At 32.9% G+C, this 66588-nt stretch overlaps 2 protein-coding genes, 1 long non-coding RNA gene and 2 pseudogenes across 7 annotated transcripts; 1 reads left to right on the top strand and 4 right to left on the bottom strand.

Moving 5' to 3' along the window:
* Nucleotides 1–20269: 20269 nt before the first annotated feature.
* LOC114378677 lies at nt 20270–21955 on the bottom strand (annotated as a pseudogene).
* Nucleotides 21956–26841: 4886 nt separating this feature from the next.
* Nucleotides 26842–46391, bottom strand: LOC114378676 (annotated as a pseudogene).
* Nucleotides 46392–51502: 5111 nt separating this feature from the next.
* LOC114378675 (lysM domain-containing GPI-anchored protein 1-like) lies at nt 51503–52171 on the top strand. The gene is made up of 2 exons (XM_028337320.1): nt 51503–51535; nt 51665–52171. The coding sequence occupies exons 1-2, from the start codon at nt 51503–51505 to the stop codon at nt 52169–52171; spliced, it is 540 nt and encodes a 179-aa protein (XP_028193121.1).
* A 6398-nt stretch (nt 52172–58569) lies between these two features.
* Nucleotides 58570–63432, bottom strand: LOC114380417. Of its 5 annotated transcripts, none has more exons than XR_003659709.1 (7): nt 63196–63432; nt 61788–62993; nt 61614–61710; nt 61434–61521; nt 59692–59805; nt 59339–59389; nt 58570–59066 (listed from the first exon to the last, which is right to left on the bottom strand). It is a non-coding gene; the product is annotated as an uncharacterized LOC114380417 (long non-coding RNA). The 5 variants fall into 5 exon arrangements; XR_003659706.1 differs by having other exon boundaries at nt 58925–59389; nt 61788–61868; nt 62437–62993; XR_003659707.1 differs by having other exon boundaries at nt 58925–59389; nt 61788–61868; nt 62868–62993.
* Nucleotides 63433–64167: 735 nt separating this feature from the next.
* On the bottom strand, nt 64168–64602 carry LOC114378674 (GTP-binding protein At2g22870-like). The gene has a single exon (XM_028337319.1). The coding sequence runs from the start codon at nt 64600–64602 to the stop codon at nt 64168–64170; it is 435 nt and encodes a 144-aa protein (XP_028193120.1).
* Between the last annotated feature and the right edge of the window lie 1986 nt (nt 64603–66588).

Genomic DNA, 66588 nt, shown 5'->3' with positions numbered 1-66588 from the left:
GATAATGTCAGTGTTTACCTAAGGTATATATTTTGTGAATTGAATATTACTTGGTTAAGATAGATTATTTTGGACTTGTTAAAGATATATATTTTGTGAATTGAATATTACTTGATTAAGATCGACTATTTTGGACTTGGTAAAATACATAAGTCTTTCTAAGGTTTGAGTTTGATAAAAACGAAAGAGCTTGATTGTGATTATGATATTGTTGGTTTGATAAGTTTGATGTGATAATCATGAGAGAACAAAAAATGGCGGACTTGTCCTACTTGGTCGTTGTGTTGTAAAATAAATTATTTATAACTGATATGCTTGTGTAATAAGGATTGAAATAATCAATCGTCTTGACCTTAGTCATACACTGTGACACATATGTTGAGACAAGATAATAACTTTTTAAACAAAAAGAATCATGATCCTTCAGTTTAAGACATGAACAGTCAGGGTTCCTTTTGATTAAGCCACATGTCAAGATGATTGTTGTTTTAAATAGACATATGCTTTGGATGGGGAGGAAAACCCTAAATGACGGTGTTAGAGAGGGTTAAAACCTTTGATAGTAGGTGGCGCTTCGGTTTTTACGCCTCTAGATGGGTTTGTAACTCTTGAGATTATCACTAATGGTGAGAAGTTATAAGACTTTTTTTAGGGGTTTTCAAAGCTTTTAAAATACATGACTTTTCCACTTCCATCAACACTTCATCTCTTCAATACTTACTTGAGAAACTTCTGAGTTTGAGGGATTTTCAGTGAAGGGTTGAGCACAGTAGAGGTTGTCCTTCTTGTTCCTACTCTATTACTTCCAACTCCATTAGGTATGTTTATATGCCCTTTTCCTTTGTTTTCTTCTTCTACTTTCTCTTAAAATGTCTTTTTTTGGTTCTGACTGGGATAAGTCTCCAGTTGTCTGCCGAAAATCCATGTTTGCGAAAGAGTTTTAGGCATAGGGGAAGAGTTAGAATCGTCCTCTGACTCTTCTATTTCTCTTCCTTTTTCTGACGAGGAAACTTTCCAGAACTTGATGAAGGGACCAGAGGTAACTTCTGGTTTTAAAGTCATTGCTAGCAACACTTCCAATGATGACGTTAAAGTCATCTCTATTGAGTCTGATGAGGAGGAAACTGAAGAGGATGTTTTTGAGCAATTTAGAAAAGAAATAGATGTAGAAAGGGGAGATGTGGTTGTTGGCAGTGGTGCATCCGAGAATATTGTAAGGTCTTATGCCCTCAAATCTAATAAAAGAAAGGGTAAGAAGAAATAAGAAGTAAAAAAATAAAAGTCCTAGAAAACCTAGGGAGAAAAAGAAGAACCCTCTAGTTACCCTTCCTAGATATACATGGGTAACTGGAGAGGTTGGGATTTATTCTTCTATCTTTCAAAATACTAAGTCGATCACCAATTTGATAGGTAGGATAACTTTGACACACTTCAGTGATCTTGACTAGGTCATTGTCGATCATTGTCTTCCTAGTGAATGGTTTACCTCAACGCTGGCAGAGATCAGCCTGATTTCACGTATGTTTGTGAAGATATGTTTAAGGATTAAAGATTACTCCACCTTTTTCCCACTTTGAGTGTCAGGTATTGACTGAGATGAATATTGCCCCAACATAACTTCATCCAAACAGTTGGACTTTCATGAAAGCTTTCTCTACTTTCTATACTACTTAAACATCATTCATGTTATCAACAAATTTTTGCATTTCTATTGGGTAAAAGTGAGTGAGGATAGGAAAGTCAGTTCAGTGTCTATGACTAGTGCCCATGGATCTTTGTTTACTCTTTTCAACTAGTCTTGGAAAAAATTCAAGACTCATTTCTTTAAGGTTAAGCCAAGCCCTACTTATCCCGAACACAAACTTTTTTTACAAATCTAATGGGGTGACTAGGAGGTTTCCCCTTTATTGGCAAGAGGAAGTTCAAAGATTCAAGTCTCAAGAAGATCAAATGTTGACTCCCAAGGATAGGCAAGATACAACCATAATTATGGAGTTTCCTAGAATGATGAATATCAATGAAATTCTCAACTTGCCTTATTTTGGTGATATTAAGGGTTCTTTAGAGAGTGAATATTATGTTATATCCTAAATGTGTTTTTGAGTAAATGATATATTTTTCTGATATTTTGTATATATGTGCAAACATCATGCAATGATACAACTTTAGAAGGTTAAGGGCTTCTATATTAAAGGCTAAAAAGCAAAGGACACCACTAGTCATTGTTGACTTAATGAAGCCAAAGAAGAGGAAACATGCTGACAAGGAGGTCGATCAATCTGGAGATAAAGTTGACTAGACTCAAACTAAAGTAGTTAAAACCAAAGGGACTGAGAAAGATCAATCCTGAGATAGAGAAAGAGAAAGGAATTTGTAAAACAAAAATCCCATAAACAACTGTCAATGTTGAAGAGCCCACTCTTGATGTGACTTAGCCACATAACGTTAATGAGCCAATTACTATTCCTGATGTGCTTGCTCAGAATATGGTAAAGCTGACTACTACCACTATTTCTCCAACTCCTTCAAGTCAATTTCAAATTATTTAAACTTTAACTCTTATGTCTAAGGTTAAAATTTCTTCAATGTACAACAAATTATTCTATATTTTCTTAGGAAAGAAAATTCCTCCAAAGAACACCTCATATGATAGGCGAGGTAGGGGTTTGGTTCTTTGACACCATCAAGGTCCTTTACGAAGGTTTGATCATATGACTGTATCTCATGATCTCCCTTCATTATGGAATAATGACCTCAAGGGATTTGAGTTCATCACAACTAACAAATTGCTTACAAAAGTTGATGTTGAGATGATGGATTATGTTGGAGTCGATAACTATTTGGATTTTATTGAGGTATTCCTTCTCTGATCTGCTGCTTCAATTCTCTATTGGAGAAATAGATATGCTAAATATGAGGCAAAAACAAAGATGATAATGAATTAAAGGAAGAACCTAATTGTGGCCATCAATGAAAAGAATATTTTGGTAACTAAGAAGATTGAAATCATTAATAGTTTTCGGCAAAAAGTTGCTAATCATGAGAAGATGGTTTTTTCCAAGGTTTTTGAGAATGAAAAACTGGTCAAGGCTATTTGATGGCCTTAATATGAAACTCAACCTTGCAGTTAAGGATTTAGTAGGAACCAAAAAGATTGTCAGTGCTTTCAATGATCAATTGACTACTAGAGAAGAGAAGAAAAAGTCCCTTGAGTTGGAAAGGGATAACCTTTTGAAGGAGAAGAAGTTGGTTGAGAAGGCAACCTCAAAACTTCACGAGCAACTTGCTAATTTTGGAAAAGAGAAAGAAAAGACAAGTGTCGAGCATACACTTTAGATGCAACAAGCCTTCATAATGGGCCATGAAGATGGTTTCCAAAAAGCTCTTTGCCAAATTCAATTGCTTGCTTTTGAGGTAGATTTAATGTTATTTGATTGTTTGAAGAATGTCAAGAATGGGGAGTTGGTAAGGGAGTCTCAAATGGAGACTTTTGAAGAGGCTTCTGGAAATGAGACGACCTCCAAGGAAGAAGATATTGAGGCAACTTCAAGCCTTACACTGACTTCTAACATTCCAACTGCATAATTTTAATTTAATGTTTTTTTAGAATTATTTAAGTCATTGGGCCATATGTTTTGTGTATTTTTTTTAGTGTTATAATATACTAAATCTCAATCTAATGAAACAAGTGTTGTGTTCATACTTGTGTTATAAAAATTGAAAATTTTCATAAGTATAAATTTGGTTGTCAAGTCTAACTATAATCAATAGATAACAGATAAAAGTAATTATTGAGTACTAAACATAAGTTTTAAATGCAAGACTTACTGAGTTGTAAAGCTATAAGTATTAAACCGACTTCTAATTTCTATAATTATTCTAACTTTCTTCTTAAAATTTTTGTTTTCTTTGTTATGTGCCGATGTACTGGTTGTACTTAGTTTAAAGGTCGTTATGTGTTTACACAAAGACATACAAGGTCAGTGTACTGTTTGTACTAGACATAAATAGGTCATCGTCAATACATAGTTTTTTGCAAGACATTTTTTTACTTGTTCTTTCATTTTGTTCATGTTTTCTGACTTGTGTAAGCATAAATAATAAAAATAAGTATTAACAACAATAAATGGAAAATGAGATGAACAGTAAAAGGATTTCATTAAAAGATTATAATGATAGGAATTTCCTTTTACATTGACGTAGGTGTGCCTTATTAAAACATCTTCATCCAAAACCCATTACTTGTTTACTTGGAAAAAGACTGAAGTAGGAAAAAAAGGACGACACCTGGTTTCTAATGAAGTATAGCTTCAAGTGTGTTGCATTCCAGGTCCTTGGGATGTCTTTTTATGATTGAAGCTTTTCAAGTTTATATGCACCATTATAAAGTGTTACAATGATTTTGAAGTGTTCAAATGAGCTCTTCTTGTTGAGGGTTCACCATCTTCAACTGGAATCATAGCGTCAGTGCCATAGGTCAATCTGAAAGAAGTTTCCTTTATGGTTGATTATTTGTAACTATGGCAAATGGAAGACTGTGTTTTCAAATTAGTAATTTCCATGTGAACTTCTGAACTTGTTAAGCAATGATTTTGGCAAGTGGTTTTGCCCTAATCCATTTGGTGAAGTAGTCAATGGCTATTAACAAGACTTTGACTTAACCTTTTTCAATCGGGAAAGGACCAAGTATGTCTATGCTAAGAAGTGAAAATGGCCATGGTGAAAATATACTATGTAGTTTGTCTGGGGTTGCATGGTTAGGGTTGTTAAATTCCTGATAGTCCTTGCATCTCTTTGCATATTCAATTAGCTTGTATTGTTGATCAATAATAACTATCTCGAATGACTCGAGTTGTCATGTCCCTTCCTTTTGTATGTATGTCATAATAGATGCCTCTGTGAATTTCATTCATGACATACTAGGCTTAATCATCATCCAAGCATTTTAATAGTGGGATTGAGATTCCTAGTCTAAAGATTTCTCCATCCACTAAGACATAATGAGTTGACTTCAATTTGATCTTTCTAGCCCCATCTTCATAATCTGGGAACTGACCGTTCACCATATAATTCCATATAGGGCTCATCCAAGAATTGCTTCCAATTTGATTTGCAAAAATGTTTGACCTGCCTATGCTTGGCATGGTGAAAGTTTCTTGGATGAATGTTTTCTTACATTGGTTGTGCATATAACCGATGTAAAAAATCAATGCACATAGGTTTGGATGTCTGAACCATACTCTGGACCAAAAAATGACATTTCAATTTTTTGAGGATGAAAAGGTATTGAAATTTTGGAGGGATGAATTCCAAAGATTTCAATATTTATGAGAACAAAAAACATATTTTAGTTTTTTTGAAAAAAAAACATTATTTTAAGTGAGTTTTAACTATAATAAAAAATCATGCTTAAGTAACATATTCAAAACTTGAATTCAAGACTGCTGATTAAACTAGAACAATTTTGTATCAAATGATCCATGTGCTCAATGGTTACAAAATTTAATTTCTAAATCAATTAATTAAAATATTTTCTTAATAATTTGATGAGGGATCAAGTTACTCCAAGAATAACTCTTTCTTTTAGAGTTACTCTTTGTCCTCACCATTCATTTTTTTGAAATCTAATGATTGTAATAACTAGTTAATCTTAACCATTAGATTTCAAGAAAATCACTGGTTAGGATGAAGTACAACTCTTTTAAAGTTGCTTTTGGAGTAACTTGATTAATCCTCTTACAATATAGGTCCCAATCATTAAATTAAAATGTTAATTCGGTTCATTCAAATAATTTATTTTTAAGGATTTAAAACACAATATAATTATGTTTTTGCTATAAAATGGTAGCAATGAGGATATACAATAGAGCCTAAGACTTCATGCATATTACTTAAATCCTACCAAAGATGTCTAGCTCAATTGGTTGAATAATGAGTTTGAATTATTGTAAATTTTTTGGTATATTTGAGTTCAATATCTATAAATAAAGAAAAAAAACAATTTTTCATCAATTTTTTTAATGGGTTAAAAACCAACTTACTTTTCACATCCTCAAACCCATCAGGAATGCAAGAGGTAGCAAGCTCAGTGAGCCACATAATCACTGAGGACATGAGTAATACTCTGATGGATAAGTTCACAGTTAAGGGGTCATTCTAGCTTTGAAACAGATGCATCCGACAAAAGCCTCAGGCCCTGATGGTACACTAACTCTATTTTTTAAGCACTTTTGGGAGTTTTTAGGCCAAGATGTTACTGACAAGGCCTTGCATATTCTGAATGACGAAGGTGACCCAACAAGTATCAATAAAACTCATATAGACTTGATCCCTACAGTTAAAAATCCAATACATGCTAGTGATTTTCGTCCCAATAACTTGTGCAAATGTGATTTTTAAAATTGTCACAAAGACTATTACCAATACACTGAAAATGATTTTGCCAAGTATTGTGGGGGAGACTCAAAGTGCTTTTGTGCCCAATAGACTCATAAATTATAATGCTTTGATCTCATTCGAACGTTTCAATTTCATGAAGCACGAAGAGAAAGGAAGACATGGTTTTATGGGCTTGAAGCTTGACATGTCAAAAGCCTATGACATGGTGAAATGGGCTTTTCTAAAGCATACTTTTATCTCTATGGGTTTCCCTATCAGTTGGGTTTCTTTAATCATGAGGTGTGTAAACACTATGTCTTTTGTTTTGAGAGTTAATGGTAACCCACATAGGAAATTTTCTCCATATAGGGGATTGAGACAAGGTGACCTATTGTCCCCTTATCTATTCATTCTATGTGTTGAGGCATTGTAAGCAATGTTGGAAAAATCAATGAAGGATGGTGTGTTACATGGTACTAAAGTAGCAGATTCTATTCCTATGATTTCTTATGTTTTCTTTGCAGATGACAATATTATTTTCTCAAGGGCCACTAAAGAAGAGGCAAGCCACATTCTAACCATCGTAAAATCATATGAGGCGGTTTCTAGGCAAATGATAAACTACAAATCAAAACTTGTAGCCAAAATGTGCTTAGTATCATATTTGATGAACTATCACAATTGTTGGAGGTAAAGGCAAATGAAAGTCATGACAAATATTTAGGGTTTCCTACTTTGATAGGTAGGTTCAAGACCTAAATTTTCAAGTTTGTCCATGATAGAGTTTGAAAGAAGCTTAAGGGATGAAAAAAAAGAGCTTTGTTACGAGCATGAAGGGAGATTTTGATCAAATTAATGGTATAATCCATTCCCACATTTGTAATGGGACATTTTTTGCTTCCCCAGGCTATCTGTAAGGAAATTAGGAGTGTCACTACTCATTTCTTTTGGGGAGGAGATGTCGAAGGAAGGAAGCTTTATTGGATGAGTTGGAAAAAACTAACAAATACCAAGGAAGGTTTTTTGCTTTGTGAAAGCTTTCAACCACTACTAGAAAAATGTTTTTCTATGACGGTTATTTTAGACATTCTATGTTGGTTATTAATCTTCTTCATAAGAGACGTCGTAGAATGTTCGCATTTACGACGATGGTTCTAAAAAATATTTGTCTTAGAATATACACAATCTGAGATGGTTTTCAAATAACCGTCTTAGAATGTGTTTATTTTTTTAAAAAAAATTAAAAATTGAGGATTAATTCAGACATTCTAAGACGGTTTTTCAAATAACCGTCTTAGAATGTCTTCTTTTTTTTAAAAAAAAAGGAAATTAGAAAAAAGTGAGGATTCTAAGACGGTTTTTTCAAGAATTGTGTCAGAATTCAAAAATTCTAAGACGGTTCTTCTTAGGTTTTTTTTTTGAAAAAATAAAAATTATTTTAGTTTTTTATTGCCATAATAGTCAATCATTATTTTTTTTTACTAATCAAGGCTTTATTTATATAGTCAATATTATTTTATTTTTTATTGGCATAATAATAAAGTAATAAAGTAGGGAATTTTATTGTCATGATAATTAAGTAATAAAATAGAGAATTTTATTGTCATAATAATTAATTAGTCTAACCTGCGAGAACAATATTTCTTTAACTACAACACTTGTTGGAACACCCTCTGGCCATATTGGTATAACTATATATACACAAAAGCGTTCATTTGCACTGATCTTACCGACAATTTTCAAAGCCAACTCCATGGCATCCCATAGTCATATCTTGCCTTCACTTTCGGGGAAAAAAACCTTATGAATGATGCTATGACAGCTACAAAAATAAGCAAAACACAAAACAATGATCAAAATCATTACAAAATCAACTATGATTGATTGAAAATAGCTAGTCCAAGAGCTTTTTTTCTTTTGGTCTTTTTCTTTTCTTAAATTATTATTATCATTATCATTATTAATTATTTACTTTATTTCTAGGAATCATGTGGACAATTTCAATATTAAGAAATTTTGAATATTTTACCCATATTGTTAATACAGTGATGAGTTTAGGGCATATAATTGAATTTCAATATTAAGAAATTTTGGATATTTTACCTTTTGATACCATGAACATCATATTTTTCATTTTACTAATGAATCTTACAATTCAATAAATTTATTTTCCTTTCAGTAGAAACTAGAAAGCAATGCTACAATATTCGACAAGGAAAAGTATATACACTTAAAAAGAGAGCATCAAAGTACGTTGTTTCCATGTTGGAGTCTCAACCAAACACAATAAGGAATGGACCAGCCCAAGTTGGTTCAACAACAACTATAGCTTTGGGCTTCACCGGACCCTTTTTTGCAGCACGGGCTATAGTTGCAGCGTGGCCTCCTCCAAAAATTATCAATTCTTTTTCTAGTTTAACATAAACTATGTTAGTCATAAACACTAATCAATACAAAGGCAATACATATTCAACTACTCGTGTAAACAAATATGCATCCCATAAAAAATCACTCAAACAAAAGACAATGTGAACATGGGGAACCTCTGGATCATAAAAGTGACAAAAAATAAAATGGCATAAAAATAAATACTAACCAATCCCTTTGGTTATTTTTTAAAATCATATGAAGGCCATCCATATTTTCCAAGTATTCACAAACTTTAAAATTTCCATGAGCTTCCTAAAAAAATCTTGCTACATTGGAAATATAAATTACAAAGGGAAATCTAAAATATACAAGGAAAAAAAGGATGAAAAGCCACAGCAAAATAAAAAGCCACACCAAAGAGCAATGGGAACGCGGGCTTCAGAGAAGCATTGAGAGCTAAAGCAACATAAAGGTTCGAGCTTTGACTTTTTTGAAGCACCCATTTGTGTGATTTATTACAATACCAAGGATGAAGGTTGAAGGAAGGAAGGGTGCGTGATGGTGGTGTCGCAGGGACACACTACAAGTGAAAGGGGAAAGCGAAAAAGAGAGGGAAAAAAAGGAGGAGCGGTGGTGGAAAACGCTTCTGAGGGGGTGGATGATAGGGTGGGGTGGTGACGTGGAGTTACTGTGTGGGCTATGGTGAGGTTGGTTGGTTGGTCAGTAAGAAAATGCAAAGGGTTTGGTAACGTGGAGTTACTGTGTGGGCTATGGTGAGGTTGGTTGGTTGGTTAGTAAGAAAATGCAAAGGGTTTGGTTCCGGTGGTGGACAGTCCACAGTTGAGGAGCTCCATTCGTAGCTCTTCCACCCTCATTTTAATAAACGCGTCTTCTCGAGAGCCTAGGGAAGAGGAGAGAAGGCATTGGAAAGAGGAGGGCATTGGAAAGAGGAGAGCGAGTGAAACGAGGAAAGGAAAAGTCGCGCGCGTTCAAATTTAGAATTGCCCAAATTCAAAGATGATTTTTCGTGAAACCGTCTTTGAATAGTGTAAAACAAAGGCGATTTTATGAAGACTGTCTTGTTTTATACCATTCAAAGACGGTTTCGTGAAAACCGTCTTTGAAATGTTGCTAGTATTTACAAAAATACCACCGCCCCCAAACAAAGACGGTTTTGTGATGACCGACTTTAAATGCGCGTCGTGGAATACACTGTTTTTAGTGGTGAACATCGCTTTATTGGCCAAACAATGGTGGAAGCTAATGGTGAATGGGGAATCTTTGATGTTCAAGGTTATTAACGCTAGGTACTTCCCAAAGAAATCTTTGTGGGAAGTGTAAAAAGGATTAAATGCCTACAAGTGAACACACATTATGGGGGGAAAGTGGCTAATGGAAGAAGGTTGTTTATGGAAGGTGGGTAATAGACAGGAGTATTTATGTCATCAAGGATAAGTGGATCCCTAATATCACTGGAAATAGAACTCAATTGAGAAATGAAGAGGTGGTTCTCAAGGATTTTAGGGTCCAAAACCTATTTGGGGAAGAAGTAGGCATATTGAATAATGAGTTGATAGAGGATTTGTTTTCTTCTAATACAACTGCAAACATAAAAGCCATCTCTCTACAAACGAAGGAAGATTTCATTTTTTGGAAATCGACATGTATTATGTGCGATCTGGGTACCATTTGGCAAAGACAAAACACCATCTAATAGAGTCTTCATCCTTTATGCAAGTGGAGGAAATATGGAACCATATTTGGGACAATGAGGCTACCTTGAAGTGTAAGAACATAATCTATCGCGCTTCTTCAAATATTTTTCCTGTGAAAGGCATTTTGGCAAAGAGGAATGTGATCATGGAAACTCTATGCCCATTTTGAGGAAGTGTTAGGGAGACATCTATTCATGCCATAGTTACTTGCCCAAAAGCTTAGTATATTTGGTTTGCATCTCCTCTTGGACTTAAGATTGACACAAGCTTACACAATGATTTTAGAAGCTGGTTGATATTTTGCTTCAAACAGGTTGATGAAGAGGCTAGAACAATGATTATGACGATGTGTTGGGGAATTTGGTTTAGAAGAAGGTAATTGGTTTTCCAAAATGGAAGGATGGATTGCAAGCAGGTGTTGCAGAAAATGCGTGGTATCTTGAAATGACCGCAAGAGAAGGTGTCAGGGCTGCAATCAACTGTTGAGGAAACCATTTGTTGGAGACCTCCAACTGATACAAATCTTACAGTTAATTTTAATGCTAATATCTATGAAGCATGGATACTCCAGCCCCTTGCCATGTCCGGTGTTGGACACGCGTCTGTGTCAGTGTCTGACACCGACACGACACCCGTACTACATTCTATATTTTGGACATTATAGGTGCCCACGTGTCCGTGTCGTGTCCGATGTCCATCTCGGTGTCGGTGTTTCATAGGCTAATATAAAGAAGGAAATTGGAATGGGTTTCGGGCTTGTGGTATGTGATTGCAATGGCCATGTTCTAGCAGCAACACAAAATTCACCAAATCTGAATTGTGTCTGAGAGAAGCGAAAGCATTAGCCTAGAGGTGGGCAATCATGACTATGAATGATTTTTTGCATTTTCGGTGCTCAATATGAATCTGACTGTCTCTAATTGTGCAACTCGTGGAAGAGCCCTGAAATTGGTGGTCATTCTCTTTTTCATGGCTCGGTGGAAGAGATTAGAAGACTTGGCCCGATTGGAGGAAGTCAACAACTCCATTTTGTAAAAAGACAGGGAAACAAGGTTGCCCATTATTTAGCCAATTTGCCCATTACATAAACTAATAAATTTGGATCTTCTAAGATTAATATTCTAGAAAATAAGTAATTATAAATTTCAATTTTATAAAATAAAATAAAAAATAATTATGCATTGATTGAATCATGTTAATAAATTTATTGACTTTTATAATAATTATCCTAAAAATCACATGAACAATAACTAAGGATTAAATGCTAATATAAAATTATTTTATAAAAAAACATAATCATTATACTTTCGTTGAATAGAACAAATTAGTATTCACACATATTATTTATTTATTTATATATATATATATATATTAATATTAGAGAGATATTTTTTTTTGTTTCTGAAGTCATAAATTAAGAAAGAGTTATTAAATGAGATATAATATCTAAAAAATTTATAATTTTTAATGAATTTCAATTATTTTGTTATTATTTCTCTTAATACATATTAAGAATTGTGGCCAAGGTCGACCGTGATTCTGTGAATAGCTAGCGTAATAGTATGCAACAACAAATCCCAACAATTCAATGTCTTGAAGCTCCTCCAACCACTAAGCACGACTATGCCTATCGACCTTGAATTTTTTTATCCTGAATGGTATTGATTTCGGCACCAGCACGCTTATACCCACACATTGCATACATACATTTGTTAACATGCCAATAACAAGTACCAAATCCCAGAAACTTAAACTTTACAAATTCTCGTGTCATTCATTTATACTTCCAAATATATAACACTTGCAATTGATCATCAGTCTTTGCTCCCAAACATAGAAAATATAGAATATCCAATCCAATATTTTTTATTTATATTATATTATTTATTTGATATTTTAATGCATAACTTAAAGTGAAAGATAGGAATTAGTTGTCGTGTTTTGGTCCCATTCTGTAAGCATATATTAGTTGTTGTTACTGTTGTTATTGTTTGTTATGCTATAAATAGGGTTTTACACAGTTTTGTTACTGTTGTTATTATTTGTCCAGGTCATTCTCAATCCTAAGCTAAAGAAGAAGACCAACAGGAGTACCCTATTCTTTGAAGGCTGCTTGAGTTATTCCTATTGATACTACTATGATAAGTTAATTACCTGTATTTGTTGCTAGCAATTGCCCCTGCTATAGAGTTCTGTTAGATTGATACCAAATATGAAACCAATGATGAGAATATGAAGCATACTGCCCCTGGCCTTAAGTTTTATAACAGTGATGAGCAATTGCCCCTATGATAAGTTAATTACCTCTATTTGTTGCTAACAATTGTCCCTGCCCTTAAGTTTTATAACAGTGACTAGTAGGGCTAATTTAATAATATGAAGCTTGAGGCACTTGCCTTTTAACCTAGTGTCCCCAAAGTGGCCTTACCCAAGTATCTTGTTTTCCATACATTAGGAAAATTGGCACATTGATTTTTTGACATCTAAATGGAAAATTAACTTAAATAGTATTAGTTATCAGTCTTTGAATTTACTTTCAGAAACCAAACTTCAGACTGAAAATTCAGTAGCATGTTATGTCAGAGAATACTTGCTACATCTGATCCCCACATCCCTATAAGGAATAAGTTCATATTTTCACATCCCTTACGATATATTTTGCTAAGTTTTAGAACCTCACACACAAATAAATGTAGCAGTAGATTCAAGATTATAGCGTGCTCCCATAATAATATAAAGAAAATCAAATAACATATAACTTGTGTACCTGATACAAAGATCAAGTCATTGTTTTTATTTTATAAATGGCCATTTAGACAATCAAGCTAAGTACCCCTTTGCTACAGCTGCAACCCACCATCAAAGAAATGGGGGTTAATAGCACAAACCAAGTCTCTAGAATGAGCAGTCTCTTAATTGTACTTGTGTGTGTTGGCAAATGGCAATTTTGATTAGATTATTGTTGGTTATAGCAAGGTTGCATTATTTGTTGTTGTTAGTTTTTACTCTCACCTATGTGCTACAATTACATCAAGTCTAAGAGTGGTTGCTTGATTCTTGAGGCCATGATTGACCCTCCATCTCCCATCAGACGACATGTGAAGTGGAAGATGGCCCGCACCAAGAAAATTGGGGAGATGACGTCTGAGGCAGCAAAGGAAATTGCTAAGAAGATTGTAAGTCATTTTCAATTAAGAATTGTAATTATCTTTGTTTATTATGTGAATGACTAAACAAATATATGTGTTCTGTACATGATTCTTTGGAGGAGCAGGCGTCACAGGGTTCCTTTGTCCCCTATGGACATCAGGATCTCCTGACTGCTGCCATTGGGCGACCAAAACACCCTGGTCGTGTGCGTGCTACTGGAGCAGGTGTGACCATCAAACAATACTTTGGATTGGCTCCATGAACCTCCCATACTTCTACCTCCATGGCTCTCAAAGAACTAGAGCAGCTGACTCAACAAATCAGGGACTAGCTGGAGGAGTCGATCACAGAAAAAGTGACTCGGCAGCTAATGTTATCCTTCAGCCAGATGCAATCCCAGTTTCAGTCACAGATGCAATCACAGGGACTTGCACTACCTCCAGAGCTTGAGGATGGTCCCTCAACTGCTCGTGTCAGCACAAAGGGGAGTTGTGTTGATCCCTCAGTGAACGATCCAGATACGAGTGACTTAGACAAATACGGGTTGTACATCGAAGAAAATCCTCCCCACCTAGTCGCCCTAGGAAGATTTTATGAGGTATCCACAACCGTTCACAACATCCCTTGTTGCATGATCAAGTGAAGGTCAATGTTGAGGAGGTTAAAGATGCAGATGCTCCCGTTCCTATACCTATTGACGAGGTTAACTTAGTGGGACAGACACTTAACACCTTCCTTGCTTGGGCAACACATCTCCTGAAGCGTTTATCAGAACAAGTATTTTGCTTTCATTAAATGCTTCTTTTTTTCAATTCAATTTTTCACTGTATTTGCCTAATGTTAATTAACTTTGTCGGATAAACAGGGGGCTGTGGGACCCACAAAACCTGCAGATAGGCCGGATCATGAGGTGGATGATCCCCTATATTTGATGACATTGACCATCCCACAACTTTTTTTAAAGTCGTTGCTAGTTATGTGGGATGCTACCATGTTTGGGGTGTTTAATCAAGACTTCCCCTTGTACATAAAGCATGAAGATTTGTTTGAAATAGCACATGGTGGTCAATGTCTCAGCATCTCTGTTATACAGTTGTGGATTATGTAAGTCAATTTACATTATTGTTAATTACTTAAGTTATTGTTTTAAATTCATATATAATTAACTTTGTGTTAACAACAATAGGCATATGATTGAAACAAGTATGCGAGCGGGGAATTTCGATGTGTATGGATTCCTCGAGCCACAGTCCACCCAGAGATCTGGCCAATCGCAATTTGAATCAGAAAGTTATATGAAGAATTGGATGCAGAATTGAAAACGCGATGTCTACCTAGGAGCCTACCTGAATGGGTAAGTAAAACTGAACAACTGAATTTAAATAATGTTAATACTGCAATAACCCATATTGGTCTCCACTACAGCGCACATTGACAAATGGTCGTCATTTTGCCTAAGGAAAATCTTGTTGTCTGGTTTTGTTCCTTGCATAACAGGCCAGACAACTACCTTAAAGGAATAATTAGCAGGTCAGTGTTGTTTTTCAATACATTTGCATTATCATTACTCAACAACATCAATATTTTAGTGTTCCTTGTATTCAACAGTGCTTTGAAAGGACTTGATGATACTCCACAACCTAAATCCAAGGCTGGTGCTAGGTGGATTGTTGTTAAAGTAAGTGATTTAAAGAAAACTTCTACATATATATATTTTATGTTTCTGTACACTAATTGTAGTTAACGTTTAATATCTAAATTTCATTATGTATTTAGTGTAATAGATAAAAATGAAGCACTGAGTGTGGCTATTACGTGATGCACTGGATGTCCACTATAATCTTAGGAAGTTTCATGAATAATTGAGAAACAGTAATTGTTTATTTCAAACAAATTTGTTTTTCTTATCATTGGTATTACATTATTAACTTATGTTCTATTTGATCATGCAGTATTTTAATGATGTTAGACCATTGAAAGCAGAGAGATTGAAGACGCTTCGCATCTAGTGGGCACAGTATTATCTTAAAGTTAGAAATCAAATTTAGGATGTTAGGGAACTATGTAATTTTAGGTTACTTAATTAGTTTACTAGCTTGTTTTACATTTTTTATAATTGTTGTTTCATTTTAACATTGAATATTCTTTATCGATAGTTATTAATATATTATTTATTCCTAGTTATCAATTGATTTTTTACACAAACAACATTGGTTTTTAGTAAAAACAGAAAGTGTATTTAAAAAAATAATCCTAATAAAAACATTGGTTTTTTTAAAAAACCGATGTTAATATACACAAACAACATCGATTTTTCCAAAAAACCGATGTTAACGTATAAGTTAACATCAGTTTTTCAAAAAATCGATGTTGTTTGTGTATATTAACATCAACTTTCTTTAAAAACTGATGTTAATATCAAAAAAACTTTAACATCGATTTATGTAAAAACCCAATGTTAACTTATACGTTAACATCAATTTTTGTTAAAAATCGATGTTAACATAAAAAATGTTCACATTGGTTTTCTACAAAAATCGATGTTAACGTATAAGTTAACATCGGTTTTGTACAAAAACCGATGTGAACTGTCAACATTCATACATTTTTTTGGTGTAATTCTTATTATATAACATTTTTAAATAACCGATGTTGTCAATTTTACGTTAACATCGATTTTAAAAAACCGATGTTAACGATAATACTTTCAACATCGGTTAAAAACCGATGTAAAAAGTCATAAATAACCGATGTAAAAAAACATATTTTCTAATAGTGTGGTCACCTTTGTAATGATTTTTAATTTATATATTAATTGGAAGTTCAACATAAGAATGTTCTTTGGCCCTTGGAACCTCGGGATTCTTTAGATTGAGAATAGTGATTAAATACTCGCTACCTCTTAAGGATGATTCTTGATGTTTTGCTTATTTCTCTTGGAATTCACCTAAGAAATTAGAACTTTTAATTAAAAAATGATCTATTTATCTAAGAAATTTGAATATAAATAATTTAGCAAATCTAGCTAGTAAACAAAACAAAAAATCAAAATGCAATAATCTCATTTTATGATTGTTCAACTGCAATTTAATGAAAACTTAACCTAATTAAAAGTTTTAATTAATTTAATTAAGTCTTTTTTCCTACTGTGTTATTTTCCTAAAAAAACCCTAATATTCATACTTGTTATTCAATCCTAAATTCCAATTTACCAACAATAGTTGAGACAGACAAGTGGTAGTGATTTATGTTCCTTAACTAAATGATCCAAGGTTCAAATCTTGGCCTTAGGCATGAAATAAACTCTGCTAGTATGAGAATACTCATCTTGTGTGCACTTACTGTTCTCGACAAAGATTAATCACTATTTTCAGTAGGAACTACATCATACCAACACCATGATTAGTAAAACAAAAATCCTAAATTCCAATTTCCTATTTGTACTTTTTACTAACAGTTGATTTTGTGAATTGTAATTGGTTTTTATACTTATGATATACTACAATTTTTTATATAGTAATTACAACTACTTGATACATTTGTCATGGTTATACCACAAATATATTTTTTTAAAAGACAAATGATTTTATTAAGAAGTATAATTGGAACAAAAGGTGTGTCAAGATGATTTTTTATGTTGGGGTGTTTGTTGTTTCTGTAAACTAGTCAATTTAACATGAATGTTAAGGTTGCAATAGTGTTTAACATTAATGATTATTGGGAAGTGTCGGGCTGTGATAGGGGATTCTTTTGACAGATTTAAATAGACTCTTTTTAGGTGATGAATTTGTAAATGTAGTGGTGAAGACTTGCTTGGGTTCATGCATAGTTACTTATGTAAGTGAGAAACTTACTATGCACATTCCATTGAATATATTATGTTTGACATGCATAAAGGAACATGATTTTTGTCGTGATTATATTGTAAGATATAAACAATCTTTGGCATAGTTTTGGGCAGATTAGGTGGGTTGATTTTGATGTTTTGCTGCTCTCAATATAACCTTTTTAGAATTTGCAATAATTTATGGAGTTATATTCCCAAATCCCCTTGTACTTTATCACTTTTGTATGATTTTCATTGTTTTCCCTTGCTCAAAACTAAGAGTCAAAATATGTCATTGATGTTCTCAACTTACTATTTTTTTTCCTTTTAATCTTAGAAATTCAAGTTTCATTAAATAATTAGTGCACTAATTCTATGAGTCATTCTTATGAATTGTTGATTACTTAATTGTCAACTTTTTTTGTGTTTTGTGTAGTTTCTTTTCTATTGGGCTATATGCGTGCTTTAGTTGATAGTAAAATAAGCAAATAACTTGAAATGCATCACATTCAATAAATATGCATAGTTAAAAAAAATCATTCTAATGTTATTCTAATATGTTATCATAATAGGCAGAGCACAAGAGACCTATTTCTTATAATGAAGTGTACTCCAAAGTCCACAAAACAAAATACGATGAATTTGTCTCTAACCAGGCAAAGAACTTCATTGTATGTATTTTTAAATGTATTTAATTTTTTTTGTTAATTATTGTGGTACTGAAATATTATTGTTTTGTTGTAGGAAACATATGAAACTAGTTTAGTAGAGAAATATGGAGAGGACACATCAAAACATCCCATAGTTGACTCTAAAGTTTGGTTAATATAGGTAGTTGATGAAAACAACAAGGGTAGAGTCCACGAAATCGGTCCTAGCTTAGAAATTGTCATTAGCGGCTCCCCACATGGTTTATCTACAATAGTTGTAGGTCCTTTCACAAATGCAGCCTCCAGAGACATTGCTACTATTGTTACACAAATGTCTCAAATGCAATAGTAAATGTCTTAAATGAGGGAGCAGATGCAAACATAGTTGCAAATACAATCACAGCCACAAATCGAATAAGTGCAAACCCAATCACAAACGTAAGTACAAGTGCAAATGGAGGTGCAAATGAAGGATCAGGAAGAGATGAAGGCAACATTTAAGGCGGACATGAGGGTAGACTTGAAGGAAGAGATGTAGGTACAAATACGGATGTAGATGAACTTCTTTTAGACATAAATATTGCTTGACTTACAACAAAAAAATGATTCATTTGTTGTTTGTTTGGTTGGTTTCACTTTGGGTTATAAATCGAGTGTTTTTTTATTATCCTTTGTAAGACTTATGAATGTTGTCATGCATTTGCCTTTTGTTTGAAAACAACACTTTGGGTTACATTTGTTTTTAAGATTTTCTTTGAAAGACTTTATGACTAATACAATTATATAACGTGTTAAGACTTAAAAGATATTAGATTATATTGAAATTTTTAATTATTTATGGGTTAATCCTTTTCTTATTTTTCCTTCAATTATGTTGTGTTAATTTCAAATATATAGTAAACTGTAATAAATAAAATATTTCTTTTAAGTCTATATAAAGTTGGATACTGATAATAACATGCCTTAATTTTTTTTTTTGTGACAAAATTGTGAGGGAATCACAAGCGAAGTATGTTATTTTTTTTGTCATTTGCAAGGGAATCATTGTGAGGGAATTGTTGGGGAAATAGTGACGGGTAATTTTAATGTAGGAATAGCAAGAGAATGGCGAGGGATGCTTTGAAAGGGAATATCGAGAAAATAGCAAGGGATAAGAGTGAGGGAATAATGGCGAATAGATGAGGTAGTCATAAGCAGCAAAGGATTTGCGTGGAAAAATTAGTGAAGGAATAGCGGGCAACTAGCAAAAGATTAGTAGTGAGGGCTTTACAAGGGATTAATGAGGGTTCATTTGTCACTAATTAGTGAGGGAAATGTGTGCCCTCGACCACATAATTCATGAGGGGTTTTATGAAGGAATTGTGAGGGAGGAGTGAGAAATTAGTGAAGGAATTGTGAGGGACTATTTCCATTGCTACTTTGCAACTCATTTTTTAGCAAGGAAGCAAATTCATCACTAATTCATCGTTTGCAAAGGATTGGCAATGGAATTGTCTGTCGCTAATACTTGAATTTCTTGTAGTGAATATATTCCCTTCATTTCTTTTTAAGTGTCAAATTTTTGAAAAAAAAATATTTCTATTTATTTGTCATTTTTAAAGTTTAAGATCACATTAATTATTTTTTTATCAATTATACCCTTACTTATTCTTTAATATTTAATTGTTTTACACATGCATTTATTGTGAAGTGAGAAGAAAAGAGGGTAAAAAAAGAAATCCCATGACTATTTTATTAAAATCAAGAAATTTTATTGTTTTTCTTAGTTTTTAAATAACAATCTTAAACAACTCATAAAAAGGAATTGAGAGTATTGTAAACTACAAAAATTAGACGAAAAAATAATTAAATACAATGTGAAATTCACACAATTTTGTTACTTTTAATAATTTTCAACCAATAAAAGAAAGTGCATCCAGAAAAGTGTATTAAAGAATGTCCCTAGCATTTCTATTTACATTATACCAACTATTTGGAAACTGAAATTTGAGAATTAACAAATGCTTGTGATCAAATTAAACCAAAATCAATCCGCTTATTATTGTGTGCTGAATGGTCTTTCACATGTGAAACAATTTATAATGGGACATATATGCCAATCTCTAACAATTTTCTACAACAGATATGCACCATCGAAGTTTGGAATTAATAATACTATGCCTTCACCACTACATATCTCGTTAGTAAACGTATATGAGGAATGGTTCAGTCCAAAAATCGAGGTTGAATTCTTCGCATGATACCAATGGAGGAACACCATCTTCTTTTGATAAGGAACTATCCATGGTTGATAGTGAAACAATAAAGGTAAGGGAATAGTTGACTCCTTCTGAGGTACTTTCCGTGGACATGGCCGATGAGCTTTCTAAAATATAAATGAAGTAATCACCAACATCGGCGCAAGGGCTTTCAGATTTTTCAAATTGTTGAGTCTCATTTGAATTTTCTTCAAGACTATAACCTGGCTTGGTCTTCAACTTTGATGTTGTGATCACATTGCTCTTTAAGTTCTTTTTAAGGTGGCTATGCCAATAGTTCTTGACTTCATTGTCTTTTCTTCCAGGAAGCTTTTCAGAAATCAAGGACCATCTGTAAAGTTAGAGACACTATATTAATTTTTGGATACTAACATTGATATCTTGTGAGAAAGAAAATTGTATAAGCAACTCCAGATTAATTATCAAAGATGGCATATAGTCAATCAATAGCCGTACATAGTCATGCAGGTTTAGATTAAATTTAAGTTGTTTTAATTTGCTTAGCATGCAAAGGATTAAAATATGATTCATTCTTCAAGTTGAATCACACAAGAAAAAGGTACAAGAAGACAGAAATGCAAAACAAAAATGAAATAGCAAGTTTAGTAAAGCGTTGAAAAAAGGACACGTGTTCTGATTGATTCATACGATTGAATTCGATTAGATAGAGTCATAGAACTCCTCCATATGTAGCAGTAATGGTATAATAAATTAATGAAAGACAAAAGACACTCGATTTTTTTTTGTTCAGAAACCTGGGACTTGTATCTCAAAACGGGAATATGCATGGATCGAGAACCAGAATAGAAATATAAGCGATACTAGTGTGTATGATGTTCGCTTCTAAGGACACTCGAAATTTGAGATTCATATATATATATATATATATATATATATATATATATATATATATATATATATATATATATTATAATTAGTCAATAATAGCTATTATAAATTTTGAATAAATTCTCAAAATTGCAAATTTATACTTATTTCCAAAATTTTGGTGTAATTTGATGATTATTTCTTCTTCCTCTGGGGTGTAGTTCCCGTGTTTTAGATTTGGTCTCCAGTAATTCAACCAACGAAGTCTGCAACTTTTCCCGCACCTTGCTAAGCCTGTAACAAAACAGCGCTGAAGACTCATCAACATGTATATAAAACAGTATAAATCACCAATTAATTGTTGTTCAAGAGTGATAAATCCCAGATATTTTATTTAGTAATCCCAGATATTTTATTTAGTAATCCCAGATATTTTTATTAACTGATATCAAATAATCAAAGTGAAATCAATTGAAAATAAGTAGTACTCCTATAAACTGAGCATATTGATGTGCTCATGTATAATTAGTTGCAAATAATTAATATTGAAACAAACTTTTGACACAGCTCAGTGGTTGACATGCATTTCTATTTTTAGCATTTACTTTGGAGATTCAATCCAATGTTCAACTCCGTACAAATAATACCTGCAAACTTGGGGAGTAGACGCCAATTAGAGTGACCATGTCTCTTAACATAAGCTCTTAACTTCTCGTCTTCTTCTCTAGTCCATGCACCTTTCTAGAGTCCATTTTTGTCATAGAAAGGAGCTCTTACCATCTCTTAAAGATTAGGCTTTTGATTATTGCAAATCCGAGAAAACTAACACAACTCACAACTCCGTATTTAGAATTTCTCATCTTGTTATACTATTTATTGGAAATTATAAATCAAAACGCGTGTCATCTACCGATACAGATAGTTCCATTTATTTATCAATCCTAAATAAATAAATAAAATAGACCGAAACCCATCTAAGTCTGCGCATATAATATTTGTTTACCATCATTTTTATTTCAAAAAGGATCTTGTTGGCCTATTTCTGATGTCACTTAGAAATTACAATGTTAAAATTAATTAATGTGAATGCAGCCAAAGGGTTGATTGTTGGATAATCATGTGTTGTTCGTAAGTAATTTCTTAAAAGTCAGAATGTATTAACAATTATGTTTTATTAGATTGAATGGATCATAAATTAGTTGAAAATGCTTAATGCCTTGGGTATGGCTCAACAACATAATGGATATACGGAGATGATAAGTATTTATAAACTATCTAGGAGACAATTCGACCGAATGGTATTAGAGTCTTATTTTTCCAAAAGAGGGTATCAGATGGTAATTATTATATGAGGACGAGGAGTAAGAGAACATCTTTACAAATGGCAGAACCCACTCAAAAGCAACCTGTTTTGTTAAATTCTACTCTTTCTTACTCCTCGTCCTCATATAATAATTACCATCTGATACCCTTTTTTTGGAAAAATGAGACTCTGATACCACTAGGTTGAATTGCCTCCTAGATAGTTTATAAATACCTATCATCTCCGTGTATCCATTATGCTGTTGAGCCATACCCAAGGCATTAAGCATTTCAGGATAACTTTGATGCAAGATATCTACAGACCATAAGGATAACCCACCAATTGATATCAATATTCGGTGTTTTGATACATAAGATCCTCCAAAGAGGCGAGTGTAGAGCATACTAGCTGGTGAGAGTTTCAAATGATAATCATTATATAACTCAGAGTTTAAGAGAAGAAGGACTTTAGAAGAGAGTCATTTTAATAAGAAGAGAGTATTATTCAATTCCGTGTGCCTCGACATACAGACTCATCCCCTTTATATAGGAGAGGAATGTACACTAATGTACAAAGTCTTATCCGGGGAAGGATAACATTATTACAACAACAGATAACATAGAATCTACTCTATTACAGATAAGATAAGACTCAGTAGACTTAAGATAAGGCAACTTCCAAACGACTGACATGTGACACACAATGACGAGGATAGGATTACGATCATCCTTATCCTGAAGATTACTCTCTTTACAGTACACCCATATACAAGATTTCTTCAGCAGTCACTAGTCTGATCTAGTGGATAATGACAAGTTGTAATGTTGTACCTTTAATCTAGTGAGACTTCCGTACACTAGGTGGTGATAAGGATATCTCTTTTTGTGTAACAATTCCTCCATTAATTGAGCATTGTAGTCTTCCCAGTCTTGTTCTAATGCGGAATGGTCATCAACCAAATCTTCCACCTTTTGAAACTCAGGTTCTAGAACATAAATCTCTGTTCAGATTTGACCATCATTAGTATTCTGAAGTATTATCCTATCAGTAGGATAACTATCCATTGGCCTTTGAGATGAACTTGGTAGATTTGGATCCACAAGTTTGTATGAGTAATTGTTGACTTCACAGAGATGTCTCGCCAGCTGGTTGCGATAACTTTCTTCCAAGGGATATGCTTCAAACGTTCCCCAAATTTGAGCTTCAGTTCTAGACTAGAGTTGTCCTTGCTCCATAAAGTAAGGACAGTGAATAATCACAATAGAAACTAGTTCTCCTATGTGATCTTCTGAGATTCCTCTTTATCTCTCAATGTCTAGAATTTGTTTTAGCTTCATATGCCACCATGCTAAAGGAGAAAACCACTCTAACATTGTCCATAAAAGATATTCATCTTTATATGGATATGTCAACATGTTGTATGTCATCAAATGTTTTATGGCGATGGAGATTGAATATTGTACTGTATTACACCAAATGGCCCATATGATTGGTTCACACAAATCCCACCCAATCTCACAGAACAGTTCAAATATATCTCCAAAGGGTATCTTAGGGTCAAATATTTGTGTTGGAGTGTATTTGGATCTCATGGTTTCATGCAGAAAAGGGAAGTAATGAGACTTAGCATATTCAAGGATTTGTGCAGGAGTATGAGTAATCAATCCTGGAGGGAAAACCTTAATAGTTTTGGTTGTTTCAGATAATGGTTTTGCCATGAATATCAATGGGAAGGAGTGAGTGGAAGTTATCACCTTAACGGTCTTGTTGTTTGGTCTGGATAAGAAACCTGGAATCAAATTATTCTTCCATTTTATGTGTTTCACAGAAAAATCATACCTGGTTTGAGCCTTGAAATTTGAGGATCTGGTGGCATCTTGTTTTTAAATTCAAAAATTTTTGGAAATGATGAATTGTCCATGTGAACCTGAAACTGGTGTTCTCTTAAATGAAAATCAAATTTCTTGATTCCATTTTTTACAGCCAAGGCCTCTTTGAATGTAGTATGATAATGTTTCTCAGCTTCCTTGAATTGTCCACTAGCATGGCCACAGTAATAATTCTTCTCTCCTTCTTGTTCTATCATGATAGCTCCCCAATAATGGTCACTTGCATCAGTTTGTAACATCCTCTGGCCTGTTCCAGGAATCTTCAAGGCTGGGGGATTTTGGGCAATCTTCTCGAGTTCCTTGACTGCTATCGTCTGTTCTTGAACTATGTGAGACTGAGGTTGTTAAGTATCCTGGGAAAAATGCATCCCTAAGAAATCAATCTAGGATTGAGCAAGCTGAATCTTTTTTTCTAAGAGCATGATCCCATGCTGGTTGGCTATCTCAAAGAACAATTTTTTATGAGAGACAATATCTTTTGAGAAAAGGAGGATGTCATCTATCTGGACAAGAGTGTTCTCTAGAATAGGTTCAAAGATTTTGGTCATGGCTTTCTAGAAGAGAGAGGGTGCTACTTTAGACCAAAAGGTAGGACTGTCCATTGATATTGAGCATTTGGAATACAAAAAGTTGTTTTATACCGGTCTTCTGGTTTTAGGTCAAGTTGCCAAAAATCTGATTTTAAATCAAACTTTGAAAATAAGTTTGATTCTCTGATCAAGATTGGGAGAGATGAGGCCTTTGGGATTGGAAACTTATCATCTTTAAGAAAATGATTGAGAGGCTTATAGTCGATGACTAACCTTTTCTTTCCCCTTAATTTTTCAGCTCTTTTTTCTACATAAAAAGCTTGGCACACCCAATTTGACTGGGTTGGCTCAATCAATCCTTGCCTCAACAGATCTTGGCATTCTTGTCTGGCTGCTTGTAGGTCTAAAGGTGTCATCCCTGGATGGGTTGCCTTTGTTGGATTGATATCTTCATTTAATCTGAATGGTAGATCAACAAAGTATTCTTTGTTTTTTCCATAAAGGATATGAATGGTTGAAATCTTCATGATTGTCTGCACATACGGAGGAAATCTTTTGTTTAAACTCTCCAACGTCTAGCGGGGCTTCTGCTAAAGAGAAGAGCCTTGTAATTTCTGAAAAAGGCTTGAATTCTCTTTTGAATTTGATCCTGGTAGAATGTATTTGGAGTTTATCGGCAGCAGTATAGACATCCATTCCTATGAGGAGGCCTCTATCAGGCAATTTGCTTCCAATGACTTTAGTCCAGATGATACAATCAGGGAAAAATTTGATGGCTATTGGAGCATGTGTTACTAAGTCAGTTCTAAAAACTTTTCCATCAGCTGCTACAAAATAGGCTATTTCATTTTTCCAATATTCTTGTGGAAGAATATCTAGATCCATCATCGTCCTTTGAGCTCCAGTGTTTATAAAGACAATAACTTTATAGGTTTTTCAAACTTTTTTGGCAACACATGAATTTCAACACTTGGTTGAAGAATTGCTGGCCTGATAGACTGTTCTTCTTGTATGGAGAAGATGGGGATTGGAGAGGCTGGAGATTCTTCGTCAGAAGAATCTATATGTCTGATCTAAGACAAATTTAGTCTCCTCATCTAGTTCACTCTGTTCCGAATACAGAGATTATATATCATCATATTCATCGATTTGAAGATGAGAGATTAGTGTGATGGTTTTTTGTGACTTCTTAGGACAATTTTTTGCAAAATGTCCTGTCTGGTTGCAAATGAAACGTCTTTGTCCCTTGGATTTTCCTTTCCTCTGTCTTCTCCTAAAAAACTTCAATGGCCTTCTTTTCCCCTTGGTGTCAGCTTGTAAGACTTTCTTTTTCTTTGGTGAGCAATGGCAAGTCGTCTCTCTGCATTTGATCTCCAAGTAAGGCTTTTTGCATGCTATGCTATACTTGATTTTTCTATTCATGATATCTGAGAAATACTGGTGTTGTCTACATAATTGGTCAACGACCTCTAGAGTGAATTGATGGATTTGTCCTATAGACATGGTAGAAAAATCCATTTGGGCGGCCGCTACCATCTTGTTCAATTCTGGTTGTATCTCTTATGGTAATGAAGCTACATATGTATTCTTCAGGCTAAGATCATTGAGACCATTGAGAAGATAAAATCTATGATTCATTCTTTGGAAGTGTCTGTCCAAATCTTTTATTTTTAAAAAACAACACCTAATTTCAAAGAATTCTTGCCTGATTTTTCTTTCAATGATCTTTCCTTCTCCAATAAATTCTTGATGGAGAGTTCTCAGAACAGCTGCAGTAGATCCCAATTCATGGAACTGGTTTTGACGAACAGCTCCTAGATTGTGGTACCATTCCTTCAATGTTCCCGTCATCCGACAACAAAATTCTTCAATTAGTTTGTAAGGATCTTCATCTTTCATGAATTTTGTATCGAGCCATGCTCCCATCTCAATGAGTTTTTTCCTCTATTCTCTTGGGGGAGTATCATCAAGGGTAAACCAAGGTCCTGCATTTGGCTTAGAGGATGAATCCTTTGAGATCACTGGTTCTTCTTCTACAGGAGAATCATAGAATGGTTCTTCTATGGAGCGGGCCATCAAAATGTTTGAGATGTCCATGTATCCAACCTCTTCTTCCTCATCAGAATAAGATTTTTCTACTTCTGTCGAAGATTCTTCAGATTGTTCCTTAGATTCATCAGATTTTGTTTTAGTTTCATCAGATTCTTCTAAGGCTTCTAGCTTGTGTTGAATTGATAATTGGGAGTAGGGATCTTGAGAATCTTGAAAGTCATGGGGTCTTTCTTTAGAGTTTCTTCTAATCTTGTGGGAGATTCGGCTGACTCTTGGGAAGAGATATTTAATTTTGTGGATTATTTCTTTGGAGGTTCTAGTTTTTTCTTATAAGCTGCGGCTGTGGGCAAAGACCAAGTCAGGCTAGCTTTGGGGAAAAAGTGGTCTGGAGGGTTTGAGAACGAAGAATAGAAAGTAGGATAAGGAGAAGGAGAGGTTAAAAAGGAATAAGGATCTAAGACAACCTTTTGTTTTTCTATCATCTTTGATTCTATATATCGATCCAGATCCTGGACTTGAGCTTTAAGCCTCCTTATTTCTCTTTCTTTGGCATCAGAAGCTGTTCCGAAAGTGGTTTTTCTCCATTCTTCTTCAAGGCGAGAAATTTCCTTGGAAAGTTGATAGTATTGTTTCTTCATCCTTTCAGACACAGATACTGTAACTTTTCATCATTTGTGCTCACTTGGGTACATATCTTGTCAATCTTCTCATCTATCTTTTTCAAGAGATGATTCTAGGCTCTGGCATTATCTGTCTGCCAATTTAAGACTTCTTCAGCATGGCTAGGGCTTTTAAGCTTCCCTTCTGGCCCTACTTCCGTAAGAATTATTTAAGGCTTGGTTGAAACTTTTGTCATTGGGTCTATTTTTCTGTCAAGAGATGGAAACTCTTGATCATAGGATGTGGAAGAAAATATCATGCAAGGTATCAGTGCTTCAGGGATCTTCAAAGATGGATGATTCCAACCTAGAATTTTTGCCATCCTTTTCTCCTTCCAAAGAGGGTCTTCTGGATATTTCTTCTTTATCCTCGTCTACGGTCCATTTTCAGGGTCACTCCTCCTTTAGGGTGGTGGAGGTGGTTTGCAAGGTCTTGGCGTTGGCTTCCATCTGTCTTCATCATCATCATCATTTTTCAAGAATCAAGTTTCAAGAATCAAGATTCAAGGATAATCAAGATCGAGATTCAAGACTCAAGAGAAGACTCAATCAAGATAAGTACTAAAAAAGTTTTCAAAACATTGAGTAGCACAAGAAGTTTTCACAAAATCATTACCAAAGAGTTTTACTCTCTGGTAATCGATTACCAGAATGTAGTAATCGATTACTAGTGTTTTAAAACGTTAAGATTTCAAATTTCAAGAGTTACAACTTGTGTTTAAACATTTTCAAATCATTTTAAACTTGTGTAATCGATTACACAATACTTGTAATCGATTACCAAAGCTTCTAAACGTTTTAATTTTCAAAATTTAAAATGAAGAGTCACATATGTTGATGTGTAATCGATTACACCTTAATGGTAATCGATTACCAATGACTGATTTCGAAAAAAAAAATTTCAAAAGTCACAATTCTTCAAGTGACTTGTTTCTGAAGATTTTTTCAAAAGTCACAACTTTTTAAGTGACTAGTTTTAAAAAAAATTGCCAAGAGTCACAAGCTTTGACTTGAGTCATCAAGAGATTATAAATATGTGACCATGACATGAATTTCAATTAATCATCTATCTTTCAATCTTCTTTCAAAATCATCTCTCTACATCTTTCAATCAATCTTTCAATATCTCTTTTCATCTCTTTCAACTCTTTCTACAAAATTTTCTGACTTATTTCTCTTCATCTTTCTAAAATTTTTTGTTCAATACTTTCTCTTTCAAGAAAAGTCCTTTGATCAAAAACTTGTGTTATTCATATTTTTTATTTTCTTCTCCCTTTGCCAAAAGAACAGAAGGACTAACCGCCTGAATTCTTTTGTGTCTCTCTTCACCCTTACAAAAGATTCAAAGGACTAATCGCCTAAGAATTCTTTTGATTCTTCCCTTTTCCTTAAACAAAAGATTTCAAAGGACTAACTGCCTGAGATATCTTTTGTTTCCCCTTACAAAGATTCAAAGGACTAACCGCCTGAGAATTCTTTGTCCCAACACATTGGAGGGTACATCCTTTGTGGTACAAGTAGAGGGTACATCTACTTGGGGCTTGTTATACTGAGAACAAGAGAGGGTACATCTCTTGTGGATCAGTTCAAGTGGAGGGTACATCCACTTGGTTATTCAAAGAGAACAAGGGATGGTACATCCCTTGAGGATCTTTGGCTTGTAAAGGATCTTACAAGGTTGAAAAGAAATCTCAAGAACCGTAGGTTGCTTGGGGACTGGATGTAGGCACGGTTTGTGGCCGAACTAGTATAAATCTTGTGTTTGTCTTCTTCTTCCCTACACTCTTTAATTTCCACTGTGTACTTTTAATTATCGCTTTTTACTTTTGGTTAAGTTTCTGTTTCTGGTCTTTACTTTCTTAACTTAGTAGTAAAATCCTAATTGAATCTAGTAACATTAAGAAGGATAGATTTTTAATTAATCAAGACACATCAATAATTAATTCAACCCCCCTTCTTAATTATTCTGAGGCCACTTGATCCAACAAAACTTCCATCTACCTTGACGGCAAATATCGGCATTCTGTTGTCTTCTTTAACTCTAGGTTTTATCATTAAAGAATGAAAAACCTGTAAAGAGTTGCTGCTATTAGCTTCATCTGGTTTCTTGAAGGTCGTGGTTACAAGCCCATCTACGGATCTTCTGAAAGTGACTTGAGAAGTACTAACAGGCTTAGTATTCTCTCTAAGCTTCTCGTAACCGGTCACCCATTGAAGAGGGATTAGCTCTCGCAGTTCTTTTCTAGAGATATTTCTAGGGATCTGGACAATAGATGGAGTTTCTTCCTAGTTATTAGCCAGGATAAAGAGAGCACTATCATGGCTAGTAGGCATAGATAGATTGATGGCATGATTCTATAATCTATATATGATTTGATGATGCAAGGTAGTAGAATGAGCTTCGGATACTTGTTCTGCTCCTGTGATCTGGATTTGGACTTTCATTCTTTGTGGGAGAGTAGGATCTCTCAAACTGACGTTGTAATTTGGGAAAATGGTGAGAACTACACTTCCAGCATGGAGAGTAGTTAACACAGTTCCAATCACAACATTTTCATAATGGATGTAACTGGAATCTAGAAGGGAGACTCTGGCAGTCACAAGAAGTCCTCTTCTGCCATGTAAGGATAACACCAGCCTAATTGCTCCATAGTGAAGATGGGTGTATCCCTATTGTTGCCAACCTCTGATCAGTTGTTCAGGGATCTCAATATGAACATATTGCTCCTCAGAAGTAGTAGTTAGAGAGCATTGGTCCATTCTTGAAGACTGGACATATTCTTTCATATGGGGTCTTCTAGTAGTGATCAAACTGGTGATAGATCTTAACGAGTAACAATGTCTTTTAAATATGTTGTAGGGACTTAACAAGGGATTTAGCGACTGAGAGATCTGGGCGTCTTCTGGAATATATGAATATTCCATAAGATTTTCTATTTTTTCTGAAAGGGTTTTGGATATATTTCTTGGTAGGGAAATAATAGAATTTAACAAAACAGGTTGCTTTTCAGTAGGTTTTGTCATTTGTAAAGATGTTCTCTTACTCCTCGTCCTCATATAATAATTACCATCTGACTTGACTGTAATTAAAATAGTCATAAAAATAGATGGCCGGAGAGAGATAAGGTTTATTATATAGATTTTTATTAATGAGTTTTTATTGATGACTTGGTGATGCAAGTTGTATAATACTATAACCTGATCCTGATTTAAATGGGAATAGATTCTCTCAGTTTGAGCTCATTGAATTTATCACTTTCTTGGTCTTAGAGTACAAATTCAAATTACCACCTATATTGGATACATCACAGTGGCAGTCTAACTTATTCTACAAATCAATCAAATATTTTTTTTAACAGCTAAAGACAAATTATATTGACAAAAGGACACAAGATGTGCCCCATACAGAAGCCAAAGGTCATTACATCATGATATAATCCATAATCTGCATATTAAATACATACTACAATCAATCAAATATATCGATCGTGCTTAACAAAATGATCAACCGGAACAATTATGTTGCACATTAATCCTATTTCTTTCCTTGGCCCAACTTGTCAGATGTAAAGTTCACTTTTATATACACTAGAAAATTTTCAAGGTATGCAAAGACTTCTCGTTTTCATTAAAGATGGGAAGGCTAAATTGTTCTAAATGGGTCACGAAGTATTTCGTGATTTGAGGAACATGCCAGCACACAGCAGAAAAAAAAATATAGGGACAAAGAATAAGAAATGAAAGTAATTAAGAGGAGTAGAAAAACAACACTCCTTCAAGGTAGTTTGGTTTAATTGGTTATGGATGTGTGAATTGTTGTAAATCACATGATACTCTTTTTGATTCTCACACAGATTAAAAAAATTAACACCCAAAGAATTACGTGGTTCAACCAATTAATGCGGCTTACATTTACGAGAGAGAGCAATCTGCACTATGCTTCAGCTTCAGTGATTAATATTCAAGATTACAACATGCCTTATCGCCTTGGCCTTCTCTGCACTTTCAAGATGTGTATTTTACAAAAAGGAAATAACAAAATCCTATCCAAGCTTAGCACTGCATTTACCTTGTTTGACCTTGTTTGACCTCACTTGTAACTTGTAAGAGCTCTCCAACTTTCCTTCTATTTTCAGAAAACAATCAAAACCTTATTGACTATGCATGCCTCTCATGCCAGATCAATATGTACATGACTCGGTAGATAGATAGATATAACATCAATGAGTCATGAGCAATCTCATAAGACAATTTTACGCTACATTTTAACCCAAAATCTTAAGGGTCAGATTTATGAGTATTCTTCTCACTTGTATGTTGTTCAACTTATTTCTACAAACTTCACCTCACATTTGTGCTCCAACATTCTAAAAGATGAAAAAACGTCTGCTGATGATTTGACATTAAATTTACTTTCGTTAGTATAACATGAAATAAAAATTAAAGGGTCATATAAATATTATAAGTTTAAACTAATAATATAATAAATATTCTAACAAATAATTATCTTTGTATAGAAAGGTTGAATCAACAACACCACTTATGCTCAGTTTGGTTGTGCGGGGAAAAATAGAGTGATAAAAATAGAATAAAGAAAATTAGAGAAAGGAAAAATAAAATAAAATGTTGAATTATTTGAATTAAGAGAAATAGTGTAAAAATAAACTGATAAAGTTATTAAAAACACTAATATACCCTTACAATATGTATCTTTTTATGTAAGTTTTATTGGTAAAAAAAGACAAAAGACGAGTACAAATGTAAATGTGCACTCCTCACATTTATCAGACTGAAATTTTATGTGAGATCCACCTTCACCAAATTAAATCTTTTATTTTATTTACCTTATCATAATTATCGTGTAAGAATAAAAATTGTTTAAAGAAATTTGTTTTTTAATATAATATTAATTATTATTTTTACTTATATATCTTATAATATTAATGATAAATAACAAAATTTATAAATAAATTAATGATATATATATATATATATTATTTTTATTAATTTGTATAAAATAATTTAAGATAATAATTATTTGAAGATCAGGGGAGTGAAAATCTACTCCACCAAGCCACCTACAAAATCTCCATCCTTGCCCATCGTCGCTATTTCTCCCTGCGCTGGGGATTTCTAATAAAAGAATTTGTAAAAAGAAAAGGAATTTGTCAATGATTAATGATTTTGTCAGCCACAACATAAAAAGAAGTGTCGACAATGGTGCTTGGTAGCAAACTTTCAAGTATTTATGGTCAATAATTATTGAGGAAATGGACGCAAGATTGTTGAGATTGGAAAGGAATCGCCCACTTCTCGAAAGTTACCTAGAACCTACTATGCTGTATATATTAAAATCACATTGAACACCCCTACACAAGCGCTGTTAACACTTGACAAATTTGAATATAATCAGTTTTAGACCTTAATTAACCCATAAATTAGATAGAGGCTATATGTGTTGCTTAAGTGGTAAAATATCACTTATATGCATAATGACAAAAAAACTTCGTTGATATTTTCTTTTTATATTCGTATATAACTACATTTTTACAAGTGATTTTTATCAACATATTTAAACATCACTTTTTTTTTAGTCGAAATCAATTCTATATCAATAAAGTGCCTTTTTTTTTTATAAGTTTACAAGCACCTTTTCAAACATACACATTAATGGATGACTGTATTTAACGCGCAAAATAATGCGCGAGAATATGATCTCATCCCATCACTAATTTAATTGGATGTGATACTCATTCAAGTAGCGAATAAAAAATAAATAAAAGAAAACAAATACTAATAATTTTAAAGCATCAATGAAAATGAACATGGAGCATGAGATTATTGAAGATTCAATACAGGTTTCAAGGAAGTCCGTGTCACACGAATTGGCTTTGATGCCTTTTTCATTCTGTCTTTCTCTATAAATAGAAAAGATATATTTACAATCATTAATGACAAATATTCTAATTTTTTGATTCATATAACTTAAATCAGGAATACAATCAGATCCTAATTTATTCTAAATATAGGAAACAAATTAGAGAATATCAGGAAACAAATCATATCCTATTTTGTTCAAAATAACATCAATAACTATCTTCTGATTTTGACAATCCGTGTTACCATGAATTAATTTTAAAACTTTCATTATTGAGATTTCTAATCACATGCAAGTTAGGCTGTTATTTCCTGCATTTCAATTTTCTTCCTTTTGGCTTCCGAAATGACCAAATTACATTTCAGGTTGATTACAGATTTTGGCTTCCAGAATAACCGAAAAAATTTCTAAAAGGGTGCAAGAAGCAATTTGTAGGTGCAGGGAGCAACAACCTGCAAGTTAATATATTTAGAGAACCCTGGGCTCGCAGGGCGCATGCTGGACCTTTTACTTGCAAAGCTAGAATAGGCCCCACTTATCCTAATCCATCATCAGAAGGCTTCGTAACAATTTTCTACACGTTATTGCCTAATGATTTGCTGTTATCCTAAAAATCTAAATAATTATCTCAATCTATTTCTTAGATCGGAAATTATCATTAATAAATTCAATTTGAATAAATTTTTAATAAATATTTATAGAAAATAATAATGTAAATTTCTTGTAAAAATTAAAAATAATTTATTTTTTTTAAAATTCTCCCTCGTGATAGAAGGATATATCGTGCAATAATAGAATAATTGTTAGAATTTCTGGTTGCTATGGTTTAATCGATTAGAAGCCTTCATAATGAATTATCCAGTTTCTTTCACTCCCTATTGTTATCCTGCCCCTTAATTCTTGTATTATAATAATAACTACTTGTATTAGTATAATGATAACGAGCAACGAGCACGATTTTTTTTTTTTTTTAAAAAAAGGAAGAAAAAGTAAAAAATGAATAAAATTAAAAAATGTTTTTATGACGATTCTGAGGGACTTTTTATAATGGTTTTCAACCGTTGTTGAAGTTATCATCGTTGAAAGTTTAACTTTTCATGATGATTTTTAAGAATCGTCTTAGAAAGATATAATTTGTACGAGGATTTTGTTTTAGAATCTTCTTAGAATGTCTTTTTCAATAACAAAAAAATTAAAAAAAATTGAGAATTCTAAAACGATTTTTAGAAATCGTTTTATAAAGTTTACTTTCTAAGATGATTATATAGGAAAGTGTCTTAAAAAAATTAAGGATTTTTCTCTAAGATAATTTTTCAGATAATCATCTTAGAATATTTTTAAAAAAAAATTAAAAAAATTGAGAACTCTGAGATGATTTTCCCAAAAACCGTCTTAAAGTAAATTTTCTAATATAATTTATCTGATAATCATCTTGGAATGTCTTTTTAAAAAAAATTAAAAAATAAAAATATCATTATTAAAAATCATATATATACTATTAAAAAATATTATTTTCTGGAATTACCCCATGCGATTTCTATGAGCATTTGTGTACGCCTGCACAACATGTGACGTTGTATGTCTCTACCAATAATATGTTGAGTTGTATTAATTGTATTATTTACCTTCAGGTGGCTGAGCTAGAAACCGAATTTGTGGAGACATTATTTCTTTCTTCAATTGCATCAAAATGGCAAAGAATGACAATCACACTGTGCATTAAAGTGTGAGTAGCATTTAATTTTACAAAGTAAGAAGAAAGACTTCATTCAAAATTAAATAATAAAAGAGGGGTAAAGGAGAAAGGTAAATTTTTATTTCTCACCATCGAAGAAGAAAGGTTTCTTGAATTGAGAAAATGAAATCAACATTCAGTATATTGACTACAGGGATATATATATAATCAGCATTCCAAAGTGCATGCTAGAGTATATGCTCTTGCTATGAGAAAGCTTTCATTAAATCTTACTTATTTTAAAAGAGGAATGGATAACAACTAGAAGCCTAACTGTCTGACTTATTCCATTGGAGTCTCTAGTTTTATTAAAGTGTATAATAATCATGTAACTAAATGTAAATCTTTTGGGGAAAAAAATCGGATCCTCTCTACCTGTTATGTAATATAAGTAATATTAATATAGTTATATTCAATAAATATACCCTCTTTTTTTTATAAAAAAAAGAACTTGTTCTAATTAACTTTTAAGACCTATTATTTATATCCGATAAGAATTGCCTTTTTTTTCTTTAATATAATTTTATTATCTTTCTTTTTTAAAAAAAAACTGTATCATGATTGAGTGATGTTATAAGATCAAAAATACAGGCACAAATAGGGACATATGTAAGAATGAATTTCTTTGTAATCATAACATGCCAATGTAAGTAAAGCACTTTCTAGAATTTAGTGACTTACTGTGGGCATATCTAGTAGCTAATATGATTGAATGCAAGTAAAAGAGGTTGAAAAGGTAGAATCATTCCTCTACTAGGTTCTTGGTTTGAAAAAGTAGTAATTTCTGTAGAATTTTTCACTGCCATGTATGTACGTGTTATTTTTCAAAAAGGATTAATAGTGTGAAAGAAAATGGAATCATTGAATTGCACGAGAACATGAAACTAAAATTTTCAAAAGAGGCAGAGACAAAGTTAAAATTCAAGCAGAGACAAAATCTATTTTTCATTTTCGGACACTAACAAATGCAATCTTACTAGCAAACAGTCAACAACATTTTCTGTCTCTATCTCTCTTCAACACATTCTTTATTATATCTCCTACTTTTCTCTCTTAGTAGTAAAATTTGTGGTACAAAAAAATTTAACAATAGAACTCAACAGACAATGACTGGTATCAAGAACATGTTGATATTCAACATAATCAAGAAGGAAAATCATATCAGGCCACTGAGAAGCGGATGGACTTCCAAATGCTGCGAAAATCTTTCCTAATTAATTAATATCACTTGAACCTTACCAAATGACAAACAAACTCATGAAATTACCAGAAGGAGGACACACCTAAGTACATAGAAACAAATGAATAAAATATATACTATCGATAAAAGACATTTACACACTTTGACATTATAAGTAAAACAACAACATAAGAAAATTAAATTTCATTAGTTATTTTATTAAAAGAAAATAATAAAAATGACAAGGATGAATGAATGCCTAATAGAAGCAGCCAATCATCAAATCAATATGGAATCACTGACTTCAGCTTATTCGTGTGTTTTGAAATGCATCAAATAATTTAAAATAAGTAAATAATCTTGTTAACTTTTAATAAGGGAAAAAAGAAATATATTTAATTTACATTTCACCACAGATATATAATTGGTTCTATTAATATCTTATAACTAGTTTCTATCTTTAAAGCTATCAAGTTAAAGAACGAAATCCATTCTACCTTCTTGTCAAGTCCAACACTAGCTAATAATTTCCCATCTGAAGAGAAATGACAGCAAACAACTTTGTTGTTGCTTTTGCATATAGAACCAACTTCACTGAAGGAAAAGCCTGAAATGGAAGCAATATAGCCAGCAACCTGGTAAATGGAATGATAAAAATTTAATGATCCATAAGAACATTAGATTACCTTTTGAAGCATCTGCGGGCAAATTTCACAACGAGGCTCTGTTTTACAAAATTATTCCCAGTTTAGGGCTGTTTGGAAAGTATTTTTCAGGGGGTGCTGTTTTTGCACGTCCCCAGCATGGGATGCGCCATTTCTGATGGCGACTTCGTGCATGGCAGACACGTGTCGAGAGGGGAGGAAAGCGCCATTACTGCTGGCGATTTGAGACGTGGGAAACGCCAGCACTGTTGGCGCCACAGTGAAAGCGCCACTACTCTTGGCGATTCAGCCTAGGGTAGGGTCAGCTTTTCTGCAGCAGAGGCAGCTTTGAAGCAGGCGGCAGCAGTCCTTTGCAGATGGTGGCGCTAGTCATTTTGGCGATTTAGGAGAAGGAAGAAAACGCCACTTCCTTTGGCGTTTTAGGAGGAGGAAACGCCACTCCCTTTGGCGTTTTAGGCTATTTAAATACCTTACATGGGCAAGTTATTTTCCATTGTTGGTTTTGGCAATCAAAAAATATTTTGGCTTCACTTTACGTCTGCTTTCCATTGTTGGTTTTGACAATCAAGCCTTCATTTTACGTCTGCAAGTTCTTTTTCATTGTTGGCTTTGGCAATAAAAAATATTTGGGGTATGAAATATTTCTTTAAAGTATGTTTTATATTTCATAGATTTGTTAGTGTGTATTTAAATGTATAAAATAAAATAAAAATTAAGTGTTTAATGTTATTTATTTGAAGAAAATTTTATGAGCGAAAATAAAATATTTTGAATATGAAATTTGTAGTACTTTTTTAATTAGATTAAGTTGATATTGATGATTTATTATTGTGTTAATAATTGATGAACGTTTGATGTTTCATTTAAAAAAATTTGTAGATCATATTTATTTGAAGTATTTTGTGTACGAAATTAATTTTAATATGAAGGTGTAGTATTTTTTTAGTTAGATTAGGTCCATTTGTTGGTGTGTTAAAAATTTATAACCGTTCAAGTTGAAAGTATTATTTGATGATGCTTTGTTGTTTCTAGTATCATATTTATTTTACTATATTTGTAGTAATTTTGTAATTAGCTATTGTCATTTTGAATTTATTATTGTTAAGATTAATTGTTTATACTACTAACTTCGTTCATGTATTATTTTATTTTGTCTTTAAAATTACTATCTTGAAATTATATTTTTTTTAAGTGTGTCCCATGAAATTAATTTGAAGTTAATTAAATTTTTTTAAAAGAAAAATTGAATGTCAAGTTTCAATAAAGGGACCTTTTGTGATTACATTTTATTAGTTTTGATTTGAAGTTAAATTTTATTTTAAAATAAAGTTTTATTTTGAAGTTCCAGTAATGACTTTTTATGATACCCATTTTATAATTTATTTGACGTGTTAAAATATTGTTTTTGTAGGTACACGATGAATTCGGTTATAACAGTGTTGTATTTCAATTGAAGGGTATATGAAGACAATGATGGTGTAATATTTGAAGGCAGTAAAAAAGCGATTCAGATTAAACGTGGAATTAGTTTCAATGCTTTGAAGAAAAAAATTGGAGATAAGGTAAAGTTACAAAATAATGAAATTATTTCTGCCATCAGTTGTAGATTTTTAGTGTCAGGAAAATATATTGCCTTGCAAATTTGTGATGACGAAGACGTTGAAACGATGCTGGAAAGTTTTAAACAACAAGACCAAATGTCAGTTCTGGAATTGTATATAGAAAAAGATGTGGCTGGTGGTTCAATGTTTCATTCTGCAAATTCGCTTACATCATGTGGAAATTATTTATCTAATGATGACACACAACCGCAAAAAAATATGAGCAATTTAAATATTGACGAAGACGATGATGATGATGAGTATCTTGTGTCTAACTCATACGTTGAAGAGTCTTTAGACGAAGATGACAGTGTTGACGGTATATCTGATACAGACGATGAAGTCACCGACATTCCTCAACCAGTAAGAATTGTTCATCCAACAGAAGGTATAATTTGTTGAATTAAAAAATTAGACAATACATTTATTATAAATAAGTATTATTTGAAATTTTATTTTGAACTGTTAGGTGCACAACGAATTGAAAATCCATTTTAGAATGATGCTTTACATTATAACAATATCAACTGGAGTTATCCTGATGAGGAGGACATTTGCGGTTTGGAGATGTCGTCGACCTTTAATGTTGGCCAAGAATTATATGTTGGCATGGAATTTGATAGTAAAGATGCGGTCAAAAATGCAGTCAAACAATATGTTATGAAGGTGCATCAAAGTTTCAAAGTTGTTGAAAGCAAATCGAACAAGTATGTGGTTTGTTGCTTGAATAAAAATGCAGAGTGTCCTTGCCCTTTCTATATGAGGGCAATTTTATCCAAAAAAACAGATACGTGGAAAGTCACACAATGGGGTGGACCACACACATGTCTGAATATGACCATGACACAAGATCACGAGAAACTTGATTTAGATTTGATTGCTACTTGTGTAGTAGGTACGTATTTTATGTTCATATTATGTTCATTTTTTGTTAATTCTCATTTAAATTTTGTTATGTTATTGACAGGCATGATCAGAGAAGATCCATCAATAAAAATTTCTTTGATTCAAGAGAGGATTGACAGTGAATTTGTGTACAAGGTGTCGTACAAAAAAGCGTGGTTGGCGAAACAGAAAGCCATTGCAATTGAATATGGTGATTGGGACAAGTCATATGCGAAACTTTCGTCGTGGCTAACACACATGCAAAATCATTCTCCTGGATCATATTTTCAAGTACTACATGACGATTTTATCGTTGGGAATACGGTTAGTCACGAACACCGTCAGTTTCATAGAGTTTTTTGGACTTTTGGGCAATGTAAAGAAGCTTTCAAGTACTGTAAGCCAATCATACAAGTTGACGGCACACATTTGTACGGCAAATACCGTGGGACCCTCTTAATGGCCACATCACAAGATGGAAATGGTGGTGTCCTTCCTCTAGCATTCGCGGTGGTTGAAGGTGAGACGTTGACAGCGTGGTCGTGGTTTTTGGCACACTTGCGTGAACACGTCACAGATAAAAATGGTATTTGTCTGATATCTGATCGACACGCGAGTATAAAGTCTGTTGTCGCTAACGAAGCACTTGGTTGGCAACCTCCCCACGGTTATCATGTCTACTGCGTGCGATACATAGCAAGCAACTTCAATCGGAAATTCAATAATGCAAAACAAAAAGAAATGTTGAAGAAATTGGGTAAGATTTCATATTTGATGGTCACGTTTATTTAACTTTCATATATACTTAAAATTGTTATTCATAACTAATTTTATGCAGCCTACACTCCTTGCAAGCACATTTTTTATCAAAATTTAGAAAAATTTCGTGAACTGAGTCCAGCCATAGCAACATGGATTGATCGCATTTCAAAAGAAAAATGGACGATGGCTTATGATAGAGAAGGACGTCGATATGGCCACATGACAACCAACCTCTCAGAATGTATCAATAAGGTTTTGAAGGATTGTCGCAACATTCCCATAACAGCATTGGTCAAATCAACGTACAGTAGGTGTCGAAAGTACTTTGTTGAGCGTGGCCGCCAAGCCCAGAGACAGTTAAATGAAGGGCAAGTATATTGTTCAAAGCTTGTTAAAGAACTTAGAAAAAATCAAGAACAAGCTTGTTCGCACATCGTTCGCGTGTATGACATCCACTCCACAAGGTTTGAAGTAGAGGAGACCTTCAATCCTATTACGCAACGTGGCGGACAAAAGTGGGCAGTTAACTTGAACGGTCATTATTGTCAATGCGGAAGGTATTATGCGCTTCACTATCCATGTTCACATATTATTGCAGCTTGTGGTTATGTGAGCCTGAACTACTACCAATATATAGATGTTGTTTATACAAATGAGCACATCTTAAAAGCTTACTCCGCACAATGGTGGCCTCTTGGGAATGAAGCAGCTATTCCTCCTTCTAATGATGCATGGACACTTATCCCTGACCCAACCACAATTCGTGCGAAAGGTCGGCCAAAATCAACAAGGATAAGGAATGAAATGGATTGGGTCGAACCGTCTGAGCACCGAATAAAATGCAGTAGATGTGGAGCCGAAGGACACCCGGGAATGGGTTGTTGCAATCCAAATTGTCGTAAAACTCTATCGGGTTGGTGCCACTCAACAACATGAAAACAAATCAGTGGCACCACCGCAAACCAGGCTACACTTCCAACCACACAAATTGGAGGCAACGCTGCCATCACAGTTGCTGTGTATGGTTCCCAGACAAACTGCATATAACAACACACTTGTCAATTATCAGTCAAACATAACATATTAAAATCTCATTTAAGTACTACATTACGATGTTCTTACCTCATGTCGTTTCATCAGATCCAATTTGCGACGGAAAACTCTAAGATCATCATTGCCAATATGTTGATTTCCTCGTCGCAGCCACCTACGATAAAAATGAAATCATCATTGTCAACACGTTCCATCATTAAATATTTTTAATTCAAATGTAATTTTTTAAGCGACAAACCTGTGTCCGAGTGGTTTATTATCTATGACGGGAGGCGTCCTCTTTGGAGCTAAAGTCGTGCATCGTTCCCATGCCCACATTTGAATTAAGATGCACATACCTCCGATTGATTTAACTTTGTAATCAGTGGCGCTGCACATCTCTCTATATAAGTACGCAAGCACGGCAGGTCCCCAGGCATACGTGCTGCACTGTTCAAAGTCACGTAAAAATTGTAGGTACCTTAAGGAAACTCTGCTACTACTTTTGTTAACAAAGAGGACACCTCCTATGAATCGAAGGATCCACGCACGGGTAAACCTTTGTAATTGTTAAATGTTACCCTCATCAATATTTATGTGAGAAAAATGGTGAGCCAGCCAACTTAATTTGACGACACTGCCTTCAAGTTCGCCTTCCTGTGGTCTAACTCCTAATAATTCTTCACATAAGTCGGCCCAATCAAGATTTGTTGAACCAATTAGTGGTGTCCCGTCAGTACGAAGACCTAACAAAACTGACACATCTTGGAGAGTAATGGTAGCCTCTCCGCATCTCAGGTGAAACATGTGGGTTTCGGGCCTCCATCTTTCAATGAACGCACTAATTAAGGCCGCATTTATCTTTAAATATCTCATCTTAATTATCCAATAAAACCCACATTGCCGAAGCAGAGGAACAATTTCCTCTGGTATTTGTTCTTCACCTTGATACGTCAGCATTGCTCGTCTTATGTGTAGTTTTCTGTCTGGTTCCCCATTCCAAACATGTTCTGAAACATGTTTGGGTTGCATCCACAAAACGTCACCCTCAATTGGACCAGACCTCGTTTGTATACTTGATGCGCATGACGACGAAGATGCCATTGATCCTGCACAATAAAATATAATATAATAAAATGAATAATAAAATTTACACATACTCTCAAAATTTCAAATAAATAACAAATAATATTTTTAATATTTCAAATTTCAAATATTCCAATAACAAAATTTCATATATATTCTACAAATAAATTAAATTACATACAAATATAAATTTTAATATATAACAATTTTTATATTTGTGGCTAAAAATTAAAACAATATATATATACAAAATTAATAACTTAAAATACTTACCACTAAAATAATTTAGCATACAAAATTAATTATTTCAAATACGTTAAACTATTCTAATTTTAACATATTATATGAAACTCATAATAACTACAACCTACGTAATATAAAAAAAATTTAATGTTATCTAATTCAAATACCTAATTTTTCATATAAAATATTTAAACTAAATGTAATGTATCATATAAAAAATTTAAACTAAACCTAATCCAAAATTAATAAGTTATGGAACCTAAAACTATTTTTAATCTATTATATAAATTTTTTTAATTAAACCTAATCTACCATATAAAAATTAAAACTATTTCTAATTTATCATATTAAATATTTAAACTAAATGTAATGTACCATATAAAAAAATTTAAACCAATTCTAATCTAAAATTAATAACTTATGGAACCTAAAATTATTTTTAATGTATTATATAAATTTTTTAACTAAACCTAATCTATCATAAAAAAATTAAAACTATTCCAAATTTATCATATCAAATATTTAAACTAAATATAATGTAGCATATACAAAATTTAAATTAAACCTAATCTAAAATTAATAAGTTATGAAACGCCAAACTATTCTTAATCTACTATATAAATTTTTTTATATAAACCTAACTTACCATATAAAAATTTAAAGTATTTCTAATCTATCATATAAAATTAATAACTTACATTTCCTAAAACTAAAACTATTTCTAATCTACCATATAAAAAATTTAAAATAATTCTAATCTATCATATAAAATTAATAACTTATCTTTCCTAAAACTAAAACTATTTCTAATCTACCATATAAAAAATTTAAAATAATTCTAATCTACTATATAAAAGTAAGAACTCAAACTAATAATATTAACAAATGAAACTAATAATAAACTAAATCTAATGTTTCTTATAACACAAATAATAGCATACTAAAACTAAACCTAATATTATTTAAAACTAAATCTAAAAATAAATGTACTCTATAAAACTATAATTATCAAATTAAATTTAATTTATTATTTCTAACTAAAACTAACTTAACATAAAAAAAACTAATAACATATATTACTAATTATCAACAGAATATAAATAAAATAAAAAAGTTAATTAAACAAACTTACTTGAAAAAATTACAAATGAAGCAAACTTTTCACACCTCTTCTTCTTTCTCCCACACAGCAAGCTTCTTCTTCTTTTCTGCATTCGCGTGAATGCTCTACGAGGGAGGGGGGATTTAAGCACCATTTTGCAATGAAGTCGCTGCTGGGGCTGGCGATTTGGCCCAACCAAATCGCCATTCAGCCTGGCGACACCCTGTTGCACCCTCTGCACGTCGCAGGCTGCAAACCTCCTGGGAAATGATCTCTGCAGTCCCCTAGGCTGAATCGCCAAGAGCAGTGGCGCTTTCACTATGGCGCCAACAGTGCTGGCGTTTCCCACGTCTCAAATCGCCAGCAGTAATGGCGCTTTCCTCCCCCCCTCGACACGTGTCTGCCATGCACGAAGTCGCCATCAGAAATGGCGCATCCCATGCTGGGGACGTGCAAAAACAGCACCCCCTGGAAAATACTTTCCAAACAGCCCTAAACTGGGAATAATTTTGTAAAATAGCGCCTCGTTGGGAAATTTGCCGCATCTGCGTGCTCAGAAGGGTTCGGTTTCAATGTGCCAAACAAGTCCCTTCCATCACCATCATCCTGTGAGAGAAATGATTCCAGATTATCCTCTAAGGAGCCAACATCTCCAAAATGTTCCATGTCATCCTGCAACTAAAAGGATGGTACAAAGACAAATCAACTAATGGAAAATAAACAAGCAGTTATTGGGATGTTTGTCAATGATATTGGGAGGGTGGGTGTTGTCAAACTTGAAAGTTGAGAAGGTCCATTTGCAAGAGAACCAATGCTAAGAATGGGATTTTATGAATTTTTTGCAAAGAAATTATAACTAGAACAGAAGAAATTATTAACTTACCATTTATTTCTCCCATAGTGATAACTCTATTGAGAAAATCTCTAAATTTCGTCAATACAATATTTTCTTGCTCTGCATAGACCTCTGTCATTACTTGTCCATAAGGCGGTTGCAAAGATGTGTTGCAAGCATCAATTATTCAAAAAACTAGAAGTTTCTAGCCCAAAATCTTTACTTCTAAGTATATCCGTAAATTCACGGACCACGAATCCACGAGTATTAGAGAGCCTGTGTTTTTATTGGTTTTAGGAAATATTTTTTATTCAATTTTCTCATTTTCTCACATATAATTACAAAAATATCACATTGTTTTCACTTGATTTCTTGTTTCACCATTTCCAATACAAATTTCTGAAAGCAAAATAAAATGAAATGTTTTTTATAATAATTATGAGTGGAAAAGAAAATTGGAAAATAAAGCATTTCCAGAAACCAAAAAGTTCTTGGTGTTTTATGAATTGTTTCCTAATCATATTTTCTATGGAATAACAGGAAAAATTTAGATGCACTAAAAGGTCACTTGTCAATATAGAGGTTTCTTAGGTGCTAAATTTTTTTATTATCACAACATGACTCCGTCCCAAATTCAAAATTCACCAAACAACTATCAAGTGACAAATGACATCAGCAAATGGGCAGGGTTACCAAACATTTAGAGGTTCCATAGAATTAATTCCACTTCAAAGTTCTAAATAAACAGCTTTTAATTAATTGCACTTAGCTTTTCTGCTTTCCTCATTTCCCATAAAGGAAACTATTGTTTGCAGGTATATTACCATTTAAAACAGGTTGAATTCTGTAATTTATTATTTAGCTAATTAAATCCTGAACACCTATGAATTATAGAAAATATTTCTGAACACCTATCAATTATAGAAAAGACCCTTCCTTATTAAGTCCTTCAATACTTAGTCCTGATGTAGATTATCCAGCAATAACTGAAAATGGGTTTTGTAATTCGTGTGAAACTCAGGCTGGAGCATTTCCTTTAACTGGTTTTGTCCAAGTGTAATAAACATAATATGACAGTGTTATCTGATTCAACACGTTTGATATCTTGGTGGATATGAAATTTTTTATCGCATGATTTAATTGAAAATGTTAGTGTTTTCATGGCCTTGGTGGTGCTCAGCACATGGTGTGTTATTTAAAGTAGTCTATTTAACAAAAAAAGGAAGCAAATGTAGGATTCATAATCCTAAATGACATGCAATATTTACCTCCGCGAAGACCAGAATGTGCATTTTCCAATTCATGTGTATATCCATTTGGTAATTGGAAGCCCTCTTCGTCTAATCTATGTTGGCCAAGTTCAAATCCAATACGCTCTAAACTACCTGACAATTAAACAAAAGCTGATTTATAATTGAAACTACGAATAGAAAGAAAATCGGTATCGGTAATGACTCTGAGCAAGTTCACACCTTCGATCTGGTGGAGCGAATGCAGTACATGTTTGTCAAAATCTAGAAGGCGTGTGGGCTCGCTCCTCCCAATGAAGGACCAATTGTGAGGGTTCGGATGTCGAGCCAATCCAAGAGATCCAAGCTCGTCAGTTGCAGGCCCAACGAGCCCACCAATTTGCCAGAATGGAACTAGATGTTAACGTTGGGTTACAACACCACCGACGCAAACATCACCACGCTGGAGATTTTGGTTTGGGAATCCCCAATGGAGAATTTTCTCGATGACGTTTTCTTCGACCTTTTCGATGTTCTAATACGAGATCCTTCGAACAGTCTCATAACTCGTGACTCAAAAGTGGAATTATAATATAGCAAACATTAAGGATGCAAGACACATTACAAACATTATTAAGTCTCATTTAATCATGCAGAAGAAAATACAAATAATAATTTAAGCATGCTAAAAAAAGTACTCATAAGTAATCACATAGAGCGCACACTAGAATATGGTAAGCACATAACACATTGGTCGAAAAGTTTGACCTGCTCTGATACCACTAAATGTGACATTCTCTACCCCAATATACATATTTATGTAATAAAATACATGAAAATAAGGAATTACATAAAATGAGATTTTATTCAATGAACGTAAAAGAGTTCATGTGGGTAAAAGATTCGCCTTCAATTCACTATTACAAATAAAACTTGTTAGAAATATTTTTGGCTCAAAACAACATGCATTTAAAATAAAAGTTCATGTCCCAATGTCACATCCTATTAGAGCATTGTGTCACAACGTCTTCAACATAAGATTCCTTAAAACAATCCACCTAGTCATCTGCTCCCACGAACATAAAGTTCGAGATCATCACATGATCCAAACACAAACAACACATAGGGAGTGAGTTATTAAATTCCTAACTAATAGAGAGAAACAAAACAACATGTAGATATACATATCACATAAATGAAATACAACTTACTTAAACACATCTTAGTCATTCCACCACTTGTTGTGTAACATCACATCTCAACACAACATGTCTCATTCATTTTCACATCATTCACGTACTCAAGGATCAAAACACAATATCACTCAACCAATCAATATCAATCAATACACAAGCGTTATACAACACATATACTGAGACTCAATCTTACATGCACTGTGGTACCATGTCAGTATAAAATCTCGTCTGTCACCTAGGAGTACATGACAAGCAGACCACACACTAGTAAGTCAGGTCACTTTCGCTAGGTAAAATCATAGGAATACCAGTCAGGGTCACGCTGTTTTGCGAGAATGCTTCAACCATGTGGGATCGGCACAGGCTTAAAGGAGCACTCAAACCGGGTGTATTTACCCCCGAGGCCTAGACTTCGAAGAGTCTGTTAGGGTCTCTCCCTCTTGATTCAGGTCCAACCCAGAAAACATTTTAGCACACAGACTCTATCTATGAATTGTACAAAACACACGACTCCTTAATTGTTCTCAAAATAATTTTATCTCATTGCGCTTGTGATTAAACTCGTCGGGTCCCCACAGTGGTTCCCATCACAATACTCGTCGTGCATTAACTCGTCACCATTAAAGAGTCTTACAATTGTGTGATTGTATGGTTCATAGCTCACAACTCAATGCACACAACATCTCAATACACATGTATATTACAATTCAATATATACTCAATTTATCACATATATTCAATCTCAATCACAATGGTATAATTCCAAAGAAACATGTTATCACACCTCATGAATCATATACACATCACACAATATTAATATATACATGGCATAAACTTAGACTTTACCTATGAACTATGCAATACACGCAACTATTCAATTGTTTTAAAAATCATTTTAACTCGTCACGCCTTAAAGTAATTCAACTCGTCGGGTTCCTACAGTGGATCTTATCACAATACTCATCGTGCAAAAACTCGTCACCCTTAAAGGGTCTTACAATTGTGTGATTGTACAGTTCATAGCTCACAACCTAATACATGCATGATCTCAATACACATGTATCTCACAATTCATCATAGGTTCAATTTGTCACTTACTCACAATTTAAATTACAATTTCATGATTTCAATATAACAATTTATCATGCTAATCTAGTAAATTTTGTCCAAAATACAAACAATTTACACAAAAATGTTTCTCACAATATGGGGAGTAAAATTCATCAAACAATTTCACATAATCATATCAAAATTAAGGAATCAAAATCATAGGTCAAAAACACGAAAACACCAAGAGCACTTAATTTATCGATCAATTCGTATTAAGACATCAATTGGTCCGTCAAATACAACAATATCGTAATTATAAACATAAAGGAAGAATTATAATTCAACAAACATCCCAAATTAAATCACAATTTAATCCTCTAAGGATCTTTACACATGTTCATTATAACTCCAATTGCGATAAACTCATTCCTTACCTCTAAGCGGGCTCACGTGTGTATTCCGACAGTGATAGCGATATTTCTAGTGATTTCCTGAGATTTCTCAAGCTTTTCCTCTGGTTGCTCTGCTAGGATTTCCAAGCGTTAGAAATAAGGAGAAGGGAATTCATTCCACTATCCCCATGCGAGCGGAATTTATCTCACCATAGACATTATTTCGCAAATCCCAATTTTGTGGATGTGACAAAATGTGTTTCAAACTTGGTGTCCAAATTTCACGATGATCCAACGGTTAACGAGTCCGGGATTATAGTTTTAATGGGATAAGTTTGGGTGTATGCGGGAAAAATAAAGAGCTACGTGCAAGGGACATTCCCCTACCCCCAGACTTTATTTCATAAATCCCAACGGTGGTTATGTATGAAGATGAGTTCCAAGCCTATTTTTCTAATTTCACGATGATCCAACGGGTAACAAGTTTGAGATTATTGTTTTATTGGGACAGGTTTGGGTGTATGCGGGGAAAAGATAGGATTTTGGAAGAGGGAGAAGGGAAAACGAGACAAAGAGAAATCGTAGAGACTATCATTAGTCTGAAAACTAACTTAATATGTTTCTATTTATAGCTAGGGTATTATCAGCCTATTATTTACTCTATTTTTGTTTTATTTTATAAACAAGAACTCTATTATTTCCTATCAAATGAATAAATAAAATATCTTTTTTATTTTCCTTCAAACCATTATTTTAATTAATAAAGTTATTTCTTCTTATTTATTTAATTATAAAAATCTTATCATTTTTCTAAAACTCTATTTATTTTTAAATAAAAATCCTTTTTTAATTTATTTTACAAAAAATGGGGTGTTACAATGGTACGACCTCGAAGGAGGCACTGCCGATCAGAATCCCAGGAGAGTTTTCAGTGACATTTAGCTCATGTGGATTAGGACGCAGTCCGACGACGCATTCCTGAAATTGTGGATCTTAGATGCACCATACGTGGCACACATTCAGTCCAAGGTTTACCAATCTCCCAAGGTCTTGTACCTACGCGTCATGGTGGTGGAAGCGTAAGACTTGAATATTGCTCCCAATCTACCTCCGTTAACAATGCTAGAAGTAAGGGTGAAGGTGCAATTAGGGTTCCAATTACAGCAAACGAGAAGAGGATCCATGAACCACCGTAGCTTATCATTCCACTAGAGCAAGGATCTTCTATTCGTCGTTGGTGGGCCACTAGAAGATTTTGTCATCATCGTCTAGTAGAAGAGGAATCGAAGAGTGAGAGGAAGCATTACAGAAGTACAAGAGACTACAGGGAGAGATAAAAATTTAAAAATATTCTAAAACAGTTTTTGAAAAACCATCTTGGAATAAAATTGTCTTGGAATGATAATCATTTTAAGACGGTTTTTGCGAAAATGTCATAGAATGGTAGTTTCGAAAATGGTTTTCATAAAACCATCTTCATTGAAAAACCATGTATTTAGAAAATTTCCATTGTCTTATATACTAAGACAATTTTTGGGAGCCATCGTCGAAAGGGTGTCGTAAAAATAATTTTTTAGTAGTGAACACAATAATTTTGCGTGGTTAGACACATCTTGCCTACGTCCATGGAACCATCTTAAAAGTATTTCATTATCACAAAAATGATTACAAGATTGTAATTCACCCTAATTATTGTGTATCATTCTATAAACTCGAGTACCTCATTCAATAGTTACAAAAAGTGATAACACTCTCACACAAAGACATTTTTCTCTCAACAAAGTGACTTTATTTCATAATTTCTCTTCTCACACACACTCTCTTCATGTGTATCTTCTCCACTAATTTTTCCCTATTTATAGTGAAGATTGTCACCAACTATAATAAATAAGTTCTCTTGGAAGTTGAAACAAAAACAACTTTAAATACATCCATTCAAATAAGTTTCATATAGTAAAATGCAATATTCTACTTTGCATTTAAACCAGCTAAACCTTAGTGATAAAAATTCAATTCATACTATACATTAAATGCACCTTATCTTTTAGCTTGAAATTCTACACATGATAATGACCAAACAATGTTTATGATAACTAAAACACTATCTTGTGCTTTGCACAATTAGTGCAAAAATGTAACTTAAAATTTTAATAAAAAATTACAAGCAAAGAGAGACAATATAAAAAGAAAAATTGACATGGTGGCAAGTCTCCAAATTCCAGGACAGTTTTTATACAACAACAAGAACAAAAGCAAGTTCTTAAGATTTTAGCATTGGAGATGTTCTAAGAGATGAGTAAATTAAATGGCACAGCTCCTTGCCTTTGAGAATAGGCTTGATGATTAGCTAAATAAATTTTCTAGTGTCCCTCTCAATCTATCAACTAATATATCTACCGGATTAGACTAAAAGGAAATAAATCTTACATTAATTGGAGGTGGCTGGAGAGGATCAAATCAAAGAGGTTTGAGGAGGAGGAAGAGGTAGGAACTCTAAACCGAATCAGCAGTATGTTAGGTTTGTGGCAAACTTGCATGGTCATGTGGTTGTTCATTGCTTCTACACATTTGACAAAGCTTACATGGGACATCCACTAGAAGAAAAGTAGCAAGACATATATATCCACAAATCACAAGTTATAATGCTTTAATCGCCTTACCATATTCATGTTCAGAATGTTGAATGGTATTTTGACAGTGGTTCAAGCAACCATGTGAGCTCACTGCTTAATCACTTTCAAGAAATTTTAGAACATGATCGTAAGAGTTCTCTAAAAATAGGTAATGGACTAATGGTTCCACAGATGTAGGGAGCATAAACATGTCCACAGTTGTACAATTAATTAAAATCGATCGGCTACCCTCACTAAGCTAGTAATTGATGAGAATCAAAGCCCAGATTACAATTTCATGAAACCCTTCGGTTGTGCTAGTTTCCCTTGTTTTAAACCATACAATAAGCACAAATTACAATTCCATACTATTAAATGTGTTTGTTGCAGTTAACTAAAATAGTTCTCACAATGGGTACAAGTGCATTGCTCATCTCTAACCCTGTGAGATACATGTCATTTTAAATTTAATGTTTGGATAATAATTTAAAGAGAAATTGAATATCTAGAATTTTAATAGGGAATTTTAATTAACAAAAAATTAATAATATGAAATTCTCTTAAAAACCAAAGAATTTCAATTTCCTCAAAGCCTACTCACTCTTCCAAATCGACCCCATCACGCTTCTCACCGCGAACGCCAACAACATCTCTTACCCAGACGTGGAGCACCACATTCTCCCTCGAAGCTCTTCCTCAAAGTCCCCATCTCCTGCTCTTGCGTCAACGACATTCGCAAATTCGTCGCTACTCACTACAAGACCCGCCCCTCCGACACCCTCCTTCATCGCTGACGTCGCCTATGCCGGCCTCGTCTCCTCCAACCAGCTCCGCGAGGCTAACTCCATTTTCGACCCTTCAGTTCTTGATGTGGGCCAAAACCTCGTCATTCCTCTCCCTTGCACCTGCTTCAATAGCTCCGATAACTCTCTCCCTGCGATTTACCTCTCTTATGTTGTTCGCCTCGTTGACACCCTTGTTGCCATTGCTGCTAGGTACTTCACGATGAATGTTAATGCCATGGGAAGCACTGCTATCAACGACGAAGATATCCTCACTGTTCAAATACCTGGTAATTAAATTAAATAATGTTACTTTTTTTTGTTCCTTACAATTTATAATTTCCTGTTTAATTTGAATTTTATTGAAATTGAATTACTTTGTCCAAACAAGAAAATTAAAATATAAGAAATTGAATTGTTTTATCCAAACAAAATATTTACAAAATAAAAGGAATTTAAATCAAGACAATCAAAATGCTGTGTATTTGAATTTCCTAAAAAAAATTTAAATCTTCCATCCAAACACATGGTAAAAATATGTGTCACACATGTATAATTTTCAATGAAAATGAATTCCCTTTTCAGGTGGATTTTTCTATACAAAAGGATCTAAAGATTTCAACTCACCCTACCACTCCTTTTCCTATTGTTATTATGATAAATTCATATTTAATGAATTTATGTGCATGATTTTGATAAGAAAAATAAGAGAAAAGATAACATAAATGTTATCACCATAATCTTTGTAAACATGAAATTTTAATTAAGTAGTTTGCTAATTTTTGCTAACATTAATTTTTCTTCGTTTTTGAATCAAGGATTTCTAATGGTTTTCTAGGTCGACTGATCAATTTTTAGGACACTGCTTATATATATATATATATATATATATATATATATATATATATATATATATATATATATAACTCACTTTAAGCAGTTAAATGATATGATTTTGCATTCCGAAATATTTCTTGTGTTCTTCCTAGAAACTACTGTGCAATTCCCTGAGTTTCTATAAAGGCAACACAAGCAATTATGTTCCAATTTTCCTCCAAAGTCCGAGTAGTTTCTTAATTCGCTTATGTCGTCAAGGGATGGGGGTTCTCACAATCGTTATTAAAAATCCAAATCCCACTTTTCCCTTTTGTGTCATGCGTGTCTCATTTTCAGCTGTTTTTCTAATAACAAAAACAATAGCTCAAAAATCATAAAAAAGCAATATCTCAAAAAATTAATAAATAAGGTAAACATTTGCTTTTTAATTATGTCATTTTTCTAATGAGACAAAAAGAAAAAGGAATGGGACTTATGTTTTACTATTCTTTTATCACTTACGTAGGCAATTGACTGATGAATAATTTGTATACAGTTTCTTGTTTCTTACTCTGACCAGCCGTTTCAAGTTTAATCTGACCAAAACGTGTTTTATGCTTTAAAAAGTTTTGGACTGGTAAATGATGATTAAATTTTCCTCGTGTCCAAATGCTGAAGTATCTTTGTCAAACAATTTGTACTAACCTTCTGGTCTGACAATTGACATCTGTTTTGAAAGAATAGCGCCTTCCGAGAAGGAGAAAGACATGGAATTAGAAAGTCAAGGTCAAGCTGCTCCATGCTATATGTCACTATCACTTTAAGTCATTTATTTTATTTAGATTGTATTTGGTAAAGAGGTGAAAGAAAATAATAATTAAAAGAGATGAAAGACAATAAAAAAGGATTAAAAAAAATAAGATTATTGGTTAAGATGAAAGAAAATTAAAATGAGATAAAATATTTAAATTAAAAACAAATTATGCGTTATGAAATTTCCATTTTATCTTGTTTTAAAAAAATTGTCCAATTTATTTTTAACTTAAGATGTTTTTTTTTTATAAAAAAGACATATAATCGATCATAAATCAAATATTTAACTATATATCTAAAAATATAATTATTTGTCAATGGTCTGGCATTGTATTAATTTTCCGAAAGTAAATACTAAATAGGATTGCTACGAGGTGAATTTTTTAGTTTTTGAGTAGTTTAAGTCAAGGCACGTTTCTATAATTATTAATCAAATTTATCAGCGTGCATAAAGTTCCATCAATTTATCAACAGTTATTAATCAATAATTCATCAGCGTGCAAGTCACAACAAGATGTGGTGACACAATGTAAACGCGTCAAATGCGTAATCAAATGAGGTCAAAATAATAATAATCGTCCTCTCTAATTATAGAAGTAATTATAGAAGGGTGTTCAAAATTAAATCAAATTATTTTTAAATCATCTAAAATTAATCCAAAAAATTCAAAAATTATTTAAATTGAAAATAAAAAATTCAAAAAATCACATATTTTTTTATTTAATTTAATTCAATTTTCGAATTTTATTATAAAAAATTGAACTCAACAAACTACATATTATAATTATATTAAATTTTATTTTGATAATTAATAATAAATATTAAATAATTTATTATATTTAATTTGTTTTATAATTAAGATATATATTTTAGTTAAGGATGTCCTAATATTGTTAAATATCAATTATTATTATGTTATAAATAAAAGTTGATAATATCATTTTATATTAATGTTGAATAGATAGAAGTGAAAATAATATTTTTTATGTAAAAGATGTTAAACAAAATTTTATAAAAAATAAAATTCATTTATAAAATTATATAACATATATAATAATGATATAAATTTAAAAGATAATTTTAAATTGTGATAAATAGATTAAGAAAATAATGAAATTAAACGGAATCAAATTAAAAGATTGATTTGATTTAGTTTAAATTTAATGTTATATTTAAACTAAATAAAATCAAAATTATATCTGTATTTTATAGTTGATTCAAATTACTTTCTAAAAATGTAACCAAATTTTGACACGAATCTAGAATACAGTATATCCCAATTCAATCAATTCTCAAATACTACAAAAGCGTGGCATTATTGAAGCCAAGTTCAACGAATCTCCTTATTAGAAGGAGCCATTTTGTTTATTTATGTATTTATTTATTTATTTATTATTATTATTATTATAAAAGAACGGTTCTTTTTTTAATATGTTGTATAGACAACAAAATATAAAATAATTATACCAACGGGACAATAGATTATGGACACTGTACAACAGATACTCCTAATCACGAATTAAAGAAATTATTAGATGAGCAAGCTTCTTATTTTCTAATTAAAAAATGTCATAGAAAAGGTCCCGTACGTGATGGCGCTGAGGAGCAGCTTATGACTTCAACTTTCAAGATTTCTTTATTCAGGATTATAATAAGGGAATTATATATTTTGTCAGCATTTTCCATGGTTTTAAATTACCTGTATTTGGTAACAAAGGCTAGGCAACCAGCATTGACTATGCAATTTATGCTGATTTTGTTATATAGAGGGTTTTCTCAATGATGATTTTATTCATTATATATTCAGTTTAATTAAGAAGGAAAAAAATTACATCCTACCTGTCATTTCATTTGGCAGACAGTAGTTAATTCAGTCTATTTAGAGAACATCTAATAATAAAATTACATTTTAACAAAAAATTGTCTCATTATTCAGACAAATGATTTGATACTTAAAACTTAAAAATATTATTTTATTTTAAAATGGATAGACTTGAAAGAGAATTATCAAATTAAAATTTTCATAAATATTTTGTTTACAAAAAAAGTAAAATTAGTTTTAGGATTTTTTTTACTTCCAACGGTGTTCTAGATTTAGTACACTTTTCTACTACTACTTTTAAAGGAGCCAAATCCTGTTTACATTTAATTCTTTAAAGTACACTATTACATCGTGTGTCTTAACAAGAATCGCGTTCTACTTTCTACTGTATTATGATCGTGTGAAATTAAATCCAGAGAATTTATCTGACTTTCCGAGCTTACTACAATGGGATGAGAATTTTCTTCTAAAACGTGTGCAGAGAATATAATGCAAAATAGACATTATCCATATCTCTAACTACCAACATTAATTCTTTTATCTTAATGGTTAACAAAGCTCGTGGTCGCAAAAGTGTTGCTGATTTTATCTTTAATTATAGTTGAAATATGTATGTACTGTGTTGTCCAAGTCTTGAATAAAAACAATTTGGTACGATTCCAAACACAAATGTGAACAATCTATGTTTCTAGCATAAATTTTAAAGGGTGAAAAAATGCTAAGACTTTCCTATATTAATTTTAAAGGGTTAATGCAATATTGTAAAATCTTGCTACATTTATATATGTGAAAATAATTTATTTAATAAAAAAATTTATATTTAATTATTATTGTATACATGAGAAAGTGCAGGTGACTGAAGCATGAAAAGTAGAGGGACACGTTCAGCTAGCAGTTTGATGGGACTAAGCATGGAGCGTGAGACTGAAGCCTGCACACCTAGGAACAATTAAAAAGCTTTTATAATTCGTCAGCTTTACTTTTTGGCTTGCATGTTCCGCTGCTAGCACAAGCGACATGTTTTTTTGCATTTTCCGCCACTAGCACAAGCGGCATCACCATGTCCGTGAGTTTTTTTTTTTCCGCAATCCCGCTAATGTAGTTGATGGGATGTGTTTTTTTTTGTTTAATTATAGTTGTGTTTTTGTAAAATTATTTGTTAAATAAAATTATTATTTAAAATATAAAATTAGAAAACCTCATAGAAAAAAAATTATGAAAAAGTTAATGAATTTTTTAATGACAAATTATTAGTATACTAGTATTTATTTTATAATTTAAAAAGTTAAGAATTATTTATATGTTAAGGTTTGGTTATAATTTAAAAATTATAATTAAAAAATTATTTATATATTAGTGTAATTTAAGATAAATTATAATTTATATGTTAGTGTAATATAAGATAAATTATAATTTAATACATCATGTTTATCAAAGTGAGAGAGCACTATTATAAAAAAATGGCACATACCTACCCCTTTCATGGGACATTCTAATTTTGCATATTTTACTGAGGAGGGATCGTGATTTCTGTTAGATCGGATTGATCTTGCAATCCTTTTTTAGAGATATTAGACATTGATCTCGGAATCAATGTAGGATTATAACAGTATTCACTCTTTGGTATATTCAAACTATTTAATTAAAATATATTAACACTGTCATAGTTTTTTATATTATTATCAAATCAAAAATTGTCAGATGGGATAAATTTATTAATTTTTACAAATATAAATAATATATGCAATGACATTGTAAATAGATTTTATAATTTTATTCAATAAAAAATTATATGAAACTTTTTGTCAAAAAATGAAAAAATTGTTCATTTTTATTAATTATCTTACTAAATATACTTATTATGATTTTTATAAAAAAAAATGTTGACACTACATAAAAAATAAAGTCATTGTAATAATGATTACTTTAAAAATCCTACGTGGAATTATTTCTAATTTACTCACAACGTGAAATTTTACTGGTTTAAATTCATTTTTAATAACGTTATCTCTACTTATTTCTAGACTGCATTTGGGGCACCTTGAAAGACATTCGTAAACATGCAATTGTGAATTGTGAATTGTCGTTCCCTTTGCAATATGTGAGTGCATTGATCATATTTTGAATACCTTTGCAACGTAGGCTGCTATAGGCCCTGCTGTGACCTCGTTAGCTATGATTATGCACCGAAAATTAACGTCCCCCCTATCCCGCCAGCTCCAAAGGCGGGAGTGTGGCACCACCCCTGAACGTGTCCCGCAAATGCAGTTGGCGGCACCACCCTTCTCTCTCCTACTCATCCTATCCCGCCAGCAGCAATGGCAGCACACCCTCACCCCTCTCCCCTAGTCAGCCTGTCCCGCCACTATGACTAGCGGTACCCCCCTTACCTGCCATTGTCACTGGCGGTTCAAGCTTCCCGCCAGTGTCAATGGCGGCACCCACGTAAAAAACAAACCCCCTCTGCAATTTGTTATAAATGAGACCCCCTTTAGTAAATTGTTTATAAAAGAACTCCTGTAAATTTGCCTTGAAAGCGCGTACATACAGCTCTTCCAGACAACTACCGTGTGTTTCCAAAGGCTATACTTATGATTAGCATTGATGCTAGTTTGCATTGGCTGTTTTAATTTGCCGATGTAAAAGAATAGCTTCAAGTTGACACTAATGCATGTTTAGCGTTGAATTTTAGTGTCGACTTCTGCCAGACACTAAAACATGAAATTCTTGTAGCACAAAATACATTTTATCCAAAATAAATGATAGTCTCATTTATTAACTCGAGTCATACACACCTCGAATAAGTAATAATTATTATTATTTAGGCCGGGAAAGTACCCTAAATATATTTTTAATTTTTAATAAATATCTAATTTTTATCTTTAATAAATTTTTATTATACATTGAGTTTTTAATAAAATAATATTTTTATTTTTAGCTCATGATATTTTATTTTAGTCTCTAATGAATTAGTTAAGTTTGTATTTGTTTATTAATAAATTAAAAAATTTTATTTTAATCTTGACTCATAATAAATGAAAAAAATTATAATACAAAATTTGATAATTTATCATAAATAATGTAAAAAATAAAAAATAAAATTATTATTTTACTAAAAACTTAATGTAAAATAAAAATTTATTAAAAAAATACACAATCAAATATTTATTTAGAATTAAAAACATAAGTTGATATTTTATTTATATATACTCTCGTTTATTAACCCGACTAATACACACCTCGAATAAGTAATAATAACTATCATTATCATTATTTATGACTGTGTATAATACCAGTGTTACTCTCAAAACTATTGTTCTATGAACAAGGAGTGATTTTGTTCATTAGAATGAGCTAATACAAATGACAACCCCACAGATCATTATATATTGGAGTAAAATATTCAGATTCTGCCACGAAGAGAATAAGTAGTTCGCTTGGAATGTGGAACATGTTAGCTACATATGACTCTGTCCAAAGGTTATCAACCATTGCATCTTCGTATGCATCCAGAAAGTCGACAAAGTCATTATCCAGAACAATATTACTTTCGCTAGTTGTAGGAGACATTGCACAAGAATCAAGGATCTGGGTAGCATCTGTACTTTGAAAAGAGCCATTGAAATCTTTTGAAACAATTTCACATGGTGCATTGTAGGAAATGTCATCCAGATTTAGTTGTGTCCAGAAGCTTTCATTGTATGAATCAAGAAAACCGCACTACAAGAAAAATGACCTATATCTATAGACAAAAACTGTCACTCTAAATAAAAAATCCGTAGGTAAATGTATGATAGACTTTGTCTTACGGATATTTCTTCCGTCAACTTTGAGGGACATATAATAACGGTTAATTGTCTGTCACTATAGGTTTTACCTACTATGTATAGTGTGTAAGTAAAAGTCATTAACTTCTACTTACATCTCCTAACTGTAGGTAAAAGTCTTTAATATGTAGATATCATCTTCAACTGTAGGTAAATGTTTAGATCTTAGAGAGAACTTAGAATATACATAATTGAATGTGGACAGTGCAACAAACCAATACCTCTCTGCTTCTTCAGACTGAAAAAGAATTATATAAACTCATGAAAGATGAAATGGCATTACTAGAAAGCAGTAGTTGAATTACAAAAGTTTCGAATGCTTGACATTTTTTAGAATATCATATATTAGTGCTTCATTTTCACGAGACAGATTGTAGAGCTATGCACACATAAAGAAATTTTGCAAAAAATTTGTATACTTGTGCAATTTTCAGTTAAAATACTTTTGCTTCCAATCCTAATTACTGCATCGTAACTAATATAAACCTTCAAATACATCAATCTTGCTGAAACATAGCAGAATAAAATCTGAATTATTACCTTTCCAAGTCATGATCATATATGACAGAGTTATCACCACCGACATGCTATAGTGTAAGTCCTAACTCACGTATCAACGGTGCCAAGGGATTCTCATAGCAAACACCATGTAGCCTGGAAAATAATCAAGGAATGATCAATAAAATAAAAACGAAGTTATTGAGTTCTGACTCATTTCATTCACAGCTCTTCACATTTCACTTTATCAGATAAAAACTGTGTTTTCTCACAATCTCAAACATCTTTGAAGGATGGGAGGACAATACAGAATTTCCAATATCCAAATAGAGAAATGGTTGCTTGATAGCACAACTTGCAAATGAAGCAAAGGGATTTGATGTCAGCCTTCTGGGGACTGAAATTCCTTTGTCTCATTCACTCTTCCACTATCTTTGATGCTAACTGTTACCCTTCTAGCTCCTCCTTGCTTTTTCTCCCCAAAATTGACCGTTACTTGTTATAATTTTTGTAAGATGAATGTAACTTCTTTTTTTTTAAAGAAAATAAGATGAGCGTAATTTAGTTGATTAACAATCACCGTGAAACATAGAGAAAAAAGAACTTAGTAATATGTGGTTATCATTTTATAAACAAAATTTATAAGTTTAAACATTTTTCTTTTCCTTCACTTACACGTGCTTCTATATTATTTTGTACAGACCTATGGTATTTTTTACTCAAAATAATTATATTTAAACTAAATAGGATATTGTAAAGTCCACTTGGTACAGTTGAATATCAAAAACTTAAATTTTTAATTATTTGATTAAGTTGAAATAACTCCATATAAATAAAAACACATGATTTAAAAGCAACATGAAAAGACAAAACAATGAAAATAATTACAATATTAAATATTATTTTTTATATAATCAAATATAAAAAATAAAACAACTATTAACAAATAAATATAAGAAAATTTTTATTTCACATGCAATATGTAGCATGATAAGAATTCAGGACAGGGCAGGCCAAATTGTCACTGAGACCTTGCTTGGGAGATATGTAGCATGATAAGAAAGGATGAGAAATGTAGTAAAATAAAATAGAGAATGTGTTATTTGGATATATATATATATATATATATATATATATATATATATATATATATAAAAGAAATAGTTTTTTATTTACTTATTTAGATTAATAAAAAAATAAGTAATCAAATTGTATATCTTTTTTTTAATAATAAAAATATTTTATATTTTATTATTAAACGTTAAAAATAAATAACTCTCTAATGGGAAAAAAATTTAGAAGGTCAAGTGTTATGATTTCACATATATATTGTTTTTTCAACTTTCACTTAATAATATTTTTTTTTAAAATACTTGTTCGAGTTGGAGACATTTAACACATTTTTTCAGAAAAATTCAAATTGGTAACGAGAAGCTCTCACACTAGTCCATATTATGGGTTCTTCTAATTAGAATTGAAGTTAGCAAGAATTCTCCAGGTCAGGTAATGAACTGCAGAAGGGAAAACCCGAGACAAGGTGAAGATCACTTCAAATCAAAACAAGGTTAAGTCGTGATAAATTCATACAAATCGCTGATCATGGAATGATTTAATTTGTTATATAAATTAAAACATTAACCATGCTTATAAAATAAATGCAATTTAATGGTATGAGTGGCGACTTCCATGAGGTCATAAAACGGCTTGCATTTTATCATGGACCCTACGATTAATATATCAAGAAGGCCAAATTTATATATATATATATATATGACTAACATTACCTTAGTGAGATCTTTTCTCCAAATTGTCACTGAGACCTTGCTTGGGAGATAGGATCAAGCCATTAAAGCAGCCTCTGGAATCCGATAGCTGCCAAAAGCATAACTCAGCTACATCAAACTGCATTCTAATCAACCCTCTCTCTCTGTACAGTGATATCATTAATAAAAGATCAAGTTTACCCAAAAAGTCAACCCTCTTTCTACCAAAAGTTGAAGGCAGTCCTCAAGTTTACCCAACATGAATACGCAAAGGATATAGCAGCAATAACCAACAGACCTGTGTGCATACAGATTTGCTGGAACTTCAAAGATAATTCAAATGCCAAGCCCAACTAGTAGTGCTAAAAAACTTACATAAGACAGTTCAACATCTTTGGAGCTGCTCCTTTATCTACACAATATTCTCCTCCACCAATTCTCACCATCCAAAGAAATCTACACAAAAATTGGGAATATCATACAAAAGCACTGGAAGCATTGTAGAAGGGTAGAGAAATACTTGTAAAAATCAAAATAATGAACAAATAAAAAATCAGAGGAAAAACTGAAATGTTTATATCCAAGACATGATCAATATATGACTAATATCTTTGGATGCTGGTACAAATTGGGACAATATCTTGGGAGAAATATAGTTCATAAGTTGCTGGTAAAACATTTCCAAATCAAGAATAATTACCAAAAGAATGTTTATGGGTTTGTTATACAGTAATTTATGTGAATGCAAGGCTGGAAAAGGAGAAAATAAAGGGCCTTGAACATGTACGTGAAACATAAATATAGGCAAATAAAGTATAGACATGATCTCTTTATAAACCAATATGCCAAATGCTTGGGGTTTTAATATACAAATGTTCTAGCCATAGAGTTTGAAATTTGAATAGACAATCCCATCCAAAATTGATCATAGGATAGAATTTATAGCATTGGGTAAGATTCTGAAAGAGAAGTGTGTGGAATTTTGAAATAAGGGCTAAAAAGTAAAAACAAGTTCGCAATTTACATAGGATGGCCTAGGCTACTTCTGGGGGTGGCACCTAAAAGCAAATAGGAGCCATGCCAACTCGCCAAGTACTCACGAGTCACATCTTTTTCAAACAAAATTCCAAGAAGCCACACCCAAGAAATGTAGATTGTAGTTCACAATACAGAATAGAGTTTGTCTCTTCTCCATTATGTCCATTCATGTAATTTTGGTTGGTTGTTTTTGATAGCTGATAATTAATCTCATGTTAAAAAGACTTGTCAAAGGCACATGAATCAGGTTTATATCAAAAGAGTATTAAGGAGAGGAAGGATGAGCGGAAGGGTGATGAACCAAATCAGCTAAGACACAAGTTTTGGCTGCCTTCACATTTTTCGAAATTCCAAGTTTTGGCTCTAACACCAAACTGCTAAGACATAAGACTCAGAAGAGCATCAAAAACAAGTTACTCTGCATAACCATAAGAGCCTCTTCCAACCAATAATTCTCCAAGATAGACTTCTCAAGAAAAGACCCTTCTCTGCTGCCTCCCCACATTTTAATGCAGATCTGATCCAACCTGTTCTCTTTGTTGCCTGTCTCAGATACCAAACAGAATTCAAACAAGTTACAGCACTACAAATTAAAAGCAGGAAGAAGAAAAAAAACGAAACAGCACAAGTGCACTGCCAAAAGTTTTAACTGAATGTTGGGTCAGCAATGCACTGCCAAAGGAACACTTATCAAGAAACTTCTTTTTGGATCGGAGTTTTGCAAAGAATAAGAATAAGCGCTTACTTGTACATGTGCACTTAAGATGCAGCACCTTTATCAGAAGAATGTAGCATCACGTACCCTGTGCTCATCATTAAAGCGAAGCAAAACCCTAAGTGCAATTAACAAAGGAAACCCGAAGAAAATCTCCAAGGATGAAAACTCGCCAATCAAGCACTTCTTGGAATGCAAAAAACCGATACTGGTAGCAATTTGTCCAGAAACAAACTCCCTCCATGTCTCAAAATGCAAATCTAGGAGCTATCCCTCGATCAGCACAACATAATCCTATCTCCAAGCCCTATCTAACACCAAAGAAACAAACAATAACCAAAAAACTAAAATCAATCCCTCAAAATCCATCGCTGAAACCAAATTCAACCAACGCACGATCCTTTAACATCCAAAATCAATAAAATAAACAAATACAATTCTACTGTTAATTCGAAAATGGTTTATACATTGTGTTTTGCCTACAAAAATTTGAAAATGGACAATTTAATACTGTCAATAAATGGCAATGCATAGAAGAAAGAATAATGCAAATTACCAATAAATTAAAAATCCCTTTATTACGTCTTAACACTGAATGCACTAATGCTATATACTATGTCCAGCACCTTAATAACCAATATTAGCCATTACTAGATTCTTTATACAACATCACCTAAACCCTACAAAACTTCCTTACATTTGTCGAAATTCAATTCAATCCACCAATTCCTAAAACTTTATCCCTCCAAAAATACCCTAACTCTAATCTAGAGTCACAAATCCTCTCTCCTAAGCCCTACCTCCTCATGGAGACGGTTCAAATGCCTAAATACACACGTAAATATTAAATCTAACACGTTATTTTCAAATAAGTTGCATTCAAGTTCAACCTTTCAAGCTTCAACACAGAAGAAATCACCACATGCCTGACATTGAGAACACAATTTTTCTTTGCATTGCACAAAAAAACGACTATTTAAAAAGGAATCGTTGTAATAATGGCTAACCAGGTTTCTTCGAAATTAAGGCGAGCTTCTTGCGGCACACGAGGGAGTTGAGGAGCAAGGATTTTCCGACGTTGGAGCGGCCAACGATAGCGAACTCAGGAAGTCCATCGAAGGGACAATCCTCGATCTTCACACTGCTTTTCACAAACTCGGCTTGCAATACCTGAGCATCATTGGCGTAGTTACTCAACAGAATGTTGAAACCGTTCAAGACTCTGGAACTTTCGAGGGACACGGTGGTCTCCGGCGGAACGAAGAGCTTCTCAGGGGATAGCTCTGTTGGGGAAGGGTTAACAGTTACGGATTTTGAGGCGGTGAGAGTGGATTTGGGTGGCCGTAAGAAGGTGGTTTTGGAGTAGGCTCGGAGAGTGAGGGAGGGAGATAAGGCAACGAGGTAGAGAGGGAACCTTGGGAGGTGAAAAAGGACCATTTCACTGCAGTTTAGGGACTCAGCGATGAAATAAAAAAGGAAAATGTCTTGGCGAGCGACTAAACGACACTCCCGGCACGCGCTGTCGAGTTACTCAAAACATCGTTTTAATTTTAAAATCACTAAAAAAGATTGTGCAACTTTTTTTATATATATATATATATATATATATATATATATATATATATATTGTTAGATATCGAGGATTTCCTATCATTAATTACTCAATTCTTAAAATTTAATATTATTAATTAATATATTTTATCTTTAAAATTTTTAACAATTATTAACTAAAAATTAATTTAAATTGAATGGTTATTTTATGAGATTGGGTATTTACTAAAAAAATAAGAGATAAGTATTCAAATTCAAACCGTAAAGAGTTTTACCTACACCAACAATTGTAGGTATAAGACTTTTGAGATTACATCTACACCAACTGACTATAGACACAGATTTTATAAAGTTTCACCTGCATCACATAGTTGTAGGTATAAGTTTTTAAAAAATTTTCCTACATTGTGCTTTTATAGGTAGTAATTCTTTTGAGTTTTACCTACACTAATCAACCATAAGCACAAGTTTTTTGGAGTTTTACCTACACAATGTAGTTGTAGGTAGAAGTCTTTTTTTAGTTTTAATGAATTTACCTACACCAAATAATGGTTGGTACAAGTTGTTGAATTTTACCTACATTAGTCAGTTGTAGGTAGAAGTATTTTTGAGATTTACCTACATTAATTCATGTCTGTAGGAAAAAGGCGTCCGTAAGCATAGGTCATTTTTGTTGTAGTGCCGAAGTCATCATCTTCAAACACTGAATTCTCCATACAGCTAGCAGCAGTGGAATGATGTGAAGTTATGGAGGACAACTCGCTGCATGAGGATGAAATCAAGGATAATGATGAATTATCTGGCATCTAGGAAGAAGTAGCTGGAAGAGTAACAGTTACACCCTTATTGGAAACTGATTCGTTATTCTTTGATTTTGATGCTCTGGTTTCTTCAATTGTGACTGTGTTTTGCTAAGACCTCTTCTTGAGTGTGGTGTGCCAATGGTTTTTTATTTTGTTATCTGTTCTTCCAGGTAACTTAGTGTTAGTCGTCATTTACGATTAACTTTTGTATTGAAAAGCTTTATAAAATAATGTCTTTTCTCCAATTTATGGTTCTTTTTGTAGGTTTGTACATATTTTTATGTTTCTCTTCATTGTGAATTAGTGTGGTTCAACTTTAGTTTCAGGTGAAAAGATGAAGAAGAAGAAGGTTGCAGTAGCTGGTGTCTCGCTAAGCGAGGCATATGTGCTTAGCGAGCAACATCCGCTAAGCGAGACACTCAGCTCGCTTAGCGAGTTAGGAGAATCTGGAAGAGAATTTGTCAAGCATGCATGCGCCCAGCGTGCCATCAGCTCGCCCAGCGAGTCATTTGTCTCTTCTGGTGCTAAGTGTTGGACAAGTGGCCTCAGATATCTTAAGAAGGGGGGGTTGAATTAAGATATCACAACTTATTTTCCCAATTAAAAATTATTTATCTTTCTATTCCAGTTATAAATTCCCTTAATAATGAATTTCTTAAATATTGATTCAAATAGAACAGATTGAATATGAATATAAAACAATAATAAATAAAGGAGTTTAAGAGAAGAGAAAATGCAAACTCAGATTTATACTGGTTCGGCCACACCCTTGTGCCTACGTCCAGTCCCCAAGCAACTCGCTTGAGAATTTCCACTATCTTGTAAATTCCTTTTACAAGTTCTAAACACACAAGTACAACCCTTCCTTTGTGTTTAGAATTCTTTCACAACAAGAGACCCTCGGTCTCTTAATCCCTTTTCAGAATGAAGAAAAAGAAAAGAAAAAATCTCTCTTGAAAGAGATAGATTTTACAATTTGAGCACTCAAATAATTCCTTATTGAATCACAAGTAATTTGGCCAAGGAATTTGTAAGAGGATAAAACGATTTTGCTTTTTAAGAGGATAAG

This window comes from Glycine soja, chromosome 12 (assembly GCF_004193775.1).
Source record: "Glycine soja cultivar W05 chromosome 12, ASM419377v2, whole genome shotgun sequence".
NCBI classification, from domain to species: Eukaryota; Viridiplantae; Streptophyta; class Magnoliopsida; order Fabales; family Fabaceae; genus Glycine; species Glycine soja.
The sequence above is the reverse complement of the archived record's forward strand: the minus strand, read 5'-3'. Positions and strand labels throughout refer to the sequence as shown.

Excerpts from the sequence above, each read along its gene's own strand:
- LOC114378675 (XM_028337320.1), top strand. The coding sequence starts at position 51,503 with ATGGGTACAAGTGCATTGCTCATCTCTAACCCT. Across the intron at positions 51,536-51,664 it reads CATTGCTCATCTCTAACCCT|AATTTCAATTTCCTCAAAGC; the intron begins GTGAGATACATG and ends TAAAAACCAAAG.
- LOC114378674 (XM_028337319.1), bottom strand. The coding sequence starts at position 64,602 with ATGGTCCTTTTTCACCTCCCAAGGTTCCCTCTCTACCTCGTTGCCTTA.